The sequence below is a fragment of the Giraffa tippelskirchi genome, chromosome 3, assembly GCF_054371585.1.
Source record: "Giraffa tippelskirchi isolate mGirTip1 chromosome 3, T2T-mGirTip1v1.2.pri, whole genome shotgun sequence".
Classification (NCBI taxonomy): domain Eukaryota; kingdom Metazoa; phylum Chordata; class Mammalia; order Artiodactyla; family Giraffidae; genus Giraffa; species Giraffa tippelskirchi.
In genome coordinates, this window is record NC_137277.1 from 24,915,883 (window position 1) to 24,982,916 (window position 67,034).

General features: G+C 44.9%; 4 protein-coding genes and 1 pseudogene across 8 annotated transcripts; 2 read left to right on the forward strand and 3 right to left on the reverse strand.

The window, feature by feature from the left end:
• Positions 1–9,701: 9,701 nt before the first annotated feature.
• Positions 9,702–12,424, forward strand: ATP5MC1 (ATP synthase membrane subunit c locus 1). 2 transcript variants are annotated; one of them, XM_081582506.1, is made up of 6 exons: positions 9,702–9,809; positions 10,123–10,200; positions 10,327–10,375; positions 11,271–11,348; positions 11,729–11,907; positions 12,207–12,424. In XM_081582506.1, the coding sequence occupies exons 3-6, from the start codon at positions 10,337–10,339 to the stop codon at positions 12,319–12,321; spliced, it is 411 nt and encodes a 136-aa protein (XP_081438632.1). In that variant the 5' UTR covers positions 9,702–9,809; positions 10,123–10,200; positions 10,327–10,336; the 3' UTR covers positions 12,322–12,424. The 2 variants fall into 2 exon arrangements, with proteins under 2 accessions (XP_081438632.1, XP_081438631.1); XM_081582505.1 differs by lacking the exon at positions 10,123–10,200.
• A 2,043-nt stretch (positions 12,425–14,467) lies between these two features.
• LOC145542833 (small ribosomal subunit protein uS8 pseudogene) lies at positions 14,468–14,934 on the reverse strand (annotated as a pseudogene). The gene has a single exon (XR_014080183.1). The product of XR_014080183.1 is annotated as a small ribosomal subunit protein uS8 pseudogene (transcript).
• Positions 14,935–21,265: 6,331 nt separating this feature from the next.
• UBE2Z (ubiquitin conjugating enzyme E2 Z) lies at positions 21,266–36,216 on the forward strand. The gene is made up of 7 exons (XM_081582516.1): positions 21,266–21,603; positions 23,710–23,782; positions 25,670–25,857; positions 28,180–28,291; positions 30,631–30,743; positions 31,528–31,618; positions 34,161–36,216. The coding sequence occupies exons 1-7, from the start codon at positions 21,281–21,283 to the stop codon at positions 34,329–34,331; spliced, it is 1,071 nt and encodes a 356-aa protein (XP_081438642.1). The 5' UTR covers positions 21,266–21,280; the 3' UTR covers positions 34,332–36,216.
• Positions 36,217–37,170: 954 nt separating this feature from the next.
• SNF8 (SNF8 subunit of ESCRT-II) lies at positions 37,171–45,403 on the reverse strand. Of its 3 annotated transcripts, XM_081582559.1 has the most exons (8): positions 45,256–45,403; positions 44,609–44,659; positions 42,502–42,640; positions 41,569–41,673; positions 40,888–40,960; positions 39,781–39,922; positions 38,795–38,869; positions 37,171–37,776 (listed from the first exon to the last, which is right to left on the reverse strand). In XM_081582559.1, the coding sequence occupies exons 1-8, from the start codon at positions 45,307–45,309 to the stop codon at positions 37,639–37,641; spliced, it is 777 nt and encodes a 258-aa protein (XP_081438685.1). In that variant the 5' UTR covers positions 45,310–45,403; the 3' UTR covers positions 37,171–37,638. The 3 variants fall into 3 exon arrangements, with proteins under 3 accessions (XP_081438685.1, XP_081438686.1, XP_081438687.1); XM_081582560.1 differs by lacking the exon at positions 44,609–44,659; XM_081582561.1 differs by lacking the exons at positions 41,569–41,673; positions 42,502–42,640; positions 44,609–44,659; positions 45,256–45,403 and adding an exon at positions 41,379–41,415.
• Positions 45,404–57,129: 11,726 nt separating this feature from the next.
• Positions 57,130–60,461, reverse strand: GIP (gastric inhibitory polypeptide). The gene is made up of 4 exons (XM_081581044.1): positions 60,370–60,461; positions 58,658–58,804; positions 58,015–58,104; positions 57,130–57,274 (listed from the first exon to the last, which is right to left on the reverse strand). The coding sequence occupies exons 1-4, from the start codon at positions 60,459–60,461 to the stop codon at positions 57,130–57,132; spliced, it is 474 nt and encodes a 157-aa protein (XP_081437170.1).
• Positions 60,462–67,034: the final 6,573 nt, after the last annotated feature.

Here is a 67,034-nt window from a genome sequence, read left to right on the forward strand (position 1 = left end):
TATTCAAATGCTGACTGTTGTCCTCACTTCAGTGAGTAACAGTCACCTCAAATTAATATGTTAAATTGAAATCCTAATTCCACCTTCAAAAAAAGAAATCTGCTCTAAATGTGGTCAAACCTTATCTCAGTTAATGGCAACTACATTATTCCAGCTATTCAAGGCATAAACCTTGGAATCATCTTTAATTCCTCTCATTCTCTCATCCTCATCCATTAATGTTATTGTCTCTACTTTTAAAAGAAAACCAGAACCTTATCATTTCTTACCACTTCCACTGCTACCATCTTGGTTCAAGCTACATCATTTTTCATCTAGATGATGACAGTAACCTCCAACCGGGGTCCCTGCCTCTCCTTGTCAGTATTATTTTCTCTGAATTACCCTTTCAAAATGTATGTCAGACTATGCCACTCCTCTACTCAAAATCCTCTAATGAGTCACCATTTCACTCGGAGTAAAAGTCAAAATTCTTATAAAGCTAATATTTACAGAGCTTCCTCTTCTACCCCGACCCCCAGCATCATTATCTCTCTAACTGCATCTCCAATGATAATCCCTCTTGATCTCTCCTCTCTTTTCAAACTGATCTATTTTTATTCCTAGGATGTATTAATAATGGCCTTTCCACCTTCTGTTCTTTCTGCATGGAATATGTCCTCCCCATATCCTCATACCTTACTGTCCCTCTTTCAAGATTTTGTTCAAATGTTACCTTCTCAGAAACTTTCTATTGTAGATAAATTGTTCTTTCTTTGTGGTAATTTTTAATATCTTCTCTGTGTAGAGCGGTCTGTTGTTTGACTAACATGGGAATCATGGATTTTTCTCATTTTATAAAATCCTATTTGGGTTTTGTTGAGATTACTAAACCAGACGATTCATGTTTTTCATCAGTGTGTAAACTTCTCAGCTATTATCTTTTCAAATAGTAATTCTTTCCCATTCTCTCTATTCTCTCCTTCTAATATTCTAATTATGTGGATGTCAGCTCTCATTTTGCCCTCCATGTCCCTTAATCTCCTTTTCATATTTTTGATCTTTTACTTCTTTGTACTTCAATCTGGATAATTTTCTCAGACCTATTTTCCAGTTTGTTAACTTTTCCTTCAAGCTGTCATCAATCTTTTGTTTAACCTATCCATCAGGTTATTTTCTTAATTTCAATTACTATATTTTTCACTTCTTATTTCATTTCTTTTTCTTTTTTAATTGTTCGTTTCTTATTTATTTTGCTTTTTATTGGAGTGTAGTTGATTTACAATGTTGTGTTAATTTCCGGTGTACCACACAGTGATTCAATTGTTGTTGTTGTTTAGTTTCTAAATCATGTCCTACGCTTTTGTGATTCCATGGACTGCAGCCCACCAGCCTCCTCTTTTCATGGGATTTCCCAGGTAAGAATGCTGGAGGGGTTGCCATTCCTTCTCCAGGGGATCTTCCCAATCCTGGGATCAAACCCAAGTCTCCTGAATTGGCAGGCAGATTCTTTTTACCACAGAGCCACCAGGGAAGCCCACCCAAACTCCTAATTTACCCTCCACCACCATTTATTTCTTTCTCAAACCTGCAAGTTCTTTTTTATGCCATCTTGATTTTTTTTTCTTGTGTCCTTGATCATTGTAAACATACTTAGTTTTAAATAATAACAAACACATTTGTGACACTATGTGCCAAGTACTGTTCTAGGTACTTTATAAATATTAATTCATTTGATCCTCATAACAATCCTATATAAGGAAATGGAGGCATAGAGAATTTAATCAACTTACCCAAGAAAACCTGGATAGTAAGTAGAATGCCTGAACTAGAATGCCTGGTAGTCTGGCTTTTAAGTTTATACTCTTAAACACTACACTTTACTGCTTCTTTTATAGTTGAGTTGTCACCTGAATATTGCATTATCTGAAATCCTTGCTGTTTTTTAATGTTTGCTGATCCTTGCTCATTGTGGATTGTTTCTTTATGGAGATTACTTTTCAGTTATTGTGAGAATCTTGCACAGGTTCAAAGGAGTTTTACATTGGTTCATACCAGGGACACCCCCAGCCTAGAATAACTTTTGATATCAATTCCTTAGCTTGAGCATTCCTGGAACCAGGGTATATATCTGAATCCAAAACCAACATAAAGTATAATCTTGTAGTTATAAATTCTCAGGACAGTTTTAGTTTTTTTAAAAAAAATCTTTATTCTCGAGTGCCAGGTCTTAGTTGCAGCATGCGGGATCTAATTCCCTGACCAGGGGTCAAACCCTGCATTGGGAGAACAGAGCCTTAGCCACTGGACCACCAGGGAAGTCCCTAGTTTTGGTTTTTTGTTTTTCCTCACTGAGAGCCAGGAATAGGCAGACAAGGTTCTTTGTCACCTCCCTGTGGATGGTAGTCCACATTTAAGTCCACCCTTCAAAGGGTGTAGCCTTTTGAGGATCTTAGGTTTATTTGGAAATTTTAATTCTAACTCCTCTTATACAGATTCCAAATTCTTTTCTCCTCATGGGGAATTAAAACTCAAGCCAGTTAACTTCTATAACTGATACCCCTTTCTCTATTCCACCATATTTCCAGACATGGCAGCTTCAGTTTAGCATACATGTTTACAGCTTTAATTTTGTTTTCTCTTTCTTTAGGGTCTTTAAGGGTGCTCCTTAATTTCTTGTGAGCTCAGCTATGCACTTAAAAGCTAGCATTTATCACCATGAATCATCTCTCCCCTAACCAATCTCCCCCAAAAAACCCTCCTTTTATATTCATTACTATTGTTGTCATAGAATATATCATCACCAGCTGGGTCATTTGACAAAGGAGGTATTTTTTCAGGCTGTGGGAAATTAGCAATTTGGATATAATATAGAATATATTTTCTTTTAACTGTCAAAAACAAGATCATGGGACTTCCCTGGTGGTCTAGTGGTTAAGAATCTGCCTGTTAATGCAGGGGACACAGGTTCGATCCCTGGTCCAGGAAGATTCCACATGCCTCATAGTAACTAAGCCTGTGCGCCACAACTACTAAGCCCTCACTCTAGAGCCCGGGCTCTGCAACAAGCAGATGGCTATGTAACCACAATGAAAAGCCCAAGCACCGCAACTAGAGAGTGTACCCCCGCTTGCTGCAAGTAGAGAAAGCCTGTGTGCAGCAATGAAGACCCGGAACAGCCAAAAATAAATAAATAAAGATTTTTAAAAAACAAGTCTGTATGTGTTATATTTTATGTAGTGTTTTTATATGTCATAGCAAGAGAATTTTCAGAATACTAAATCTGGCCCTATTGCCAGAATTGGAGTGTGGTAGTCATATTTCTGCTGTCCCAAGACCATGACTGATTAGTCTAAGTTTGGCTACACCAACTCTCCTGGGTTTCTACACATGCTGTTCACTCTGGCTGGAGTATCTTCATCCATTCTCACTCTCTCCCTTGACATATCTAGGTAACCTATTTTATCCTCAAAGCTCAGCCCAAGGCTTCCCTGGTGGCTGGGTGGTAAAGAATCCACCTGTCAATGCAGGTTCAATCCCTGATCTGGGAAGATCCCACATGCCACAGAGCACATGGGAAAGCCCACACACTGCAATTAGAGTCACCCCCACTTTCCACAACTAGAGAAAAGTCCATGCAGCAACAAAGACCCAGCACAACCAGAACTAACTAAATAAATAAAATAATATATACATTTAAAGAAAAGCTCAGCCAGAATTTTTTTTTTTTTTCAAAAAGGTCTTCCTTGGTTCTCTCCAGATGGAGTTAGTCCCTCCCTTCGCTGTATTTTGCAAGTAGTTTTCTTGTGACACTTATTAAGATGCTAGCATTTAGTATTTATTTGCCTATTTATTTTCTTGCTAATTCTGAGATTTCTACTAATCATTGGAAGGACTGATGCTGAAGCTGAAGCTCCAATACATTTTGGCTGCCTGATGCGAAACTCTGATTCATTGGAAAAGACCTTGATGCTAGGAAAGATTGAAGGGAAAAGGAGACGGGAGCGGCAGAGGATTAGATGGTTAGATAGCATCACAGACTCAGTGGATATGAATTTGAGCAAACCCTGTGAGATAGTGGAAGACAGAAGAGCCTAGCATGCTACACTCCGTGGGGTTGCAAAGAGTTGGACACGACTTAATGTGGAAACTGGTTGTATTCATCTGTGTATTCAGTGCACCACTTGAAGCTGTTAAGTGCTTTAAAATGTTTGTTGTGCTGAATTCCTAAAGGAAAAGTGAAACTGGATTCGAAGGAAAAGAAAGATGATCTGAGATAAGACTCTGGGTGGGAGAGGTAGGTTTTGAAGAGTTTAAAATGTCTTTAGAAAGAGGGACCTGAAAAAAAGAAAAAGAAAGAGGGACCTGCTGGTATTATTATGCATAAGTTTGCCCTTTGTCACAGTCATCAAAAAGCTTTTTTTGCCATACAAATGAACTTATTTACAAAACAGAAAGAGACCCACAGACATAAAAAACAAACTTATGTAGGTGCTATACAATACAAAATATTGTATAGCCAATATTTTGTAATAAGGGAAGGAATTTGAAAAAAAAAATATATATATATAACTGAATTACTGTGCTGTACACCTGAAATTAACACAGCATTGTAAATCAACTATATTTCAATTAAAATTTTTTTCTAATAAATCACTTTGTAGTGATTAAAAAAAAGCTTTTTTGCCTACTATGGAATCCTCTCACCTCTCAGAGTTCCCAAAGAAGTTTTTGGGCTTCCTCCAAGTCAGCTGGTACAATCCCGAGATGTCAGGTCTGAATTTGAGGTTTCCTAACTACCTTCTACTTCCTATAGCTCCTCCTAGCTTACCAATACTTTTTACTTCAATAATTAAATGAGCACCTCTACATGTACTACCTCATTTACTCATAACAATTCTTTTATAGATGATGACAGAGCCTTAGAGAGGTTAAGAGCCTTGCCCCAAACCACAGGGTAGTAACTGGCAGTGCTAGGACTACTGGTTATTTAACTCCAAAACTGATGTCTAAGCATAGTAATGAAATATCTGATTTCCAGCAGGACACAGGATAAACTTGACAGTGTTGAAGTTAAGCTATGAGTAGAGCTATATAACAAATCTGGATGTGGAAAAAAAAAATACATGCAAAGTTAGGGATTTCCTCATGAAACTATAACTTGTCCTAGAGTAGTAACAGAAAGGGAATATTCACCAAATACCAACCTATGCCTGGCATTTGTTTTATCTTATATTTCTAAAAGGTGAATAGTATTAACCTTGTTTTATAGGTTCTCCAGTTTCAGGGAGGTTCAAGGACTAATGATTAAGAGCTTTGGACCCAGACCTATCTGGACCCACATACTGACTTTACCTCTTACCAAATATGCCAAACTGGAAAAAATGATGCTCCATAACATTGGGGTAATCTGTAAAATGGGGATAATAATAAATATTAAATCATGTAATGGGTGAATGCACCTAACCCAATGCTTGCTATATGGTGAGGCCTCAATAAACAATAGCTTATTACACTAAAGCCAAAAGAGATTTCGTACTCTGCTTAGAGAGAGACATATCTAGTTATATGCTGTAGCCATGATGGGAACTCAAGTCTGTGCGATTTCAAAACTCCATGTTCTTTCCATTGTACCATTCTGGCAGGATATCTTAAATATCAAATCTCAATATTAAAATATTTTTTCTAAGAGTCCAGAGTTCTGATTTTCTGGATTGGCATAATTGTTAATACATACAATCAAATTGCCAATATCCCCTGGATCATCGAGAAAGCAAGAGAGTTCCAGAAAAACATCTATTTCTGCTTTATTGACTATGCCAAAGCCTTTGACTGTGTGGATCACAACAAACTGTGGAAAATTCTGAAAGAGATGGGAATACAGACCACCTGACCTGCTTCTTGAGAAATCTGTATGCAGGTCAGGAAGCAACAGTTAGAACTGGACATGGAACAACAGACTGGTTCCAAATAGGAAAAGGAGTACGTCAAGGCTGTATATTGTCACCCTGCTCATTTAACTTATATGCAGAGTACATCATGAGAAACGCTGGGCTGGATGAAGCACAAGCTGGAATCAAGATTGCCGGGAGAAATATCAATAACCTCAGATATGCAGATGACACCACCCTTACGGCAGAAAGTGAAGAAGAACTAAAGAACGTCTTGAGGAAAGTGAAAGAGGAGAGTGCAAAAGTTGGCTTAGAGCTCAACATTCAGAAAACTAAGACCATGGCATCCCGTCTCATCACTTCATGGCAAATAGATGGGGAAACAGTGGGAACAGTGAGAGACTTTATTTACCTGGGCTCCAAATTCACTGCAGATGGTGACTGAAGCCATGAAATTAAAAGATGCTTATTTCTTGGAAGGAAGATTATGAACAACCTAGACAGCATATTAAAAAGCAGAGACAACTTTGTCAACAAAGGTCAGTCTAGTCAAGGCTATGGTTTTTCCAGTAGTCATGTATGGATGTGAGAGTTGAACTGTAAAGAAAGCTGAGTGCCTAAGAATCGATGCTTTTGAACTGTGGTGTTGGAGAAGACTCTTGCGAGTCCCTTGGACTGCAAGGAGATCCAACCAGTCCATCCCAAAGGAGATCAGTCCTGAGTATTCATTGGAAGGACTGCTGTTGAAGCTGAAACTCCAGTACTTTGGCCACCTGATGTGAAGAACTGACTCATTTGAAAAGACCTTCCTTGATGCTGGGAAAGATTGAAGGTGGGAGGAGAAGGGGATGACAGAGGATGAGATGGTTGGATGGCATCACCGATTCAATGGACATGACTTTGGGTAAACTCCAGAAGTTGGTGATGGACAGGGAGGCGTGCTGCAGTCCATGGGGTCACAAAGAGTCAGGCACGACTGAGCGACTGAACTGAACTCATAAAGGTATAAATCAACTTTATTACACCATCCAGAAACAACTATTAATATTTTTATTTTTAACCTTTTTTTCGTTTTTCTCTACAATGCTATACAACTCTGCATGTACATCCTTAAAATTTGTCTTACATCATGTAGATTTTTTCAATATAAAATGTAAAACCAGAAACATGATTTAACTGGCCTTGCCTCAATTTCTGATGCTGCCTCCTTGTTTCTGGCAGCTGCTCACAGAGAGGTATCACAGAGCACCTGAAGTAGGGCTAGGCAGGAGCTACCTAATGCAACCCTGGATCTGAGAGCCCAGAGGAGGGGTGGGAAAGTGGAGTGTTGCAGTGGAAAGAAAAAGAGAGGAATGAGTTTCTTTCTTTCCCTTTCCTGAGAACAAAGAAAATAAAGAGAACAGTGAGCAGGCCCGAACATTCCTTTTTTTTTTTTTTTAACTTTAACTGCTCCTAGCTCCCAACTCTGAATGTGTGTAACTAAGTTTGCTTTTCTGCCCCCATCTCTGCAGAAACTACACTTCGCACACTTCGCACCTATTTTCCTTCGACTCTATGCTAAATGCATCCTGTATCTGGTGTTTACCCTAACAACACCCTTCTCCTTGTAGTTACTACCAGAAAGAAGGCCACAGAGCACCAAACTGCTAGACTCAATTACTGGGTTACCGATGCCAGCCTACAACAATTTTTGACAAGATCCTAACACCTTTGTCCCTCATCACCGACTCCTGACTGCAAGCCATCATCTTTTATAAGCCCCTATACCCCTCATGGAGGGTGGCACAGTTCTTGAGGCATGAGTCTACTGTGTTCCCTTCTCTGCCATCTGAGAATTAAAGTCTCCTTTCTATTTCCCCGAAACCCTGTCTTTGTACTTTTTATTCTGCTTCAGTGGGCAGAGAAAGTCAAGATTTTGGCCAGCAACAGGAGTTGTAAGAATGGGGCCAGGGATTGAGACTTGGTCTTTTTGAACCCACTCTGCTCATCTCGGAGAAGGACTGAGCAAGAACCCAGGCTACGTCAAAACTGCACAAGATCTAGGCAGCCCAGAACATCTCCAAGACAATCACCACATCACACTATCATACTTACCTCACTGCTGACAACCTTGTGCTGAACCTACAGCATGAAAATTTCACCCAGGGAAGTGACATCAAGGGTAAGAAATGAGCCTGGTGACCCAGAACTTGGCCCCCAGAGAAGTGGATCTGTTTTACCCCCGATTTTTGAGGAGACAGTTTGGGGTCCAGCACACCTGCCTCCTTCCCCCTAGCAACATTGGATGGCTCCCCTAGCGTATGTCCTCCCAATCCTTCTCGGATGAATGAGAACCAACCCATTTTCAGGGAAACGAGACTTTTCCTCCTTATGTTGGCCAGGGATGTCGGGACTGCGTGATTTCTCAGTGATCTCCTAGTGCTCGCTCCTCTCGAGGTTGGGTGCCCACAACCACTATCCTAGGATTTGTTTTTTTTTTTTAATTTGTTTATTTGGCTGCGCCAGGTCTTAGTTGTGGCACACAGAATCTTTGATCTTTTTTTGCAGGATGCAGGATCTAAATCCCAGACCAGGGATGGAACCTGGGCCCACCACATTGGGAGCGAAGAATCTTAGTCACTAGACTGCCAGGGAAGTCCCCCATCCCAGGAATTCTAAATAAATTTTTATTAAACTGAAAGGAAAAGAAAGAAACATAATTTAAAGTATCTGCTTATTTCGTCAAGTGAAAATATGACAGTTATTTAACCATTTACTTATTTCCAATTTCAATAAATTCTTCAACATCCTTTGAAGAGAACCTTTGCATTTCTGATTTTTTCCTTCAAGATAGATTTCTATGTGATATTCCTGGGTAAAGGGATGGAGAGTTTAAAGGCTCTCAATTCCTCGAGAATTTCTGGGTCAAAGATGGACCATTCAAAGTCTTTCAACAAATATTGCCAAAGAGCTTTCAAGAAATGTTCTAATTCATATTCTCACCAGCAAGTACAGAAGTACCTGGCTCACATTAGTAAAAAGAACTCTGCACTTTTGATTAGTGAGAAAAGTTGCATTTAAACTTCTATTTCTTTGTATGGTTTAATTGAAGATACTTTTCCTTCAATTTATATTTCTTTCTGCCTGGTCCCATCGTTTTCCTATCAGGATGTTAAGTGTTTTATCCTTGCAATGTTGTTTTTACAATACGAAAATACTTTAAGCAAACGAACAACCAGTTGCTAGTCCATGACTGCTCAACGCTGGCAGTGGTCCACAAAGCTGCGCCGGCCCACTAGCGAACTTACAAGGAGGCAGCCGGCCTTTATGCTTCATTGCGGAAGCAAGCCGCCCACAAATCTTGAGGGCGGGAATTGCTGCAAAGGCGTTGGCTCTCCTAGCCTGGGAGTCTCGCGGGATCTCAACCACCTTTGGGGCCTCTGAAGCGACTACAAATCCCAAGAGACAACGCGCCTCAGGGCCCGAGCGCTCGAATGAAGGCTAAGGTCCAAGGTCATGTGTCTGTCTGCGTAAGCCGTCCGGTCTCTCTCCCACGCCTTTTTCTTCAGCTTTCCACCTTGGCCGCCATTTTGTGGGGAAGGTTATGGAACCTCTTAGTCCAGCAGACTCTATGGTCGAGCACTTCAGAAATCGGCCAATCGGAAGCCAAATCTCGGAGGAAAACCCCGCCTTTGCCCGTATGGAGGCGGGAACTGCCACGAAGCTCCTGTGGAGAGAGAGAAAGAAGTTGCGCAGGACCAATAAGAAAGGAGGACTCGAGGATGTTAACCAATGAAGGCGCGGAGGGATTGCGGCCAATGAGAGTTGGGGAACCCCGGGACACGTGGGTCCGGGAGCAGAGTGCCGAGTCCTAGAGCTAAAGCTGGGACGTGAGTCAGTCACCTTGAGCCGGCCGAGCGCTGTGTTCTGAACAGGGGCAGCAGGGCAGTGGGAGTACAGGTGACTTGAAGCCGAAAGCCAGCAATCGGCAAGAATGTGGCTGGGTTGTGTGGAGGGGCATTTGTCCGTAAGGCCGGGGAAAGCGATGGGTATCTGTAACCTTAACAATTAAAGTTAATTACCAACGGTAATGAGCGATTAACTGTCCCAGCTGAGGCGGGCGGTGGACTGCTGTTTGAAATGGGCAGGACCCTGAACGGCATGTGCCTAGTTCCTGCCTCCCCAGTCTATCCCGGAGATCATCTTTGAGCATCAATTTCCTGCTGGGCTCGGGCCTTCTTTTACTTCCAATCTCCATGACCTTTCTTTACAGACCTGTCGCGCTGAAAGTGGTGGAACGGGAGTTTGCGCTGTCCCTCTGACCTCTAATGTTCTTCTCAGCTGGGGCATGGTTCGTGGAAGAGCGGGGTCCAGGGAGGACGGGCGGGGTGAACGGGACGACCGAAGGTCGCAACTGTAAGCAAACAACCAGGCTGTCAATGGATCTTTTTTTTTTTTTCTCTCTCTCTCTCTGCAGACTGAAAAAAATGCAGACCACCGGGGCACTGCTCATTTCTCCTGCTCTGGTAAGCTGCGGCTCCCGGGTGCTCTAGCACCAGGTATGGGAGCCATTCGTGTTTAATGAATGAATTGAGAGGAGCTTGCATCCTGATGATGTTGCTCCTTTAGCGAAGCAGTAAGATGGATGCAGTTAACCCTTGATTATTTGTGCATGTAAACCAAGCTATCTTGGCTTGGGAATGTGGTCAGAGTCTGGATCTGACGTGTACCCCCAGTCTAGCTTGGCCACAGCAAGACTGCCCTCTGAAACAGTGATTCTCAACCTTGGCTGCACGTTGGAATCATCTGAGGAGCTTTAAAAAATCTTGTTGCCCACGCTATGGGGATGAAATCCATGCATCTGTATTTTTTTAGAACTGAGGTGATTATAATGTTCAACCAAGTTTGAGAACTGCCACATTATATTTCTTACAATAGCTCAAGAAAGCTTTGTTACAGGAGCCTCTGCTTAGGTGACTGTTTCAGGAGCCTCCCCAGCCTTACTGGCCCACTCCATTCAGGGTGTGTAACAGTGACTACATTTTTAGCAAAATAAGATTCTCCCCTTCTGATTCCTTTGGTGGTCTGGATACAAACCCTTCCTGTACCTGATTTGATGTTAGTGTGGGTTTGTTTGTTTGTTTGTTTTTCCATTCTGGGATACTGATTAAGGACTGTGCCCATAGAAGTGAACTTTGTTACCCAGTTTTAAACGGAAAGATTGCCACTGCTGACTGCACCAGGGTCTCTGGTGCAGCCATGTCTGATAGAAACAGTAATGCATTGATTGACCTTGAAATACCTTGGACTTGTTTTATTTATAATATTTGTAATCTTTTTGACAGAAGCTCATCAGTTAGAGGGGCTTTCTCTTTTGTCTTCTTGCCCGATTTGGAGGAATGTGTGTTTCTAATTTTATAGATCCGCTCTTGTACCAGGGGTCTGATCAGGCCTGTGTCTGCCTCCTTCCTGAGTAGGCCAGAGATCCCATCTGTACAGGTAAAGGAGAATGGGCCCTCTTAAGAATGTCCCCAGACTAGGTTCCTTTAAGTCTGTGCAGTTGCCTTTAAGGCAAAGTGGGAGGACAGTCAGAGAATCTGGGGTGCTTTAACAGTTCTAAGTACCCGCCAAGTGAGCATTGTAGGTGAAACTTGGAAAACTGAAATTGAGTTTTCATGAAATTTCCCTAGCCCTATCTGGAAATGGACCCTAAGACTAATTCTAATCACACCCTGCAGTCTGAGCATTCTGGACTTGCTAAACAGCCTTCCAACAATTTCCGAGCTCAGGTGGGTGGAGTGAGGGGTGGAGTCAGCCACCTGTCCTTGAGCCTCACTATCTCCTTCTCCTTCCCTACTTCCCTCTCCCCCTCCTTCTAGCCTTCCTACAGCAGTGGCCCACTGCTGGTGGCCCGGCGGGAATTCCAGACCAGTGCTGTCTCCCGGGACATTGATACAGCGGCCAAGTTTATTGGCGCAGGGGCTGCCACAGTTGGTGTGGCTGGTTCAGGGGCCGGTATTGGAACAGTGTTTGGCAGCTTGATCATTGGCTATGCCAGGTAAGGTCCAGGGTGGTCTAGAGCATCTCCTACTGTAAATTCCACCTTCAGCAAAAGATCCTTTAGCTTTGCGTTGATTTCATCTACCTTCTAGTTTCTCAGAATTTAAATGTTGCCAACTTGGCTCACTTAAAACTTACCGTGTGGATACTCTGCTTGCTTGTCCAGTCCCCAGGATATATGCAAGCTGGGCCCTCTCCCATTCAGCACTCCCCATTCACCTGAACTACTTGAGTCTTCCACCACCACCCATGACCCATGCCCTCACCCTTTTCTTTCCCTGTCTCTGTGCCTGACAGGAACCCATCTCTGAAGCAGCAGCTCTTCTCCTATGCCATTCTTGGCTTTGCCCTATCTGAGGCTATGGGGCTCTTCTGTTTGATGGTCGCCTTCCTCATCCTCTTCGCCATGTGAGGCTCCGTGGAAGTCACCTACCCACCCCTGCTGCTTCGACTCCAGGCCATGCCCGGTGCTGGAGTGTGCTAACCTTTACCATTAAACACAATGTTTCTCTAAACTCATATGCCAATGCCTCAGTCCTTTGCCCTTGGGGAGGGCCTTCATATATTAATAGAAAGGTGAGACAAGGAAGTGGGATTGGGGCAGCCACTGGTGGTTAAGAACTCCTCAGGGCTGAGAAGTAGCACTGCCATGACTGTAATAACATCTCCTAGAGGAGAGAACATGGATTTGTCTAATGATGATTGGTGCTTTTTTCCATTCAAATTTAGTGTAATAATATGTAACATTTTTGAAGGGCTTAATTTGCACCAAGCTCTTTACAGAGTGTTTGCATTTGTTATCTCAGCAACCCTATGAATGATAAGTACAGTGATTATACCTGTTTTGCAAATGAGGGAACTGAGGCTTAGGGAAACAAAATAACTTGTTCATCATCTCAGAGCTGGTAAGTGGCAGAATTAGGGATTCCCCCTTCACGCCAGCCCAAGCCTTTATCTGCTGTGTTGTCCCACCTATTTTCATTTTGGCCACACAATTAAGGTGGCATAGTCAGGGAAACTGTCCTAAAGAAGTTGCATAGCATGTTAGAGGTGGGACTCCATCTGCCAGCATTTGGCTCCACTGTAAGCTTCATTTCCATTCTCAATTAGAACATTTAGAGTGTCTAAGTGTTCTTGAATAAAGCTGATGAGGGACATGGTCTGTGTTCCTGGAGAATTTAAAATCTTAGCTCTGCTAGAGATGAAAAGGATGTTTTGGCAGGAGCCAGTGCGGGAGGAGCAGGCTCCGGGAGTTGGTGATGGACAGGGAAGCCTGGCTTGTTGCAGTCCGTGGGGTCGCAAAGAGTCGGACACGACTGAGCGACTGAACTGACTGAGTGCGTGGGTGAACAAACTGCTTACAGAGCTCCTCACAGTATCCTCCTGTGGTCTCAGTCTGTTCTCAGCCAGTGTCCCACGCTTGGCCGAAGTGGACTTACAACCCAGGTAAATGAAAGCTAAGCTGATATATCCACAGAATGAACTCAAGGGTGCTGGTAGACATGACCTGTCTCAAATATGAGAACCCCTTTTTGAAAACATGATACTTAAATATACTGTAAAACTGTGAACTAGAAACAATAATTAACATCTTCGAGCTGAAGGGCAGCTAGCAAAGGTTAAAACACCAAAAAAATGCGAGTTGATAAGAATGAATTCAATTTACGTGCAATTTAAATAGTCATGCAGGTATTTAGGTGTTAAGCATTCTCCTAGGAGTTTTGGGGGAATGCTGAAAACCAACAGAGTGGAAACAATACCGAACAATGCCACAAATTATCGGCTCTGTGGGTAGACAAGCTATGTGCTGAAGAAGAGGGAAAGCAAGGAGGCAAGTGTTGGTTGTAATAAAACCAACTAACATTTGGGCACTTGCATGACAGGCGTATAAGTGTGTTAGTCGCTCAGTCATGTCCAACTTTGTGACTCCATGGACTGTAGCCCCACCAGGCTCCTCTGTCCATGGAATTCTCCAGGCAAGAATACTAGAGTGAGTTGCCATTTCCTTCTCCAGGGGATCTTCCCCACCCAGGGATCAAATTTGGGTCTCTTGCATTGCAGGCAGATTCTTTACCATCTGAGCCACCAGGGAAGCCTCATGACAGGCATCAGTTCAGTCACTCACCCGTGTCTGACTCTGTGACCCCATGGACTGCAGCACGCCAGGCTTCCCTGTCCATCACCAACTCCCAGAGCTTGCTCAAACTCCTGTCCATCGAGTTGGTGATGCCATCCAACCATCTCATGCTCTGTTGTCCCCTTCTCTTCCTGCCTTCAGTCCTTCCCAGCATCAGGGTCTTTTCCAAGGAGTCAGTTCTTCACATCAGGTGGCCAAAGTATTGGAGTTTCAGCTTCAGCATCAGTCCTTCCAATGAGTATTCAGGACTGATTTCCTTTAAGACTGACTGGTTTGATCTTGCAGTCCAGGGACTCTCAAGAGTCTTCTCCAACACCACAGTTCAAAAGCATCAATTCTTCAGCACTCAGCTTTCTTCACCATCCAACTCTCAAATCCATACATGACTACTGGAAAAACCATAGCTTTGACTAGACGGACCTTTTTATTTTTTTTTTCCTCTGAGGCATTTTATTTGTATGTATTACATCCCTAGAAAAAGAATCCAAGGATTTTCCCTCCTGTATGTTTTCGTCTTGCTTCTTCATGGTCCATGATGCCAGCTGAGGTTGTCAGTACAATGAAACCAAACTGACGGGATGGGAGCAGGTTATTCTGCCATTTTTCTAGATCTTTGAGTTGCATATCAAATCTGGGGCTGATCACTCCACACTAATTTAGCCTGCCTGTGAGGTTCACAACAATTTTCCCAGCCCTGTGATCATCAATGGTTTCAAATTTGCCAATGTAACCATGCTTCATCATCACTGTTAGAAACCTGACGATGACTTTGGAGCACGGCCTAATAAGGACCTGGCGTTTGCCTCTCTTTTCGGCATTGTTGATACTCTTGAGAGCATCAGCCAGGACATTCATGCGCACCATTCTGGCGGCACGGAAAGATGGCGGAAAGAGTAAAGTCTGCTTTTTAATATGCTGTCTAGGTTGGACATAGCATGACAGGCATGGTGATAAGCATTTTCAATTAATAACTTTAACATCCCTAGGAAATAAGTTGCTCTATTGGTAAGGAAAATGAGGGAGGCACAGAGGTAAGGAATCCTATGAAGGTCATACAGCTGGCTAGTAAAGCTGGGATTCAAACTCCAGAACCTGTATTCTAATCACTGTGCTGACTCATCTAAGGTCAGTGACATGTTCAAGGTCATATAGCAGGCCAACGGTTTCAATCCTAGACCACCTAACATTCAATAATCATGGTCTTCTCCCACAGGTTTGCTCACATGGCATATTTGAGGTCAGATAATTCACTGTATGAAGATGTTTAGCAACATCCTTAGTCTCTACCCACTAGATGCCAGTGGCAACCATCCCTTCCCCAATTGTGACAGCCAACTGCGAAATGTCAGATATTGACAAATGTCTTCTAGTTAGGGGACAAAAATCACTTCCAGTTGAGAACTATTGGTCTATTATAATCTGCTGCTTGTCTTCTTAGCTTCTTCCCCTTACGTAACTCTAAAGATTGTCTACAGCAACCCAGTGATAGAACCTAAAGCAGAGCCCAGGAATTTCAGGCCCAAAGAGAAGAAACCAGACTGAGGTTGAAGTGGTAGCTCGGGTATCATCAAGGGAGCAACTGATCAACTGGTAATGCTGTTGTGCAAATGGAATGCAGTAACCTTTTGGGATTTCAGGCTGGCATCCTTGCCAGGTCACTACCCTCAGGCAGTCACCTGCCTGAGGAGTAGCCCTTAGGGAAGATGGTTGCCTTTTCCTTCCTGTGAAGCTCCAGGAACCTATTTTTCCCCAAGGGGCTGATAAGAATTTCCTTTCATCATGGGTTTCAATCAGCTTTGAAACTGCTGGGCTTTCAGATCCAAAGCAGCAGGATTGGGAATGGAGTTCATGAGCCCATGGAACCTTAGAGTCAAGAGAGAATGTGCTCCTAGCCTGAGCCAGGCAAATAGTCCATTACCATTGAGGTTCTTTATCTAAGGTCTATGGCCCATGGGTGGGATCATTTTGCTTACTGCAAAATATTTATGAGTGGAGACAGGGGTACATTGTTCTTGGGAGAGGGTCCTTTGTTTTCATTATATTCTCAGAGGAGTAATGACGCTGAGTAACTGCCTTGAGCATGGTGGCAAAGAGCGTGGACTTGCGAGTTAGAAGGGAGTGCAAATCTCAGCCCTGCCATTTCCTATGAAGTTAATTTTCTCTCCTGAGCCTTGATTTTCTCAGCACTAAAATGGGGATGAGAACAATTCATGGTGGTTGTGACAACAAAGTAAGATAATACAGGAAAATATTGGGTTTCCCTGGTAGCTCAGATGGCAAAGAATCTGCCTGCGATGCAGGAGACCCGGGTTCAATCCCTGGGTTGGGAAGATTCCCTGGAGAAGGGAATGGCAACCCAGGCAATCCCACTTGCCTGGAGAATTCCATGGACAGACCATGTGGTCGCAAAGAGTCGAACAGGACTGAGTGACTAACACTGGCCTCTAGAAGGAATCTACAGAGACCTTTATTAAGATGTCAAAAATATGACCTTTTGCAGAAGGAAATGGCAACCCTGGCAGGCTACAGTCCATGGGGTCACAAAGAGTTGGACATGACTGAGCAACTATCACTCACATATGCAAATGATAATACGTGTAATATATACATGTACAAAATTTTAATATACATGTTCAGTTCAGTTCCGTCGCTCAGTCGTATCCGACTCTTTGCGACCCCATGAACTGCAGCACGCCAGGCCTCTCTGTCCATCACCAACTCCCGGAGTCTACCCAAACCCATGTTCATCGAGTCGGTGACGCCATCCAACCGTCTCATCCTCTGTTGTCCCCTTCTCCTCCCGCCCCCAATCCTACCCAACATTAGGGTCTTTTCCAATGAGTCAACCCTTCACATAAGGTGGCCAAAGTATTGGAGTTTCAGCTTCAACATCAGTCCTTCCAATGAACACCCAGGATTGATCTCTTTTAGGATGGATTGATTGGATCTCCTTGCAGTCCAAGGGACTCTCAAGAGTCTTCTCCAACACCACAGTTCAAAAGCATCAATTCTGCGGCGCTCAGCTTTCTTCACCGTCCAACTCTCACATCCATACATGACCACCGGAAAAACCATAGCCTTGACTAGACGGACTTTTGTTGGCCAAGTAATGTCTCTGCTTTTAAATATGCTATCTAGGTTGGCCATAACCTTCCTTCCAAGGAGTAAGCATCTTTTAATTTCATGGCTGCAGTCACCATCAGCAGTGATTCTGGAGCCCAAAAAAATAAAGTCTGACACTGTTTCCACTGTTTCCCCATCTATTTCCCATGGAGTGATGGGACCAGATGCCATGATCTTAGTTTTCTGAATGTTGAGCTTTAAGCCAACTTTTTCACTCTCCTCCTTCACCTTCATCAATACCGTATTAATATATGTAATATAAAGATGTATTGATATATGTAATAACAATAAATATATTCTTTAAAATTTTTAATATAGCTATTATTACTTATAATCAGAAGCCTCAAGATACCCAGTCCAAGTTCTGATTTTTCCGTTTAGTCCCCAGTTTACAACCTGGGTGGGAGTTCTTCCTCTACTCCTGGCACTAAGCCCAAGGCTAGGCACTAGGGAGGAGAGGCACTCCAGACAGCAGTGGGCACAGGACCTTGGGGAAGGACCATCTTCACGATGTATCTATTTAGAGACGGTTGAGGCACAGCAGTGACCTGAACTCCAGGGTACTTGCTGGCCTCTGTCCTGGGGAAGAGTGCTTGCCAGGTTGCCATGAGTAAGGTGCTACAAACTGCTGCACTGAGAGATGGCTCAGTGCAGTCCAGTGTGCTGGGGAGGAAAGAGAGGCTTGGATCCAAGTTCCCATAGGGAGACTGCCTGGTTGTGTCATCTATCCCCAGAGGCCACAGGACTGGCTCCAGAAAGCACTCTTGCCCTCTGGCCAAGCTGCCAGGGAAAAGTGCCAGGTATTGCCTTGAAAAAAGTAGCACTGGACCAAGCAATGCCAGTTCACAAAGTCCTGCTAGCCTCTCCCTGGTCCTTCTTCTTCCCAGTTTAGAGGCCTTCTGGAGTTCCCTTGGGAGTTAGCGAGCTGGTCCTTTAAGCAGCTTCATCCCTTCAGGCCTTGAGTTGATGATTCCTTGTACAAGGTTGGCCAGCCCTTTGGAAAGAAAACTGGCATTTCTGAGGCAAAGGAAGTGAAATCTTATAGATCCATGGTAAGGGGAAGGGCAACTGGCTACCATGTCTTAATTTCCATTCTGTTCACCATTTCTTCAATAATCACGGAATGTCAAGTCCTGGAGATGAAGGTAGGCTCCATGCTTACATCCCAGAGAATGTCATATGCAGTAACTAGACAGATGAGTAACGAAACCACTAAAATAAAAAGCAGTATGTGCTATAACAGAAGTCTGAGTTACTTCAGACGATGGAGTCATTTTAAATGGCTAATTAATAATATTAATAATATGCCTGGGGGTGTTAAAGCTTGGCAGAGAAGGTAACATTACAGCCAGCCTTGACAATGAGTAAGAATAATAATAAGAATTAATAATTACTGAACACTTACTCTGGCCAGGTGTTGTGTACATTCATTATCACATTATCTCTTCTTTATAGCTGCTATTACTTTATCAATATTACTGATGAGGAATAGAAGCTTAGAAAGTTTAAATAACTAGGATTTTTCCTAATGAAGGGAAAGAGTATTCCAGGTAGAGAAAATTATGAGCACAGGCTCAGAAAAGGTACATGGGCAAGTGAGGCGCCAATTATTTAGATAATGCTTACCACTTTGCAAAACACATCTAGAATCTTAATCTTCAGAAAAACCCTGAGAGGTAATAATTATCACCATTCTATGGATGCAGAAATAGGCTCAAAGAGGATATTTGCAGAGTGGTACAGATCAAGGGTTGAACCTCATTCTTCTCCTGTAAGGTTGTGTTTTCTGTTATTGTCCCATTGCTAATGGACCTTATACTTGAAAACAATGGCCCAGTAATAAGGAAGAGACTCACTGAGGTGTCCTCTCACCCCACGGGCCACCCATGGGCCTCTGCAGTCTGTAGCCCTAGAGAAGCTATGGAGTAGTGTTTTTCTTTGTGTGAGGTTACCCTGTGAGTTGACTTGATCATCTTACTAAGTAAGCAATAACCAAGAAAAATTCTGGAATCCTTGAAAAACAAATGAAATATATACTTTGAATAGGCAACAGATGCACAGCACATATAAAAGGTACAAGTGTGTAAATATGTGTGTGTACATATGTACATATGTTGCAACCAAACCATAAAGAGGCAACCACTGTTACCAGTTTCTTGAGTATCCTTTCACAGATATTTGGGCATTTTTATTATAGAGATGTAAAACACTATACCAACAAAACACGAAATCTGTATAGTGTATCAATTCATTTTGCTTCATGTTAAGTACCTAAGTTTATGACAGTCCCTTGGACTGCAAGAAGATCCAACCAGTCCATCCTAAAGGAGATCAGTCCTGGGTGTTCATTGGAAGGACTGATGTTGAAGCTGAAACTCCAATACTTTGGCCACCTGATGCAAAGAGTTGACTCTTTGGAAAAGACCCTAATGCTGGGAAGGATTGGGGGCAGGAGGAGAAGGGGATGACAGAGGATGAGATGGCTGGATGGCATCACCGACTCGATGGACCTGGGTTTGGGTAGACTCCGGAGTTGGTGATGGACAGCCTGGCATGCTGCGATTCATGGGGTCACAAAGAGTCAGACACAACTAAGCGACTGAACTGAACTGCTAGATTCATAGATAATACATGATCTAAAGTCCCAAGAAACAGGGGTGGGGGAGGAGGAAGCAACAGGTATCAAATTAGTTGTACCATTATGTACCATAATTAGTACAAGGTACAATGTGATAGTGTCAGAGAGTTCCAAGCTGTAACAATATGCCACCTATCAGAAAGGACTAATAACAATACTCACTTCACAGGTTTGTTGAAAGGAATAAACAAGACAAAGTATATAAAGCCCTTGGCACATATTAGGCACTCAATAAATGTTTTTTCTTTTTTTTTTTACTCAGTAAATGTTAACACAGTATTTTAATTCCCAATAAATGCTATTATCATTCAACTCCACAGTCCCTTGTTGGAAAATTCACAAAACTGTGAAGACAGGACTTAACTTTTTAAAAACAAATTTGGCGGCAAAAATATAAAGTGAAGCTATTTGTTTTAGTATGAATATTCATAAATTACCCAACTAGTATGAATATTCATATGCTTTCCTGCAGAAGTATCAGTATGTTTGGTTACTCAGTGCGGCCCCAGGTCCCGATGGGAGTGTTAGATTATGATCCTGTACTCTTGCTAGGGAGAAAAGGGAAGGCTTTTTTTTGATAGCTTGTGTTCCTTAGCCCACAGTGTTTTTTCAGCTTACATATCTCAATAAAGTCCTGAGAAATCCTTCCAGGATTTAAACTCACATCCCCTTGATTCCTGCATATTCAAAGACGTCGGAAGAAATGCTGAGCGAGGAGTCAGGAGGCTTGATTTTTTTTTTGTTTTTTAACCAAGCTTCCCTCGGTCTGTTTCAGTATCCCTATGGCAACGCCTAGCAAAAGTGCCTGGCACTTAGCAGGCCCTTCATAAATATACATCGAATAAATTCTAAAACGAGGTAGTTTTTCCACTCGCAGTTTCTGATTCCTTCCTTCCTTTCTCTTGCATCTGTTGCAGGCAGGGGGCAATGGCAGCCTGCCCTCCGTGAGTGAGGGTGCAGGAAGGATAAATCACAGACTTTCGGACAGGAATGGCCCTAAGGGAGTCAACTCCTCTATTCAGCGCCTCCCCACAAAGAAGCTGGAGCCTCAATCCTCCCCCTTGCGCACGTCTGAGGGTCGCGTTCCTACATGTGGTCAATGGCCCTCCTCTCTTCCCCTTTCAACGCTTCAAAATAAAATATTCCTTGGAGTTGGGCACCCGACCACACCTAGGAGTTCCAACCGGCCTCAGAACCGACTCTCGCAAAGCGCGGGATCCGCGCAGGCCCAGTACACACTCTTGCCAGGCGAGCTCCGACCCCCACCCTCTCTGGAGGACTGTGGGGTGGACGCTCTTGCAGAGCGCCTCTCGCTGCTCCGGGAGGGGGTGGGCGGAGCCAGCGCCGCCCCGGCCGGGAAAGCGGAGGGTGGGGACACTCTGGCCCGGCTCTCGGTGGTGCAGGAGCGGGAGGGAGCAGCGGCCGCTCTGGTCGGCGGACGTGCTGCCTAGCAGTCCCGGAAGCGAAGGAGCGATGGCGGAGAGTCCGACTGAAGAGGCGGCGACGGCGACAGCAGGCGCCGGGGCGGCGGGCCCTGGGGCCAGCGGCGTTACCGGTGTTGTTGGTGTTAGCGGCAGCGGCGGCGGGTTTGGGCCGCCTTTCCTGCCGGATGTGTGGGCGGCGGCGGCGGCAGCGGGCGGGGCCGGGGGGCCGGGGAGCGGCCTGGCTCCGCTGCCGGGGCTCCCGCCCTCGGCCGCTGCCCACGGGGCCGCGCTTCTTAGCCACTGGGACCCCACACTCAGCTCCGACTGGGACGGCGAGCGAACCGCGCCGCAATGTCTACTCCGGATCAAGCGGTGAGCCGGGGTTTTTCCTCCCCCAGCCCCGAGCTCCGGGGCTCGACCTTCCCCGCCCCCCCACCTTTTCCCACTACCACCCCTCAACCCCCGCTGCCCTCGCGGTGGCCCAACTCCAAGGCCCACGTCTTGCTTACCTGGAGCTTCGGGATCCAAGTCCTCTTTTCCCCCGCCCCACAAGCACCAAGCCCTTCCTGGCCTGTCCAGGTCCGACCCCGCCCCTCGGTAACCTCTCTTGAGCCCTTGGTCTCCCATCCGGACACCCTCCCCCACACCACCCTACCTCCCGCCCGAAACCCGACCCTTGCGCGCTTCAGTAACACCCCCTCCCGCTCTCTGCACCGCCTCACTCCCCTCTTCCCCACCCCAGCCTTGCTAGATGCTGCCAGGAGGCCCCACCCAGCGGTCCCCTGCGTCGTCTCCTCCTGAGCCCCGTTTGTAATAATACACACATAGCTTGCTTCGCCCGGCCTGAGATTTCAGGCCAGCCTGGCTTTTTATTCCCGGCCTCCTCAAACCCCCTCCTCAGAGTCCCCTCCCCAAGTCTAGGTCTCTTCCCCCATAAGCCCGCAACCTTCCCTTGAATCACTTTTCCAGAATCCCGAAACTGTCTGCTCTCACACCTGTTCCAGGAACTCAAGCTTCCTTCACGCTCCGCCCCCACCCCTAGTCTCACTTTGGTTTGTAATATCCCACTCAAGACTTGGTTTTCTGTACTCTTTCCCCTTAGTCATGTGATTTACTTTCTGAAGTCAATATACCCAATTCAAATATAGGAACAAAGGTCCAGGTCCCTTCTGTGCTTATTTCTTGGGTGACTGATCTTAGATCATATCATTTAATAGATAATGTTTTTGCAAAATTGCTTAGCGTATAGTACCTATCACAGAGGAAAAGGGAATGCTTTTTAGCTACTGTCAGTCCTGAAACCTGTTTGCTGACGACCAGATTCTCTCCCCATGCCCCCATCACAGTCATCCTCATCTAGGTAATCACATTCCCCACATTCCAAGTTCCTTCAGATGTTTCTACCTACTGGTTGTTCTGTAAAACAGCATACTGTGTGTAAAGTACCTGGCCCAGTGCCTGACACAGTTTGCCAACTCCATCGATGTTGCCACCACTAACTTAAATTCAACACTCCTCAACTCTTGTACCTTTGGCCATTTTCAGCCTTCCAATCCTAACATACCTCTCAGTTCTGCCAATACTTCTTTTCCTTTACTCGGTTGCTTACTTGCACTTTTTAATGTCCCTGTGTATCCTCAGTTCCGTTCAGTCCGGTCACTCACTCGTGTCCTGACTCTGCGACCCCATGGACTGCAGCATGCCAGGCTTCCCTGTCCATCACCAACTCCAGGAACTTGCTCAGACTCATTTCCATAGCACGTCCCTAAACTTTCCAACTAGAACATCCTTCTGTAGACCCTTGCTCACAACTGATTCATTCTAGTTCATGAGCTATGACCTAGAAGTTTTCTCATATAGTAATGGTTACGTTTCCTCTTCCACATGTGCAATTTCAGAGGATCCCTTCCCCAACCTGAAGACATTTGTACCCTATTAGTCTCCTGGGCAAGAAGGCCATTATTGCTCCCTGTTAGTTCACTTGCTTCATATAATCCACATGCCAACAACAGTCTGCTATGTGATTTATAGAATTAGATTTTTCATGGAATTGATTAAGCCTTCCTAGTAACTGAAAAGTCTTCATTTAGCATTCAGGAGTAGTACCTGGGAATTTCAGAGGTGGGGAGTGAATGAAGTGCCGTGTGGGAGGAAGTGAGAGTAAATGGGATGTGGCTTTTCCAGGGTGACATCTGATGCCATTGGGATCTCTGATTTTTTTTCCTCCCTCTCACTACCCTCCCCCTGAGGAAACAATGCCCCTTTGATAATAATTTGCTCTCTGCTTGCCTGACAAGTACTTCCTCAGCTGAGATTTCTCAGCCAACAAGACAGTGCAAACATTTGTGGTACCAAGCACCACCTTCTCAATTCTCAAACCCTGGCCTCATTAAGGTGACAACAACTGTCCTGCTCAAGGGATTCCCCTTTCTTCTCCTCTCCCTCACTCCCTCCCCACTTCCTCTTGGTATTATACAGGGATATCATGTCCATTTATAAGGAGCCTCCTCCAGGAATGTTCGTTGTACCTGATACTGTTGACATGACAAAGGTATGTACCTTGGTGGGGTTTGGGGAAATTGGGGCCATAACGTTGGAAGAGCCTAAAAGAGATTATCCAGTTCACATCTTTGATTATATAGGTGAATAAATCAAAACTGCAAGAGAGTAAGTGGCTTGCCCAGGGTCACACAGTGAGGTGGAACAGAGCCTTGAACGGGTTATCTGTTTTTGGGGTGCCAAAGGGTTCTAGTTGGCTTGGAAAATCCCAGTTTATGCCTGTTGTCCAAGCCTAACTATTAACAGGGCTCTCTTTCACTCTCAAAAATGCTCCAGTTTGGGTGATGAATGATATGGCCATCCTATTGTACTACCCAACTCTTCCCCTATCCTGCCATTCTTGACCTTTAAGTGTGGTGCTGTAAATCAGATGAAAAGATATTTGGGGATGGGGCAAGCTTGGGTGAACAGCATTTGTAGTTGCAGGGCCTTGTTTAGGCTCCTGTCCTTACTGATGCTTTTGAATATCTCTTCCACCCCAAAGACCATTCCTGTCTTGTCCACACACAAACACAGAGAAAGCTTAAGTTCCTCTGGCATAGATACCAAGACTTCTCTGTCACTGATTACTCTACCTTAGAGATGAATTTTCACTTAAACTGATATTGGTAAGAAATTGGATTACCTAAATCTTGTGTTGTTTAAATGAAAATTCCTCATAGTGTCATATTGCTTACAGTAAAAATTCAGATTTGGTATTTTTTGTGTGTCTGTTTTGTTTTAAATAGGTTTCCCTTTAAATTGAGATTTTCCTTTTTATGTGGTTGGAAATTTTTTCCTGGGACATCTTGTCCTTAGTCAAGTATCAGTGTTATACACTAGTCCCTGGGATCCCAGAGCTGATGTCATGTTGATACCATTTGAGCTTGCTATTGCAAACAACTGAAGGCTAAAAGATAACAAAGGATGCCACCAGGACAAGGTGGGGACTATAGATGGAGGCATTGGATTGCAGGTTCTTTTTCCTCTTGCTGTTTAAATTCTGAGCAGACTTAAGTGCCTAGGAGCCTTTGCAGATGAAGAAATATAACTGAGTCAGTTAAGGTTTTCCTCCCTTGGATAAGAGAAATCTTGTTTCATGATCACAGCTGGAGGAAGAGAATTTAGTTCTAAGTGCTGATTTTTATCATTATTTAACCTATGGTGTTGGGGAAAGTTCTGGGGATAGTCTGTGGCTCCGAGTGGAGCCTGAGTTTCCCCGTTTTTCTTTGTATCTTTCACACAGCTGGATGCTGCCTGAGCCACATCCTCCACCGTAGGTTTGATCCTCTGCAGAGGAGACAGATACCATAGGCCCCCATCACAAACCTCAGCTCTGCCCTGTGACTGGCACTGTTGTTGTGGCCTCCAATCCCTTTCCTCTTTTCTGTTCATCTACCTCCCCTTTGTGCTACATAACTGGAGGGTGGAGTTGCATCGTACACATGTTTAACCTAGGCAAATCCAAATATTCGTACTCAGTTAAAAAAAAAGTATTCTTAAACATTGCTAGGATAATATTGTACAGGTGTGTGTTATATTTTGCACATTGGTGTTCTATTCATTTGTTATATAAAATGCTGATCAGGAAAGTCAAAATGGAAAACATGCTTTAAGGGACACTCAAGGGTGATTTTTGGCTAGATCCAATGTTCACCTTGGGCTCTAAGTTTAGAATGTAACTCTTGAGTAAGATGCCACTCCACTGTAATGGGGTTTCTTAAAATTCCAAAAATATTTATTAGTGTGAATGAGCACAGGCCATTGATTCTGCATGGTGAGGATATGGAATATGGATTCAGACGAAGGTCCTTCTTCTGGTGTGGGTAGCAAGTGGAAGTCAGGAGGGTTTGGGATGGGACATCACCTCACAATTTTGAGATGGGGTTTTATTTTGCAGATTCATGCATTGATCACAGGCCCATTTGACACTCCTTATGAAGGGGGTTTCTTCCTGTTCGTGTTTCGGTGTCCGCCCGACTATCCCATCCACCCACCTCGGGTCAAACTGATGACAACGGGCAATAACACAGTGAGGTTTAACCCCAACTTCTACCGCAATGGGAAAGTCTGCTTGAGTATTCTAGGGTAAGAGGAGACTCCTAAGTGGCCAAGTTGATTGTCAGCAACTACTACTCTAGGCCAGCCTTTATCAACCAGGGTTTCTCATCTGAATCACAGAACACGGAAAATAATTGGAATGACTGTTTCCTCGATTCTTCCCTGGATGGTACTTGATTAGTATCATTCTAGATGCAAAAAACAGAATTTATGATGTACAATGGATGCCTTAGTGAAGTGGTTCACCCTGAGCAGCAGTAGCACCTGGGAATTTATAGCCATACAGAATCTGGGCCCCACCCTAGACTTACTATATCAAAAGCTCTGAGGGTAGGGCCAGCAATGTGTCTTACAGGCTCTCCAGGTGATTCTGGTGCAGACTGTTGGAGAACCACTACCTTAGGGCATCAGGGCTTAATTCTTTCCTGAGCAGGTTGAGAAAGGCGGCAGATCCTGTGCCATTCAAGGCTGTGAATGTCTTATTTCTGAGTTTCTCTTGAGTGGCTTTGGAGGCAGTGATGGTGGTGGTGATGATTATTACATTTTAACAACTGAATGAAAAATGTTAGATTGGAAATCATATCAGATATGAAACAAGTTTCAAGTACATTTTTATTTCTAGGTGATGCCAAGATTTTGTTTCATGTAGTTCTCATACATTCCCTTTTAACCACCTTTGGGGGTTAAAAATTCAGAATGAAAATATCTTCTAGCATATTCTAGATTGGTCTTTTTAGTGTGATCTGAATTTCCCTGAGTCAGAGAACAAGTAAAAACTGAAGAAAGTTGCCCAGACTGGTGGTACTGTTCTGTTTCTTCCTGTCCAGTCCAATACTTTTTTAGGTTTGTGTAAGGAAAAGGCAGCTGAAACAAACTTCTCTTCATCCCCATTTCTCTCAAATGTAGGAATATGTTCCATGATTGTGGCAGTGAGAAAGTCCTTTAAAGGAGATGTCTTTAAAGAATTCCTTTATCTCATTAGGGTAGAGAATTGTCTGTGCTGAAAAGATGGTCATATGTGTGTCCCATAGTGGTAAGGAGATTTAGTTGTTGCTTCTGTATGGAAGCTGTTCTTGAACATGTTTTTTGTATTAAGTTTTCCTTCATTAGGCCAGTATAAAACTATTTTGAGCAAATATCAGCTCACAGTAGAAACAGGGGAAGTAAGACGGTGTGGAGTAAAAGTGGCACAAGTATTGGGTGGAAAGGAAAAGAAGCTACTCTGAATTTGAAAATTTGCCATCAAGAATCAGAGGAGAATATTGCCATGCATACTTAGTTGTCCATTCATTTTATCACCGTCATTCCTTTCCTCCTTAACTATAAAAAATATTGGGCTGACTTACAAAAGACATTGAAAGTTTACCCTGTTGACTTCAATTCCCACATATAGAAGCTTCAAAGAGTATGATGTCTAGGGTTCCTGGGGGAGCAAAGCTGAGAAGAGAAGTTGAGAGGCACTGGAGAGGGAGCTCTGAGGAAGTTGCTATTCCTCATCCCTTACTGGCCTTTCCTCAAGACCAGCAGGGAGAAGGAAGTGGCCAGTTAACTTGAACAAGCCAGTACTGTTTTAGGTTATGTTCAGCTTCCAGCTCAGGTGCTATCGCTTCTATTAATTGAGCTAAAACATAAATGTCTTTATGTCCAAGCTTCCCTCCTTCTCCCAACATTCCATCAGGTTTATAAAAGAGGAGTAATTTTGGTTTTTCTCTGTTGTTGAAGATGTTATTCATGTCTTATTTTCAAATCCTCCACGCTGTCGGAATGCCCTTTATTTCCTTTCTGTCCTTTGTTGGAGTTACATAGTCTTCAGAGAATTTGACAATCTTTGGGGGCTTGATGGAAAACTGGATCCCCGATCATCAGTCGCACCACATGGCCTCTATCTAACCAGATGGCTTCACTCCCTTCTCGGCCTCTGGGCTCAACTTCTCTCCTCTCTGACTCCATCACCACCTATAAATAAATAAGGGAGACCTTTGAGATCCATAGAGGTCAACATTTAGACTGTCTCTGGAGTTGTTTTCTTACCTTATTTCTTTTATTTTGATGAAGGGAACCTCCCCTGTCCACTGTTACTCTCCTAGCCCTGAGAAAATCCCCTCAAAGTTACCATGCTTGTTTTACCCTCTTTTGTGCCACTTGATAAGAGGATTAGTCAGTTGACTGATTTCCGGTGAATGAGAGGAGATGGAGGCTGGGAAATTCCAGAGTATTCATAGTGAAAGAGAAAGTGAGTCACTTAGATGGTGCTGCCATGCCCCAGGGTACTTGTACACTGGTCTTCTGTATGGCCTTTCCCATCTCTCCCTGCTTCACCCTCTCCCTTCCTTCTGCTGTGTTTTGCAGTACATGGACTGGCCCTGCCTGGAGCCCAGCCCAGAGCATCTCTTCTGTGCTCATCTCCATCCAATCCCTGATGACCGAGAACCCCTATCACAACGAACCTGGCTTTGAGCAGGTAAGGCCAGGTGGGCCCAGCTGTGGAGTGTAGAATATTGAATATTGGGTTTTAAGAGATCTGAAAGATCTGCTTGAGGGTTTTTGTTTCGTTTTTGACCTGGCTCAGTCCAGTGTATTAAACTTGTCCTAACTGGCATGTGTGTGCCATAATAATGAATTTTTTTCTTACTAAATGACAATAACATTATCAAGTTATTTCCATTGACTTGGATTAATCTACCATGTGGAAGTCAGTGGAGTCATTTGGAAATTGATTCCACGTCTTGTTTGGAAGGTTGCGACCAGTGAGTTCTTTTGTATGCCTCCATTCTGCAGTATCCCTTTAAGGTGCTCCCAAGTGACTGCTGCTGAGCCAGACTTTCTTCTGGAGTCCTGAAGTACTGTTACCTACAGAGCCAAAGGAGCAGTTGTTGGCTAGAGCAAGAATATTTTAGTCAATGCTGCCAAAGAAAAGGTGGAGAAAACTCATGTTTTCCAAGGGGGTACCATGCAGCCACTGCCAAGCATTTATATGTAACTTCTCATTTAATCCTAATACTATCTCTGCAAAATAAATGTTATCCCCATTTTCAGCTTAGGTAATTGTGACTCAGAGAAGTTAGTTAACTTTCACAGGGATGCACAGATCAGGATGTAGTCCCAGGAGCCCAAAGTTTTACATTGTTCCAGAGACCCTTCCAGGGATACTCATGAGCACAGGAAAAGAATTCCACTGATATCTCAAAGGATGATAATTCAGTTTAGGTGATTAAAACAGCTTAATTCATTTAGAAACTATTTGAGATAACGTTAATGTTGGTTATTCCTCTGAAGACCTAAACAAAGGGAAATACCCTTTAAGAAGGAACAAAAATTACTCCCTAAGCCATCCTTTCAAACATATAGTGAGTGTAATTTCAGGAATAGGTAGAAATGGAAATGGACTGCATTGGCTAACCAAGGAGCTTATTTTTACATATTGTTTGGAAATTCAAGACATGCATGCTAAGTCGCTTCAGTCATGTCCAACTCTTTGCAACCCTATAGACTGTAGCCTGCCAGGCTCCTCTATTCATGGGATTCTCCGGGAAAGACTGGAATGGGTTACTGTGCCCTCCTCCAGGGGATCTTCCCAACCCAGGGATCAAACCTGCATCTCTTATTTCTCCTGCATTGGCAGGCAGGTTCTTTACCACTAGTGCCACTAGGAAGCCCATGTCACTTTCAAGACATGTGACTTTTATTCTTAAGCCTACCAAACATTCTTGGTTCACCGAACCCTCTTGTCTTGGTGGTTTTTCAGTTTCCCAGGCAGAAAGAAATGCCAGACTCTTCCATTTGTTAAGTAGTTAGGTCCAAATCACTTACTTCCTTCTCAGATAACTACACTGACTTAATAATAGGATGTGTACACCTGTTGAGTGCCACACAACTTTTAAAATCATGGATTCAGTTCAGAGCCACCACCCTCATTTCTGTTCCCTCCTGTTTTCATATGGTATTTGCTATTTATCAAAGTAGAGACTGAAAATCCAGCTTCACAAAAACAGTATGTCATCAACAGGAATTTAATACAGTTCAATATTAAAACTGAACTGCTACCTCAAGGTAATAGTTAGCATGGAATTTTCACAAGTGTTGAATACTCGTGTTTTCCTCAAAAAGTTTACAGTATCCCACATTGCCCTTGTGATTTTGCTCTGATCCACATTGTGAACTGAGATAGTAGGCTGAAGCATGTTTATCTTTCCTGTTCATTTTATGTTTTGATCAGGGCCAAGGCTCTCATTGATTGGTGGTGGTAGGAGGGGGCAACAAGGGAAGAGTTAAAGGTAAAGGTTGGGACTCCATGCTCTCATATTTGCATATCAGCTCTCGAAACCAAGTTTGAAGTGTTTCTTTTGAAAATTTCGAGTTCTACATCTGATTAGTTGATTCAATGATAGTGGCACCAACGGGCATGTAAAAGAGTTAACCAGGAAGCATCCTGCTATCTATAGGTTTTTCAGGTTGAGATTCCTAGCGTCATTTATAACTTTTTGTCCCACCATTATTATAGATGGTTATTTCCCACTTAATCCTTTCTGCAAGGCCGTTCATTTCAAGCTTAGGGAACTTTGATGCATCTGGTTTGCTGCTTGTAGTCAAATGATCCATAGCAGAGGATGGGTGTTGGTATGCATGGGGAGAGGTGAGTGGTCTCAAGTACTTAGTTGCTCTTCACGTCTGCCATGTAGTGGGAAAGGTAGTTAATTTGCTTGGTTCATATACCGCATACTAATCTAAAGTCTCTTCACACTGGCTTTTCTTTTTACTTGAATTTTATACTTGGATACTGTGCTACCTGTCACATTATAGGAGAGACATCCAGGAGACAGCAAAAATTACAATGAATGTATTCGGCATGAGACCATCAGAGTGGCAGTCTGTGATATGATGGAAGGAAAGTGTCCCTGCCCTGAACCATTAAGGTATGTGTAAAGAGAGCCCACTTGATACTTGGTATTCCTTTTGGAGATTTAGCTTGTTCATACCTTTGGGGCACAGTCCAGTGTTGGGCACCAGAGGGAGATAAAAAGGAAAGATGTGGTTCATGCCTTTAAAGAGCAAGTGACCAAAGGGTTATCTAAGAGGAAGTTCAAAGAGCCTGTCAGTTTTGGGAGAGTACCAGGCCTGATGGGAAAGATGTAGTCCATGCCATCAGGGAGCCCTTGTTTGATGAGGACCTGGACATATTAAAGACATGTGACTGTTACACAGCCAAATGAGGTGTAGAGCACTTCATAATAAACCCATTTCTTAGTGTTCATGTCTACTTCTAGGTGTTAAAACTAGATGAACAAAGAGTTAATGAAACAAACTTTTCTAAGATTTGAAGGAGCTACTTTTTTTTTCTTTTTTTTAAGTTGATATAGGGTTCATGTACAATGTTTCAGGTGTATCTAGGAGAATTTTGAATAAGGTTTGGGATTAGGGATGGCCTCTGGAAAACAATTGAACAAGTCATGGGTTGAAGTTGGGGTGCAGGTGATCAGTATTAACAGTCACTCCCATTTTATAATCCTTAAAATCTAAGGGAAATAAACCATGGGCAGTCAGTGTTTACTTGCTCTATTTTCCATTCAAAGATCTTCATAGGAAACCAAATCCGGTCATGGGAACTCTAGCTGCTTAATTGGGCATTAAAGTTAGATGGTGAAGCGGTGGTGCCTTCCCCTCTTGTGCCTAACTTAAACTTCTCTGCTTGTTTTCCAGAGGGGTGATGGAGAAGTCCTTCCTGGAGTATTATGACTTCTATGAGGTGGCCTGCAAAGATCGCCTGCACCTTCAAGGCCAGACTATGCAGGTAACAACAGAGCCCTGCTGCTAGCTCCAGAGACCTTACAACAGACCATTTAAACTCCCCCCCACAAGGGTGACATCCACATCTCATAGCATTCAGAACCAAAAGGAACCTGATGCATTTGAGTCACTGAGACCCAAAGAGAGTGAAGCCATCTGGAGTTAGTTCTAGGTTCCTGGCATAAAGTAGGTGCTCATGAGTAGAATCTGAATCATTCCACTTTCTATCCTGGAACTCCTTCCAATCTTGGTCAGCAGTCTTTTCAAACTAAGAATATCAGCCCTCTCAGAATTTAGGGATTATAGAGTCAATGACTGGGATTTCATCCCTAGCTCAGAGGGGTGCCAAGAGAAAGAATGCTTAGGGAAACATTGAGTGTACACTTATTGTTGAAAGATTCCTGTTACAAGGATGGTAACCAGTTGTTCATTCTCTGCCAGAAATGTACTTTTGCTTCCAGTAAGAATGCAGAATTCAGGCTTGTTTAAATGAAGTTCAGTTCAGTCAGTCGTGTCCGACTCTTTGTGACCCCATGAACCGCAGCATGCCAGGCCTCCCTGTCCATCACCAACTCCCGGAGTCCACCCAAACCCATGTCTGTTGAGTCGGTGATGCTATCCAATCCTCTCATCCTCTGTCGTCCCCTTCTCCTCCTGCCCTCAATCTTTTCCAGCATCAGGGTCTTTTCAAATGAGTCAGTTCTTTGCATCAGGTGGCCAAAATTTTGGAGTTTCATCTTCAGCATCAGTCTTTCCAATGAATATTTAGGACTTGGAGGGGGATTTCCTGTAGGATGGACTGGTTGGATCTTCTTGCAGTCCAAGGGACTCTCAAGAGTCTTCTCCAGCACCACAGTTCAAAAGCATCAGTAGGTTCTTATTAAACTAAATTGTAAATAGACTCAAATATAAGCAATAGGTTGAGAACCTTCCTGTCCTGAAGGACCAGTCCTGTGTCTTTTGGATCCTTTACTTGCTATAGAAAAGTGGTGACTTGGCTAAGTGACTAAGACGTCATCAGGTTTTTTCCAGTTCTTTTTGGTGTGTGTTTCCACACACCCAACACCACCAGCCATTGGAGTAAATGTCCTGTTTCCTCAGGTGCTCCTCAGAGATGGTGGTTTCCCTATCCTTCCTTCAAGGACTTCCTCCCTACCTGCCCCATTTAAACTCAGAAGACAGGGCCAGTTCAAGGTTGACTTGTTCCCTGAAACTTTTCTAAGAGTACATTGAGGACACTGCATGCTGTATCTTGTTCTCCATCAGGAATTCTCTTTGCTGGTATCTAGCAGTATTTCTAATACTCAGTCTGTGACGGAAAAACAATTTCTGATGAGGGAAGGGCAGGAAAAGCAGCATCTGGGGAAAAGGAGAGTGGGTGGAAATGGAGCCAGTGATGAAAGGAGGAAGATTTGAGAAATTGACAGCTCCAGAGTAGGGGTGAAGTTCAGCCTCTGGGGACCATAACCCTCACATGTGGAAAGTGCAAGCTGTAGTCTCGAGACGGTGCTTTACATCCACTGGCCCTGATCATGAGGGTAATGTGTGTGCAGAAGTGTGGCAGGAGTTTATGTGGGAGAAGCAGATATTGTGTGAGAGGAAGGATCATGTACTTTTTTGTAACTGCCAAGGAAAGAGGTCTCCACTTGGGTAAACCTTGGCCCAGCTACCTTGCTGCCATAATCCCTATTTAGCATTTTTAATTCCTTTTTTATATTCTCCACCCCACCCGTAATTATTTTTGAGGACAGTTATCCCCTTTCCACATGATATTTGGTGATCTTTGATCTTGAATGACAAGGACTGGAGTGATGCCCAAAAATCTGGACAGGAATGTGGTGACCAATTCCTGGGCAGGAGGGCAGGTGCTTATCCAGAAGTCAGAATTCCTGAGTTCTCTACCTGCCTGTGATCTTAGAAAAGTAAATTACCCTTTTGAGTATAGGGAATAAAGGACAGTTTTTCCCTCGTATAGTTTGTATGAAAGTGAAGTGTTAGTTGCTCAGTCGTGTCCGACTCTGCGACCCCCATGGACTATAGCCCACCAGGCTTTTCTGTCCCTGGGATTTCCCAAGCTAGAATACTGGAGTGGGTTGCAATTTCCTTCTCCAGGGGATCTTCCGACCCAGAGATTGAACCCAGGTCTCCTGCATTATAGGCGGACTCTCTACCATCTAAGCTGCAGAGAACCTCCCATAGTTTGTATGAAGTTAATTGAAAACATCGCTGTACTTAATGATTACAGTCCTTGTCTTGAATTTCTCTTCTCTCTCTCCCTTTTAGTGTGTCCCTCTTTTGCACATTGGCTTGCTTTGGGGGAATGCAAACACATTTTATTGTTAGCCCAAGCCAGACCTGTCTGGCCGTTGAACGTGCCACAGTATTCTTAAACAAGGATGATGTCTGCTGTTGGGAATCTGCTATGCCCTCCTCTGTCCCCATGCTCAGAAGTTGAGCGTGTACTTCATGTGGGCCTAAAGCTGTCTTTCTAGGGTGAGCCACCCAGACTTGAATCTTCCTTCCCGATTGTCTCCTTTCCCCCACAGGACCCTTTTGGAGAGAAACGGGGCCACTTTGACTACCAGTCCCTCTTGATGCGCCTGGGACTGATTCGTCAGAAAGTGCTGGAGAGGCTCCATAATGAGAACGCCGAAATGGACTCTGATAGCAGCTCATCTGGGACAGAGACAGACCTGCATGGGAGCCTGAGGGTTTAGACCCTGCTCCCCTCTCCCCTCCCCCAACTCGAGAGTCCCAGCAAAGTCCCTTTCCCCCACCCCAGGGATGGAGAGGCACTGTGTATCTCCCTCCAAATGTGACGTCATCCTGCAAGATGGCAAGAACCAAGCAAGCTCGGATCCCCGGGTGTGGGAGAGGGGAGGCTGTTTCTGATCTGACCTCCTTGGCTCTCGAGCATCTGGGACTGTGTTCATCCCAAATTAGGGGCCAAGGTACCTATGCAGAAGCACCTAGGGCGAGGGCCTCTGGCAAAAAAAACAAAACCAACACACCTCTCCACAGGGCCAGCTCCTTAGGGACAGGTGGGAGACGGAAATTGCAATTCCTAGAGGGAGTGTGCCCAAAAGATTTATGGGGATATCTGGAAGGGAGCTTGGGGTGGGGGGCTGTCTGTGACACTTCAGCAGTCTGGGTGGTTGTCTGTCTGCAGTCTTGAAGCAGGGCTCCCCAGTGCCCTTTTCCTCCCCACCTCTACCCCCATTATTTCCCATGGGCCAGCATAAAAGTTTTTCCTAATTTATAGTCACTGTTCTAGACAGACCAAAGAGAAGGAACAGTGGTGGAGTCTCGGCTGCTGATGAGGAAGCTTTACCTAGCACCTGAGCACCTTTCTCCTCTGTCCCCCATCCCCTCACCCATTTCAGATTTAAGACAGAAGGTAAATGTGACTGAGACTGAACCAAGGTCGTGGTAAAGCCTGCACAGGCACCGTAAGAAGCTGAAAATGCCATTCGTTCCCACAATCACTGATTTGAAAAGTCCCCAACACAAGCAGCTGCTGTGTGTATGGGATTAGAGCCACTACGTAGAATAGTCTCTTTAACAGATTTTTCATAAATACTTGTCACAGTGAGGGTATTTCTCCTGAGGGTGGGATAGAGAGAGGAGGCTGATGCTAGTCCTATTGTATTTTGTTTGGCTGTCCTTGTGTATTTCCACTTCAGCCGGTAGTCCCCCTCCTCACTTCAAAGCCCAGGGAGTTGTGGGGAACAAGGGTAGCCAATGGCAGAGGGGGTGGGGGCTGGGACTCTGAAGACTCCTCCCCTTCTCCACCCCCCTCACCTCCAGCTGCTCTGTCACTGGCTGATGGCTGTGTCACTGGCTGATGGCTGTTTCCCTGGCTGTGTTGCTTCTCTTATCTGTATTTAGCTGCAGTGATCCTTTAGCTGGTTGGCTCAGAAAAATGTGCTTTAGGTGCCCTGTGATACTGGGCATCAAGGGAACCCATCCTTCCCTGTTTTGATGTGTTCTGTACTTTTCAGATTCTTACTGTTAGGGCTCCCAGTGGGCTAATAGTGAGCCACATGACACAGGGCCTCAGTCAGTATCCAGCCACATGTAAAGGGGAGGATAACGGTAATTGGTACCTGCTCTGCCTGCTGCTAGGGAGGCCTCTGCCTTGTGGATCACGGGACCTCCCAGGGGTGGGAGGGCGGGCACAAAGGAGAATGTCCTGCTTGGGAGGGCAGGAAGGAAAACTGGACAGTAAGTGGGCTTGGGGGATGGAGGTTTAGCTTTGTACCTAAAGGCTGGGTCTCTTCACAAGGAGACTCAAAAAGGGACCCTGCTTCCAATTTCCCCTCTTCCATTCCCAGAGCTAGTACAGGGCTTAGAAGAATGCCCTTGGTCTGTTGGTCCAGTGTTGTCTGTCATCCATTTAAGTGTTCCCACTTTTCAAGTGACAATCCTCCTTGGCCCTGCCATGGGCAGAGCATGTCCGGCATACCAGCCTGACTTTTATGCCCTAAATCTTGAGTTGAGGAAATATATGCACAGGAGTCAAAGAGATGTCTTTATATCTGACTGTACATAAATGAATTTTTTTTTTTCCTTTTTGGTGCAATAAAGTTTGTTTTGGCAGAAGGAGGAAGCGCCTGTGGGTGTGGGAGGGTTTGTGTAAAAGGAAGAATGATCATTTTGACAACCACACCTCTCACCTAGGCCTGAAACTGTCAGATAAAGATAGTGCTCATTGGAAGCCAGAAACTTTGGTTACACGATGTGGTGTGGAAGCAGGACTGCTAGTGACAAAAGAGTTTCCACCCATCAGAAATATGGTCCTTTTTTTGAGGCTGTTACTTTGACAGTCAAAGAGAGGAATGCCATCTCGGTCTCAGTTGCTTCCAAAGAAATACCTATTCAGGAAGTGAGCATGTCCTAAAGGACAGGCAGAGCTAGAGGCTCAGACTGTATATCCCCTTGGTAAGGGAAAGGTGTGTCAATATGGGTATTCCAAACCATTGGGTTTTCAGTTTTCTGACAGCAAACCAACCCTTGGGAATTTAGAATTAAAGACCATGAAGACGGCTTAACTCTGGCCACCCAGCTCATCACCTTCTGTTTGCTATAGAAGGCTCTTGCTTTCTGGTACAGAGACTTCTCTTGGCTGACCGTGTGTATAGGAAGAAATTAAATACAAAATCTATTAACCTGTGCCATACAAAGCTAGATAAAGGCAAGTGTGGGCTCTGGGGTTAGTTGGCCTAGGCTCTAACTTAAGCTCTGCTTAAGATGGTGGGTGGCCCCTGTCAATTAGATTCCTCACCTGAAAGGTTGGGACACTTATTTGACATTTACCATTGTGAGGACTATATAAAGGGTATATAAAACTGGGTGTCTCACGGGTGTTCAATAAATGATCACTATAGGAGGGAATGTCAGTAAGGAATTTGAGAAATACTGCATCCACTATTGGTTGATTCCCCTCAAATTCCCTTTTCTTTCCTCTAACCACTATTTAACATGGACCTGTGTTTCCTTCACACTCACAGCCAAGTCTGCTGCCATAAACTGGAACCTCAACAGAGGAAGCTGGAAGAGACTGAAAGTGAATATTTATTGGCCTATTAGGGCCTGCTCATTTGAGAGAAGGAATATCTTACGAGGAAGGGGTTGGGATTAACAGAGACTAGGATTTATGTCTCAGGGCTAGAGAGACTAGACTGTCTTAGCCAGGAGACAAGAGGGTCTTCATTCTAGGCCCGGCTCTACCATGACCTTGTAGTAGATGACTTGCGTAAGTCACTTTATACGTGCTCGCTGTTTTCTGTTACTCAGGTTATCCTTAGTGGATAAACAAGGTTTTCTCCAATAAAAATGCAATGTGAAGGCACTTTAAAAAAATAATAAAGTAATGAGTGAAGAATATTGGGGGAAGAAAAAAGCTTGGAATTTTTTTGGGGGGTTTTTGGTTCTTTTTTAAAACAAAGTTGTCCAGGTTTTATTCACCACCAGCTCCTTCCTCCCTCTTCTCCCTGCCTGTTGCTGTGCCCACTTCATTCCCAGTCAAGGGAGCGCTTCTCTGGCTTCCTCCGCTGTGATCTCCTGGGAGTAGAGGTCAGTGAAGAGAGCTGGCAGCCAGTAGTGGGCCTCCCCTGGGGCCTGCAGGTCCAGCCAAGCCAGCCCTTCCTTCAGCAGGTGTTCCTGGTGGAAAAAGGATAAAGTCAGTTGAGAAAGGGGAGTTTCCACAAAGTAGAGTACATAATGCTCGAACCTATCTTGGCTTCAGTAGGGTTTTCAAACTAAATTACAAGAGTGCCTTCACATACCCACACAGCCCAACTGGAATGATGGGTTTAACCTAGCTCTTTGCCCACTGTGTGAGAAATACTACCAAGTTGCTTAATCTGTGCTGCTGGGAAAGAGGATCATGACGTGAGGATCAAGGGGGATGTTGTGGAAGGAAGGTAGGGCCACAGAAACATTTGCTACATGGCCTTGAGTAAATCACTAACTCCATTCCCTAAAACAAAATGGAGACCACTAACTTTCAGTTGACTTAGTAACAGACAGCTACAAGACAGGGAAACCTTTTTGAAGAAGTTAATGGAAAGTCTGTATTAGTATTAGAATGGACTCAGTTCCTGTAGCTGGAAATATGCTCCAGATGGGTTGGTTTGACCCAATATTAGTAAACAAATGTTTATGTCATCCCCACTTCACAGATGACGTTAAGTCTTTAGTTTAACTGCCCAGGTAAGGATATTGAAAGCCAGGGCTCCTACATGTTCATGCTACTCTCTCTTCACATCAGTCTTTCATTAACACCAGGAAACTTGTATATGTAAAACTATATATAAATGCACTAATTATAGAAATGTAATATCATTAGTTAATAATTCCCTTCACTCTATACTAACGGTTAATTTCAGGCAAACCACATTAACCATATGACCAGGCTCTACAGGTCATGAGAGAAGGTGTTGGTGACTCCCCAGTGGCAGTGGCAGGCTGGTTGTACCTATGTGCCAGGGTTCAAAGCCCCTTCCTTTGTGAGTTCTACCTCTCTGTGCCACTGGGATTACTTCCGTGTGGTAGCAGCAGCCTTCAAGGCAAGAAGTTAGCAAAAAGAAGCTTGCAGCCCTTGCCTGAGTGGTACCTGTCTACCCACCTCCTCCCACCTGGGGCCCATCTTTTCTCAGCCATTCCAAAAGTCACATACCAGCACTTGCCGCACTCGCTCCGTCTCCCATTTAAGACTGGCCTTGATGTCACTGACAGTCACATAGCCATTTTTCTGAAGGAAGGAACGGGGAGTGAGTTAAGTGTGTGCTTTCCCTTAGAATCCAGCATCTGCCCAGGGACAAGTAATTTATCCAGACAGGAGGGGGACCTGCCCTTGGGTAAAGCCTAAGGGAGCACAGAAAAGAATGTTTAGAGGTCCCGGCAGAGAGTAAGAAGTGACTTTCAGGGTGACAGAGGTAGGCAGACTGAGGTGCTCAGTCTTAAGTAGAATCCTTGGTACTAAATAAATATTAATGTAGACTTTTATCAGAAACCTCGAGAGTATGGCAAAGAAAGATTCAGAATGGTTAACTGATAGGAAGGAATGATGATCATCAAAACTGATCATAATCTAAAATAATTAAGAATTCAGCCCTTGTCCAGGCTCACCCGAATCATTCCCAAACCCAGAAAAGCCCCCTCCCTTGTTCAGTTCTAGTCTACATTACAGCACTGAGAAAACTGAAGGTGTCTTCCCTAAACACATGATAAGGATCTGAAGGAAGATGGTATAGCTTAAGGCACTATTAAGGAACAGGAGGATGGCAAACAAGGTTAAAAATTTTTTTCAAAGAATCCATAAAGTAGTTTTACAGAGATATCAAAAAAATCTGTGCACCAAGGATATTCAGTCAGTTGTCTGCATGTCTGTCTACCACTCCACTAGAATGTAAGCTCTTTGAGAGCAGGAACTATGTGGGACCCATCTTTATTTGCCCCTACAGCCTGGCCCAGTGCTTTGCACTGTAGCTGCTCAATAAACATCTGCTAAATAAGCACAGGTCTGAGTAGTGCATCCATTAGACAGTTTCAGCAAAAGGCATGAGTGATGGGGGGAAGGAGATCAGAAAATACGTTCCTAGACTGCCATGCACATGCATGCACGCGCACACACACACACACACTCAGAAGGCACACCGGTACCTCTGCCAGCTGCAGCACCACAGTGTGATCCATATTGAGCTCAGCAGGAACAGACTGAATGAGGTAAGTGCCACCCACAGGGATGATGCCGAAGCCAGTGCCGAGTGCCTTTAGTTTCTTGATGGCCCTGATCAGGTCGTCTCTGAAGTGAGGAAGAGCTGCATAAAGATCCCTGGCAGACCAGACCTAGCAACAATGCAGTTTCAGCTCTGCCCTAGGCAGGATACCCTGATGGAAGACTCAATAGTCTGCACAACATTTAACTACATCGGTAAAAAGGCAGGGTTAAAGTACACCAAATGGTGCCTGGATGTTCAAGGGAGATGGTAGACGAGTCAGGCTTTCCATTCAGTAAGCCATTCCAACACTGGAGGTAAAAAACATGCTTCCAGGAGCCCATCAGGAAATGTGAATAAGCGAGCTGAACTTAATAGGGAGTAGTGTGAACTACGGCAAAATACAGAATGCTTATCCATTTGAAAGGGGGCAACCCAGCTGATAACTGCCATTTGGAAATTCAGACCCAGTAGTGTTAGATTTTCTGATTTCTTAGTTGACAATTAACTGAAATTAGAGAAGAAAACCCACGTCTGAAAATGTGCAGACCACATATGCAGTCTACATACTGATTAGCTTTTTTCACCTTTTCTCAAATTGGAGTCATGCATAAAAGGTAGTGAACCAGGGCAATTTAGACCCCATCTTCTGAGCTCAACTCCTTTCCCCAGCCTTTCTCAGTGCCTGCTCTAATCTCCTTGACCACAAATAACGTCAAGAGTATACACCGCCCCAGGTATGTTTTAAAAAAATGTGTGTCACATATTTATGCATGCTTAGTCGGACACGACTGAAGTGACTTAGCAGTAGCAGAAGGAAATCTATCAAAATGTTTAATAGTTATAATCTCTCAGCTGAGAAACAATGGGTGGTTTGGTTTTTTTAATATCTCTTTTCAGTTTTCTAAAATAAAAACATTTCTTCTGATCATAAAGAGGAATAAAAAAGATTTCTAAACTAGTCTAGACCTACAAACAGTAAGGAGAAAAGATTTCCACCTGATTTTTAAAGACCTTTCTATACTCCAAGAGGTTGGAAGACAAAACCTACTGGCTGACATCCTGGGCGAATTTGCCCCTTCCTTTTAACACCTGTTGATGCAGTTCCTCCAAAGTTATCAGACCTATTGGAGAGAGGGGACAGAAAGCAGTTGAAGGATAACCTTTATGATTTAAAAAAAAAAAAAAGCATCATATCTGAAAAACTATAAATGTTCTCTTGACACTGAGGCTGTGTCTACAGCCAATGATTTCTAACTGGTTTTAAGCTTTAAGAGCATTCAGTATGTTTTTTAAGATGACACCACTGGATGACCAATTTGAAGGTCACATTTTGGAGAGCACAGAGACTCAGTTGACATCACCACACCTTGGAGAAGCAGAGCAGGCCTACCGTTACTAATGAGAAAATCATAACCCAGACATATCATCTATCAGGAGGAAAGGCCTATTTTCTACCTCCCTATATGTTCTGTAACAACTAGGAGCTAAGCTTTCCTAACCAAAGACCTTTGGAGAATAGAGAGAATCATTCATGTTTACCGTTGGCCATGGAGACCAGCCATGAATTCAACTGCATGAAGCACTAATGTGCTTCTCAGGACCAAACAGCTTCTCAAGACCTTACTGGCCTGCAGACTGCCAGACAGGAAAGATCATTTTTCAAGATTTTTTTTTCCCTCTCAGAGAAGCCCAAAGCCCAGTCCACAGGACTCCATTTAGCCACCCTCACCTCCATTCCGGTGCTTCAGGGCCAGGCATACTTCAATAATCTGGACACCCAGCTCATAATAGAAGTCTCCCACACCTAGCATCTCAGACCAAAATCCTTTTCCAGCTGAAAGACAGAGAAACAAAAGCTAGATTATTCATTAGTTACAACTTTTTCTTTCAAAGCTGGATTAAAACATCTACTCTACGGGAAGTCTTCTCTGCCCAGCGTTAAGCCCTTCTGGACTCAGGATGCTCAACACAATCTGACTCTTGGTTATTCCTACTAAACAACAGGTTCAGAAAGTTTTAAAGGTGGGCAATCTAAAAAACAGTTCAATTTGGCTGCTATCTCTGGCTCAGGATATACAGAGTGAAATATAATGAGACATATGGTCTAGACAAAGAGAAATAATAAGCAGACCTGGCATTCGAAAATCCACTGAAGATATTTTATTGAGTAAAATATGCAGGTTATAAAGTAGTAACTACAGCATACTCCCATGTATCTTTAAAAAAATAGTTTATAAATATGATGAACGTGTCTAGAAAGTAAATATACCTTAACCATACTTTATCTCTGCAATAACAGGCAGGGTCAAAAGACTTCTAATTTCTCATTTTCTTTTCTTTTCTTTGTTGACTGACTGAAACACATACCACTTTTATCAAAACTAAATTATTTTTTAATAAAGGGAAAAAATAGTCATAAAAAAATTCCAGAGCACGTCATTCCAGGGAAGATCATGTACTGTCCACTCAGCCTGCACTCCAACCTCTCCAACATTCTCATCAAACTGGACATTCAGTCATCCTGCTAGGTACTCCCTATAGGTAACATCCTCTGGATCTCCCTGTAAGCCTTTACAGAAGATGCTCCAGCAACAGTGATGACAACTAGGTGAGCGCTGTCCCTTAACAACCCTAGAACACTGTACCCCTATGGATTCCTTACAGGCCAGAGGATCCACTCCAATAGTGGCACACATATCTTGAAACTGCACCCGGAACTCAGGATTCTTCCGGATCTCCTGCTTGTGTTTGCTGGCAAATTCTTCCAGGTTGGTCTTAAACATGTCCAACTGCTTTGACATCTGCAGGATGAACAAGGGGAAGGTTAGGGGCAACCCAAACAAGTAATAACTGAATGCCAAGAGTAGGCCCCTGGGCCAGTGGCACAGCAAAGGCTGAAATAACCTATTGTTTTCAGGACTACCATTATACTGTTAACTGTTCCCTTCCTTTTTTTCCTGCCTCTCCTTCACAGTTTGCTATAACAGAAACAAGATACTGTAATGTTGCTTCAATTCTAAAATACACATTTTTTCCTTACGTGTTTCTATTCTAAAGTCAGTATGCATCTAACAATTCTTTCCCATTCTTTTTTTTAAAAAATTTTTATTTACTCATTCATTCACTTTCTTCCAGTTTTATTGAGATAAAATTGACTTACAGCACTACTATATATATGGCATTATACGGCATAATTATCTGACTCACATACATCATGAAATGATCACAGTTTAGTGAACATCTATCATCTCATACAGATACAAAATTAAAGAAATAGAAAAACATGTTTTTCCCTGTGATGAGAACTCTTAGGATTTACTCTCTTAACAACTCTTATTATATAACATGTTGTAAGTGGTTTTGTTTTTCCCTGGTGGGGGGAGGATATGTTATTAAACTGAAGGATCTACAAACGAGGACCTACTGTATAGCATAAGGAACTCTACTCAATATTCTTTAATGACCTATATGGGAAAAGAATCTGAAAAAGAATAGATATATGTGTAACTGACTCAACATGCTGTACATCTGAAACTAACAGAACATTGCAAATCAACTATATTCCAATATAAAATAAAATTTTTTTAAAAATCTAATGAAATTAATTAATTGAAGATGCACCTAATAATCAATTTTGCAGCATTCACACAGTGGGAAATCTTCAGCAACTGACAGAAAAGCTAGATAGGAAAGTAAGGAAGCCTGGCATGAATCAGGTGTGTTGTTGAATCTTTGAGTCAAGGACCTCCTTGAGGATAACTCTGGATAAAGAATCTCTGAGAAAGGGTTGTGAGTCTACCACTTTACATTCTAAAGCTACATTCTTTTTAGCTTTAGGGGATATTCTGATTTCCTATTTGTATTACTCCTTCTCTTTCCCTAATTAACAAAGGCTATCTTCAACCCACCAAGAATAACCACTTCTGGCCCAGCATCTCCTCATTTTCTCCTATTAAAAATTTACATGTTATTATAGTCACTATTTCCATTTGATTCCTGCATGTTATCTCCCTCTATGAGTGGGACCTTTTGAAGAGCACGGCCTGTGTCTACCTTCTTTCCTCAGTTCAAGGGCCCCATTTCCCTGCCTCGCTGCCTCCTTTTCTTCACCTGGAAAAATAAGTGAGTACCCTAGAGGGCATGTACAGAAAAGGGAAGTACTAGAGAAGGAAACTGCAGGAAGCACACCCTCGTCACTGTCACACACTTCTGGTACGCACCTAGATGTGATGGTGGTGGGAGCCAGAGGTTAGACAATATTTCCATGTTACTGTTTGGCATTTAAAGTAAAAACTCAAAAGACCCAAATCAAAGATGCACCTAATAATCAATTTTGAAGCATTCACACAGTAGGAAATCCTCAGCCACTGACATGGCTGAAGTTTTCTACCACTTACTTACCAAGTGGAATCTTCTACCGCTTACTATCTATGTAACCTTGGCTAAAGCACTTGAAACACCTCAGTGCCCACAATTCTAAACTGCAAAGAATAGAGTTCTTTCTTGATAGAACTGTCAAGAGGAGTGAACAAGACAGTGTACCTAAACAAAATGGACATATGCCTGGAAAGCTAAAAGTAGGTAATCATTCAAAGATGTCAGCTATGGTTGTTATTCGCAAGTCACCGAAATGATCTCAGCAGCCCAGAAATCAGCATTTGCCAAATACCCTATTTTTGGTTGATCCAAACAATTTAGTTTATATCAGAGGGGCCCTGCCCAGGCTTGTGGGATGTCCCTTGCTACCTGGAGCCCTCCAACCTACTCACCTGAGCCAGCTGGTCCTCAGCCAAGACAGTCCCTCGCTCCTTGTACTTGGCCTGTCAGGCAAAGAGACCAGGATGAGTTGAGAAAATGGGTGCTGGGGGCTCCCACTTGTATCGCCTCCGCAGAAATATGAAAAGAAGACCAAGACCAAGTGACCAAGTGAAGTCGCTCAGTCGTGTCCGACTCTTTGCGACCCCATGGACTGTAGCCTACCACGCTCCTCCATCCACGGGATTTTCCAGGCAACAGTACTGGAGTGGGGTACCATTTCCTTCTCCAGAAGATCTTCCCGACCCAGGGATTGAACCCAGGTCTCCCGCATTGTAGGCAGACGCTTTACCGTCTGAGCCGCAAGGGAAGTCCTTGTGGAAAAGAGGAGGGTCTCGCAAATGGTTTTTCTTAGGGAGAGGAGGGAACAGACGACTCCCTTGTAATCAAATTGGGGGGAGGGGGGCGTGGGGGAAGGACTGATGGTTCTGGGGATGGTGACATTCCAATCCACCGGAAGCTGGAGAAACTCAGTTCCCCGGGATCCGAGAAGCCCGCGTCAAATTCTTTCCGGAGACTATTTGAGGGTATAGAGCTCTGCTCGGAGAGATTTGTCTCTCGCGAGTCAAGGGTGGCTGTGGGCCCGCCTTCTTCCCCTCACCTCGGCAAGCTTCTTCTTGGCGATGGCGCCAGCTCCCACCCCACGACGGTGCATCCCCGCTGTGGCCCGCGGGCCGCCCCGCTGCCGGGGCCCCGGGTCTCCACGTCCCGGGATCCGCCACCGGCTCCCCGACGCGGAAGCCCGTGTCGTACGTCATCTTCGCGCGACGGAAGTTACGCCCCGACTTCCGGCTGCGGGGCTGAACTCTCCCACCGCCAGGGGCCCAGGGGCCCAGCGGCCCCGCCTCTTGCGCCGGAAAGGAGCTGCAAAACTGCGGCCGGGTGTTCCCACCCACGTGTACTCCTCGGATCCTCTTAACTTCTTGTGACCGTCCCCAACTGCTACCCCAGCTTCCAAGTGGAGGTCCACCACTGTTCATTGGCTGGCTGCTGAGTGCTATACGCTGAGTTGGACGCCAAAGATTCTGTATTAAGCATGCAGCAATCCATTCTATGCTAATAGGGTTTACCTTTTGGAATCACTCAGAGCTTCTGACTGGGGAAGGCCTTATTTATGGTTAAGAACTTGGACTCGAATTAGTTTACCTAGCTGGTAGCTTTCACTACATATGATCCAACTGTTGTTTAGTCTCTTGAGTCGTGTGCTACTTTTGCGACCCCATGGAGCATAGCCGGCCTGCCTCCTCTGTCCAAGGGATTTACTGGAGTGGGTTGCCATTTTCTTCTCCAGGGAAATCTTCCCCACCCAGAGATGGAACTCGTGTCTCTTGCATTGGCAGGCGGATTCTTTATCGCTGAGCCACCAGGGAACTTCAGGCAAATACCTTAATCACTTGTGTTCCATCCACAGTTGTGAAAGAGTAATACCTACTCATGAAGTTATAAGAAATAAGCCAGAAAATACATAACAAAGCATTTAGTACAATGCCCGGCACAGCTGTGTTTGTTATTCATCAGGTCTGTGATAGAATCAGTTTTCTATGTGTTTAGAAAGCTCCATAGGTGATTTCCAAGGGCTCCCTTGTGGCTCAGATGGTAAAGAATCCGCCTGCAATGCAGGAGACCTGAGTTTGATCCCTAGTTCAGGAAGATCCCCTGGAGAAGGGAATGGCTACCCACTCCAGTATTCTTGCCTGAAAAATCTCATAGACAGAAGAACCTGGCAGGCTACAGTTCTTGAGGTAGCAGAGGGAGACAGGACTAAGCGACTAACACTTTCACTTTTCTTTTTTTTTAAGTAGGTGATTTCCATAGCATTCTTGAGTCTTGCAAAGGAGGAGGCAATAGAGGTTTGGAGGAGCTGTGGAAGTTTCTTAAGTCAGGGAGTAGTAATAAATTTTTGTTACAGGAAAATTAGTGGCAACCTAGACTTAATTTTTGAGTCAGCTGTAGCAGTCCAAAGAAGAAATGGTAAGGGGGAACTAAGATGGTGTCAGTAAGGATAGAGAGAATGGGACAAATTCAGGACGTACTAAGGTGGGATGGTAAAACTGGTGAGACGGGGGCAGTAAGTGAAAGTCACTCAGTCGTGTCCGACTCTTTGTGACCCCATGGACTATACATTCTGTGGAATTCTCCAGGCCAGAATACTGGAGTGGGTAGCTGTTCCCATCTCCAGGGGATCTTCCCAACCCAGAATTTGAACCCAGGTCTCCTGCATTGCAGGCAGATTCTTTACCAACTGACCTACCAGGGAAGCCTGAGATGGGGGCAGAGTGGGTGGGAAAACTTAGCAGCATGTTCAACTTCCTGGCTTAGGCAACAGGATGGTGCCATTCAAAGAGGTAGAACAGACTATAAGATGAAGTTGAGGAAATAACTGAGTGGTTTTGAAAATGCTGAAATTGAGGTTTGTGTGACATCACAGGAGAGATGGCCAATTGTCATTCAGATGTACTGGTTTGAAGTTCTACGGAAAGATCTGGGCTGGGCTACAGGTCAAGGCAAAACCATGAATGTGACTAATGTTACCAGAATGTTTTCAAGTAAAAGGATAAAAAGAGGACACGAGGGACTTTCTTGGTGGTCCAGTGGTTAGGAATCCACCTTGCAAAGAGGAGGATGCAGGTTCCATCCCTGGTCAGGAACTAAGATCCCAGATGCTGCAGAGCATCTAAGCCTCTGCACTGGAACAAAAGAAGCCCATGGTGCCACAATGAAGACCCAGCGCAGCAAAAAATAAAAGAGGATGGGAGCAGGGACTTCCCTGGTGGTCCAGTGGTTAAGACCCTGTGCTCCCAATTCACGGGGCACAGATCGGGGAACTAAGATTGTGCATGCTACACTGCACAGCCTCAGGAAATAAAAGAGGATGGGAGCAGAGATAGGTGGCATGATGTTTAATTGGCATTTGGGGCCTTGAGAGATGGTAGAGCCATAAGCCCAAAGAGTCTAGGTCCCTGAGGATTTCACAGAACGAGCTGTCACACCAGCCCTGGGTTACCTGCCTCTAGGTAGAGAAATAATGCTCTATCTTGCTAAAAATATTTAGCACTGTTATTTTATGTTTTCCTTTCTTTTGAAGCAGAATGTAATGTTCATAGATTCAAGGACCAAGGCTGAAACAGTTATTCAGGCTATCATAGTCCTACCTTTAGGTTCACTCTGATGCATACCCTCAGATACTGAACATAGATAATATAAGCCCCCTTAAACACAAACTTACTTTCACAAACACAGATTTGTCCGCTCCAACACGTATATTTGACACCCTCTCATACACACTCAATCCTCCATTATACCTACCCACCCCAACTATGAAAAACACGCTAACCTCATACATACACACATTGATTTTGACCTCATATTTTCATATTCTTACTATACCACTGCTTAACACAAAAAACTCAGCCCTTTAGATCCTTACTGACGCCATCTAGACACACCCACCTCATTTTTCACTCAGTGACTCCATAACATGTACAAACTGACCCCCTCACTCACACTCATTACTTCAGAGAACTGTGGTGTTGGAGAAGACTCTTTAGATTCCCTTGGACTGCAAGGAAATCCAACCAGTCCATCCTAAAGGAGTTCAGTCCTGGGTGTTCATTGGAAGGACTGATGTTGAAGCTGAAACTCCAATATTTTGGCCACCTGATGTGAAGAGCTGACTCATTGGAAAAGACCCTGATGTTAGGAAAGATTGAGGGCAGGAGGAGAAGGGAACGACAGAGGATGAGATGGCTGGATGGCATCACTGACTCAATGGACATGGTTTTGGGTGGACTCTGGGAGTTGGTGATGGACAGGGAGGCCTGGCGTGCTTTCATGGGGTCACAAAGAGTCGGACACGACTGAGCGACTGAACTGAAGTGAACCCTGGGTTGGGAAGATACCCTGAGGAGGGCATGGCAACCTACTCCAGTATTCTTGCCTGGAGAATCCCCATGGGCAGATGAACATGGTGGGCTACAGTCCATAGGGTCACAAAGAGTCGGACACGACTGAAGAGACTTAGCACGCCTGCACCCTCAAATGCACACATACTTCTTGAAGTACACACATTGGCCCTTGATAAACTTCATTGGCACCCATGAGCAGACATGCTTATTTCCTTCTTCAGACACATTTGTTCACCTCTATAAGAGAAAGTTTGTTGACCAGTAATGTGCTAGTAAATAATCACCTCTCTAGGTTGGAAGAGAGGTGCTCTGATTTATAGCATTTGCCAATTTCCATAGTGTAAATACTCTGAGTATGCCCTTTCAAGCTATTGTTTCAAGCTATCAGTGCTTTTGCAACCTGCTCATAAGATTACTGCCATTTTCACAATGCTGTTAGAAGCACTTTGGTCCAGTACACCACTGAATGCTGACCCACCCAGATGCCCTCACTTGCTTAAGTGAATAGTGAGTCTCTGGTCTTACTGCAAAGTGGCTTAGAGCATGGGCTTATAATTCTCTGCCTCATGGAGGCAGTATAGTGCGTGGTTAACAGCTGTTACATTATCATTATCTTGAAAGATTGTGATGAGGCTTTAAATTAAATGAGATCACCATGATTTTTAAAAACTGATATTTATAAGTATGGACAAAAACAAGAGTTAAAAAAAACACCGAAAGTTGAAAAAAAATGATGCTTAGAAAGTACTGAGTACAAATGCCTGGTCCATAGTAAGACAGTTGTACAAAACTTTTAAAAATACCCCTTTCAGATTCATTGACTCACAGAGACACCCAAGATTGCAGAAATACGGATCCAAACTCCTCCTCAATGCAGTCAGCTCTATCATGGAGAATCACTAAAATATATCCTCTGAGTAAAGGCATGCTCTAAATTGTGTGATGCATACTTTTAGAACTCAAGGAGTTGAAAGGAAACCTGAAATGTTACAACTGGAAGAGATTGCAAACTGGCAGCTCTCAGGCAAATTCACTTGTCCAAGAAGTTTTATTTGGTCATCAGAATGCCTTTAGGGTCACATTTCTTTCCCATTTTCACAGTCCCAATCCTTCCCCTTCTTTTACATGCTTTTACATCCTCACTTAGCTTATTTAGTTTACCAGCCCAGCCATTCAGCCAATCCAGTTTGCCAGTCCCTGATTTTAAACCAATACTTTGGGTTTTTGTGGGTTTTTTGGCCCTACATGCAGCATGCAGAACTTCCCTGTCCAGGGATAAAACCACCATTTACCTCTGCAGTGGAAGCACAGTGTTTTTTGTTTTGTTTTTAATTATGAAAATATGATAACACATACAGGAGACTTGGAAAATACAGAACAAGGTTACATATAGATCCACTATATATTAAAATTGGTTTTTAAGTAGATAAATTAAGATTTTTAGTTGGAGTTTTAATATCAAACTCTCAAAAATTAATAAAATGAATATACAGAGAAGTAGAAGGATATAGTAGACCTGAAAAGCATTATGAACTAGTTCAACAGGATTAAGATTTATACAGTTTTCACACAAGAGTAGGATACAAATTCTATTCAAGTTCCCATAGACTATAAACTAGGAAACATTGGAAAATATCCAGGGACATACAACCAAGCGCAAAAACTTGATGGTCTAAATTCCCATTTTCTTTTTTTTTTGCAACATAGTATTTCTTTATATTCTCAGCATTGGATTCGAAGTTTCAAGCCTCATTCAAATTTTTATTTTTAAATCAGTAAGATAATAAACTTTCTAGACTTTTATCGGTAATACTAGATACCACAGTACATGGAACTATATCAAAGTTTTGAGTGAATATAAATTAGAAATCTAGCATTCTATTCATACTAAGTCAAACAAGTAGAACCAGAATGTCATAAATTGTTTGGCTAGGCAAAGATCGTAAGTTTTCCAAAATGTATATTATATATATTATTTATGTATACATATGAATATACAGAAGAACTATACAAAAAAGATGACCAAATAACCACCATGGTGTGATCACTCACCTAGAGCCAAACATTCTCGAATGTGAAGTCAAGTGGGCCTTAGGAAGCCCACTTGAATCACTAAGAACAAAGCTAGTTGAGGTGATGGAATTCAGTTGAGCTATTTCAAATCCTAAAAGATAATACTGTGAAAGTGCTGCACTCAATATGCCAGCAAATCTGGAAAACTCAGCGGTGGCCACAGGACTGGAAAATGTCAGTTTTCATCCCAATCCCAAAGAAAGGCAATGCCAAAGAACATTCAAACTAGTGCACAATTGCACACATCTCACATGCTAGCAAAGTAATGCTCAAAATTCTCCGAGCCAGGCTTCAACAGTACATGAACCGTGAACTTCCAGATGTTCAAACTGGGTTTAGAAAAGGCAGAGGAACCAGAGATCAAATTGCCAACATCCACTGGATCATCAAAGAAGCAAGAGAATTCCAGAAAAACATCTACTTCTGCTTTATTGACTATGCCAAAGCCTTTGACTGTGTGGATCACAACAAACTGTGGAAAATTCTGAAAGAGATGGGAATACCAGACCACCTGACTTGCCTCTTGAGAAATCTGTATGCAGGTCAAGAAGCAATAGTTAGAACTGTACATGGAACAACAGACTGGTTCAAAATTGGGAAAGGAGTACGTCAAGGCTGTATACTGTCACACTGCTTATTTAACTTACATGCAGAATACATCATGCAAAATGCCGGGCTGAATGAAGCACAAGCTGGAATCAAGATGGCCGGGAGAAATATCAATAACCTCAGATACACAGATGACACCACCTTTATGGCAGAAAGTGAAGAAAAACTAAAGAGCCTCTTGATGAAAGTGAAAGAGGAGAGTGAAAAAGTTGCCTTAAAACTCAATATTCAGAAAACAAAGATCATGGCATCTTGTCCCATCACTTCATGGCAAATAGACGGGGAAACAATGGAAACAGTAACAGACTTTATTTTGGGGGACTCCAAAATCACTGCAGATGGTGACTGCAACCATGAAATTAAAAGACACTTGCTCCTTGGAAGAAAAGCTACAACCAACCAACATAGCATATTAAAAAGCAGAGACATTACTTTACCAACAACGATCCATCTAGTCAAAGCTATGGTTTTTCCAGTGGTCATGTATGGATGTGAGAGGTGGACTATAAAGAAAGCTGAGCACCAAAGAATTGATGCTTTTGAACTGTGGTGTTGGAGAAGACTTTTGAGAGTCCCTTGGACTGCAAGGAGATCCAACCAGTCCATCCTAAAGGAAATCAGTCCTGAATATTCATTAGAAGGACTGATGTTGAAGCCGAAACGCCAATACTTTGGCCACCTGATGCGATGAACCGACTCATTGAAAAAGACCCTGATGCTGGGAAAGATTGAAGGCGGGAGGAGAAGGGGATGACAGAGGATGAGATGGTTGGATGGCATCACCAACGTGATGGACTTGAGTTTGAGTAAACTCTTGGAGTTGGTGTTGGACAGGGAAATGTGGTGTGCTGGAGTCCTTGGGGTTGCAAAGAGTCAGACTCGACTGAGTGACTTCACTTTCACTTTTCACTTTCATGCATTGGAGAAGGAAACGGCAACCCACTCCAATGTTCTTGCCTGGAGAATCCTGTGGACAGAGGAGCCTGGTGGGCTACTGTCCATGGGGTCGCACAGAGTCGGACACGACTGAAGCGACTTAGATGCATGCATGCATTGGAGAAGGAAATGGCAACCCACTCCAGTATTCTTGCCTGAAGAATCCCATGGACAGAGGAGGCTGGCAGGTTGCAAAGAATCGTACTCTTGTACTGAAGCAACTTAGCATGCACTCTTGTGCTGAAGCGATTTAACATGCACATTATCATTTTATTAATTGTTTGGGTTTGTTTTGTGTTGGTCTTTTCCTTCTCTTGTGTTTCCTGCTAGAGAAGTTCCTTTATCATTTGTTGTAAAGCTGGTTTGGTGATGCTGAATTCTCTTAACTTTTGCTTGTCTGGAAAGCTTTCCTTGCTGGGTGGAGTATTCTTGGTTGTAGGTTCTTCCCTTTCAACACTTTAAATAATCTTGCTATTCCCTCTGGCTTGTAGTGTTTCTGTTGAGAAATCAGCTGATAACTTACAGGAGTTTCTTTTTATTTGTTGTTTTTCCCGTGTTGCTTTTAATGTTTTATCTCTGTCTTTAATTTTTGTCAGTTTGATCACTATGTGTCTTGGTGTGTCCTCCTTGGATTTATCCTGCCTGAGACTCTCTGTGCTGCCTGGAACTGGTTGACTATTTCCTTTCCCATGTTAGGAAAGTCTTCAGCTATTATCTCTTCAAATATTTTCTCAGGTCCTTTCTCTCTCTCTTTTCCTTCTGGAACCCTTGTAATGCAAATGTTGGTGCCTTTAATGTTGTCCCAGAGGTCTCTTAGGCTGTCTTCCTTTTTTTTTCCATTCTTTTTTTCTATATTCTGTTCTGCAGTAGTGATTCCCACCATCCTTTCCTTCAGATCACTTAACTGTTCTTCTGCCTCATTTATTGCTATTGATTCCTTCTAATATATTGTTCATCTCTGTTTTTTAGTTCTTCTGAGTGTTAGTCATTCAGTCGTGTCCCACCCTTTGCGACCCCACCCCATGGACTACAGTCCATGCGACCCCATGGACTGTAGCCCACCAGGCTCCTCTGTCTGTGAAATTCTCCAGGCAAGAATATTGGAGTGGGTAGCCATTCCCTTCTCCAGAGGATCTTTCCAACCCAGGGGATTAAATTTGAGTCTCTTGCATTGCAGGCAGATTCATTACTGTCTGAACCACCAGGGAACCATTCTTCTAGGTCTTTGATAAAAATTTCTTGTATCTTCTCCATTCTTTTTCCAAGATCCTGGATCATCCTCACTATCATTCTGAATTCTTCTTCTGGAAGGTTGCCTATCTCCACTTATTTAGTTGTTTTTCTGGGGTTTTATCTTGTCCCTTCATCTGTGACATAACTCTCTGCTTTTTCCTCCTGATTAACTTTCTGTGGTGTGATTTTCATTCTAACTGCTGTGAGAGTGTGGTTCTCACTTCTTCTGTCTGCCCTTTGGTGAATGAGGCTTGTGTAAGCTTCCTGGAACTGGGAGGGACTATGGGGAGGGACTATGGGAGGGACTATGTGGGGAAAAGTGTGTCTTGTTCTGGTGGGTAGGGCCTTGCTCAGGAAAGCTTTAATCCAGTTATCTCTTGATGGGTGAAGTTGATCCTTCCCTGTAAGTTGTTTGGCTTGAGGCCACCCAGCCCTGGGGTCTCTGGGCTCTATGGTAGGGTTAATGGCGAACTCCAAGAGGACTTAAGCCATGGGACAGCTTTCAGGACTGCTGCTGCCAGGGCCTCATCCCTGTGGTGAATCACTGCCAACCCATGCCTCCACAGGAGGCCCTCCAACACTAGCAAATAGGTCTGGTTCAGTCTCCCGTGGGGTCACTATTCCTTTCCCTTGGGTCTTGGTGCACACAGATTTTGTTTGTGCGCTCCAAGAGTTGAGTCTCTGTTTCCCCTAGTCCTCTAGAAGTCCTGTAATCAAATGTCGCTGTCCTTCAAAGTCAGGTTCCCTGGGAATTCCCAGTCCCTTTGCTGGATCCCTAAGCTGGGAAGCCTTACGTGGGGCTCAGAACCTTGACAACAGTGGGGAGAATTTCTTTGATATTATTGTTCTCCAGTTTGTGGGTCGCCCACTTGGCGAGTATGGGATTTGATTTTATCATGATTGTGATCCTGCTACCATCTCGTTGTGCCTTCTGCTTTGTCTTTGGAAATGGGGTATCTTTTTTTTGTTGGGTCCAGAGTCCTCCTGTCCATGGTTGGTCAACAATTTGCAAATTTGTTGCTTTTTTTTTTTATAGGAAGAGATGAGTGCACGTCCTTCTGCTTGGCTATCTTGAACCAGAAGCCAGAAGCGCAGTCTCAACCACTGGACCACCAAAGAAGTCCTAATACCTCCATGTTTTCAAATTGATGTTTCATGTGTGAATAATAATAACAAAAGTTACTTTGTGCCAAGCATTATCTTAAAATTCTTCAACTCTATGAAGTGAGTACTTTTTAATCTTTTTACAGACAGGAAACTGAGCATCAGAGAGTCAAATCACAGAGAGTGATTTGAATCTAGGTGTGTTTGACTCTATTCTGCTAAAATGTGACTAGATCAAGGGGAGAGGGGGACATTAGCAAAGATAACCTAAACTAAGTGGGAAGGAGAGACAGCCTTGCCTTCTGTGGATGCTAGGCAGTGAGAGAAAGCAGCACACCAAGGTGGAAAAGTCTTGAAACACAGAAAGAAAGAGGTAGTGACTTTTGGACAAACTGAGTTCTCCCACTTTGCTTCACCTTCACTGCCATCTCCCTAGTGTGAAATCTGGAATCCTGCAAGAGGGATTTCGTGTTCATTCTTCTTCATCTCAATATAATTCTCACCATCATCAGTATGATTGGAGATGCAAATAGGTCTTCTCTGACTTCCCCCTGCTCAAATTCTTTCAAGGACCTGCCCTTATACTGTGATTGGAGATGCAAAGAGGTCTTCTCTGACTTCCCCCTGCTCAAACTCCTTCAAGGACCTGCCCTTACACTAAGGATAAAATCCCAAAGCTTTAATGTGGCCTTTGAGGCCCTGCTTTTGCCCACCTGCCCAGTCTCCACTTGTGCTCTCCTCTCCACCCCATTGCCCGTTTTGCCATATGACAATACTACCGGCTAATATTTATTGTCTCTCTTCACCTTTTGGCCATTTTATCCTTCAGGTCTCACTCAGCTTAGGGTTTCCCTGGTGGTCCAGTGGTAAAGAATCCACCTGTCAATGCATGTAACATGGGTTCCATCCCTAGTCTGGGAAGATCCCACATGCCGTGGAGCAACTGAGCACATGTGCCACAACTATTGAGCCTGTGCTTTAGAGCCTGGGATCCACAGCTACTGAGCCCATGTGCCACAGCTACTGAAGCCCGAGCACCCTAGAGGCTGTGCTCCGCAACCAAAGACGCCACTGCGATGAGAAGCCTGTAAATCACAACTACAGAGTAGCCCCCACTCACAGCAACTAGAGAAAAGCCCACACAGCAAGGAAGACCCAGCACAGCCAAAAAGAAATAAATAAATATTTTTAAAAATCTCATTCAGCTTAAACATCATTTTCTCAGCGAGCCCCTCCTGATTGCCTACTCCATCTATGAGGCTTCTCTGTTGTATGCAGAATCTTTACTTGTGGGATCTAGTTCCCTGACCAGGGATCAACCTGGGCCCCCTGCTTTGGGAGTGCAGAGTGTTAGCCACTGGACCACCAGGGAAGTCCCTGTTTGTACATTTAAAGATTAAGGTATGTCTCCATCACTAGACTGTAAACCCCTTGGGGACAATGATTGTGTCTGTTTCCATCATTGTTGTATACCCAGTGTTAAGCATAATCCCTGTCTGTGTTAAGTTTCCAATAAGTGTTCATGGAAACAATAGATGAATTAACAGATAGGTAAGAGCCATACCTCCTTTTCACTGAGTACTGCACACACAGAGACAAATGTCCAGTTAGTCATCAGTAGACACGTAAGTTTTGACAATGAGCACAAACATTTATTTCAGCTTAAACTTAGTTTGGTTTCTTTGGAGTATCTTGGAGTGGAGCTGAAGCAGGAGCTGAGTAAATGAAGGGCAGAGTTCAGTTCTGAGCTTGGGTTTGGTCAGAGTCACTGAAACCTGTGCAGAGTGGAGAGAGGAGGGGAATATCGGCTTAGAGTCAGCAAAGTAAGTGTATTCTGGCACCCAGCCATGCTTCAACTCCTCCTACCTCCAAATTACCTTTCTAATGGTAATTATTCCAAAAAGTGCAGAGACTGTTACCCACTTTACCAAGGAGATTTTCTCATACTCTTTTCTCAGTTGTTCTGGACACATAGGGTCCTTCTAACCCTCTTACAGGAAGCCATTCCAGATTTGTTCCCTCAATCCCTCAACTTCCCATCCCCGAAGTCTGAATTTGTTTTGGTTTCTGCACCTTAGTGTCTGCATCTTAAATGAATGTCCTGTCTCACTGTTTGAGTGGCTGGATCTCTCCATGGTTTTGAGCCATCCCTTGCTTCTAAGACATGATATTAACAAATTGAAAGACTTCCTAGCTGAGGAGGAGGATTCGAGGATTACTGAGACCAGCTGTAGCTACAGAGAAGGGCAACGTTCCTCCAACTCTAGGGGTTTCATCACTGAGAAGTTGCCATGGCACAAGGGTACTGAGGGAAAGCTGAGGATAGTATGGTCTTGGGTGGGTAGGGCAGGTGAGAGCAGCATCTCACCTGGAGGAACTGAGGAAGAAGTGAGAGTGGTACTAATATCTGTCAACATTACCAAACTCTTAATACTCTCCAGATGTTGCTCTCAGCCTTTTCCTAGCATTATCTTACTCAAACCCCACCAAATCCTATGAAGTGGTTTAAATAATCCTGACTTTCACAAAAATGCCAAGTTTCAGAGAGTGTAAGTAATTTGTCAGCCTGTTTGGGGGTGAAGATCTGAACCCATGTCTGACTCCAGAGCAAGAGCTCACAACCAATATGCAAGATGCCCAAAGCTGTCCAACTCCCACCTGAGCTTGCAGAGCTCCATCTGATCCACCATCCAGGCCAGCAGCTCTCGAATCAGGAAATGCTTTAGCAAATCTTCATCACTGGGGTTCTTGGGTAGGGAGCTACAAAGGAGAAAGCCTCTGGCAGGCCCCTTAAGCCCAGGCCCCACCCAGAGAGAGTAAATACAGGGGCTGGGACTCCGACGTGGTGGGACAAGGTGGGGCGGGGGGTGGGGTGTGCAAGTCAACACAGCTGCCTCTCAGTTGTCTCAGCTTTCAAAGCCCCACCCAGATCTGTCCGCCAGGGAATATAGGCTCTTCCATACAGGCAAAGACAAGCAATTCTGGTGAGAGACATCCCACCCACCCACCTCTACAGGTTTCCCAGAGTGTATTCCAACCCCACAGAGATTACTTTGGGAATGGTCACTCTTCAGAATGATCTGTGTCAATTCCTCAGCTTCCTATAGAGACAGGGTAACTGATTTCTTGGGACTGGCCTTGGGAGGGTTCTGGTTCCATAAAAGCCTTCCTGAAGCTTAGCAGACAAAAGGGGAGAAGCCAGTTTCTGAGGTCCCTATTGAGCTTCTCCTGGACTTGGTGACTCTGCACATTAAGTCATCAATCTTAGAAACTCTAACCCCAAATCCCCCTCCCAGGAACCCCACCTCCATTCCTCCTAGGCTATCCGCTTAGGCTTGGGCTGATCTCCAGGAGCTCTGTGAAGACCTCTCTTTGAATTCTGGGTAGAAGAGGATGCTTATCTGGGGCCTAGCCCTGCTCCGGAGTCTGGGAAAGGGAACAATGAGGTGGGAGTGAGTCGGAGGCCCCACCCCCACCCCAGCCCCTGCCGGCCGACTCACCCCTGCTCCTCCTTTGCCTCCTCCTTCCTGTTAGACTGATGGGCCAGCTCTAGGGCCCCAGCCTCCCTCTGGGTGACGTTGTGTTTCCAGCTGGTAAAAGAAAGATTAGGGAATAGGTGGGGCCAGGGGTGATTCCAGATATTCTCCAGTCCAAAGAAGCTCCAACCATTTGGTACCTCAACCCAAGGAGCAGAGGATACCTCTCTCTTCAGTCAACCTCCCAACTGCTTGTCTTCAGCTGCCAGTGAAAAGCTTTTCAAAAGCTACCATGCAGGTCAAACAGCAAAGGCAGGGAAAGAGACTTTGCAAAGAGAAGACCGATGAGATCAGCTCATCTTATTTCCAAAGTCTGAAGCTGCCACCACCAAAGTCATTGGCAGCAATTCAGCTCCTCTGCCTTCATCCTCAGCCCCTGGGGACCCTCTCTGAGCCCAATACACCTTCCCTGACCCCTCCCCTTAGAAGAAAAGCATTGGAAAATTGCCCACGTCCTGCCCTCAGACCGGACTGCTGCCTGAGCCAGGAGCCCAGGCAGGACGCCCATGCAATTCAGCTCCCGATCAGCACCTAAATGAAAGGCACCACTGGACTCGTGCATCACACGGGGCACAGGGAGCAGGGGGTGGGGGTGCACAGGACTCACTCGCTCTTCTTCCCCTTCTGTGCCAGTAGCCAGTTCACAAAGTCTTGTTGGCGGATCTTGTCCATGGCGATACTGTAGTCACTGATGAAGGTGCCCTCAGCATACCTGGTTGCTCGAGGCTGGGAGTCACTGGCCTTAGAGTGGAATCTGACGGGCAGGGAGGGAAGAGAGAGGGAAACCAGGGTGCCATAGAAGGAGCAGAGAGTGCAAAGATAAATGATTGTCTCCACTAGGTAACATTTGAAAAGAAAGCAGCCCATTTCTTGGGAGTTAGTTTTTATGGAGTCACCCTCTTGTCCATGCATCAAGCCTCTGGGACTTTATCCTCAACTCAAGAGCCCACTTCCTGCATCCTCAGTATGTGAGGCTCTGGCTTCTGGGCAAAGATCAGGGGTTCCCCTCATCCCCAAGGACTGAATCACAGTTCCCTCCTTCGCTCCTTTTGTCCTGGTGCTGCCCAATTCAGTTATTTGGTTCTCAGATTCCTAATAATGGGCTTCCCTGGTGGCTCAGATGGTAAAGCGTCTGCCTGCAATGCAGGAGACCTGGGTTCGATCCCTGGGTCAGGAAGATCCCCTGGGGAAGGAGATGGCAACCCACTCTAGTATTCTTGCCTGGAGAATTCCACGGACGGAAGAGCCTGGTCGGCTACAGTCCATGGGGTCTGTACAGTCCAAAGAGCCTGGTCGGCTACAGTCCATGGGGTCTGTACAGTCCAAAGAGTCGGACACGACTGAGCGACTTCACTTTCGCTTTTCCTAATAACAGTGAGCTCTTATAAACCAGGACTTATTATGAGTCAGGTCCTCTACAAGTCCTTTAATACATAAATTCATTATGTAGGAGGTAGACACTCCATGTCTTTGGTGAGTGAGGAAACCAGGATGCAGAGAGATTAATTTAGCACACAGCGTCAGCGTGACCAGGGCTTACCCTCAGCTAGTCTGGGTCCAGGTCTACGGTCTTTAACTTCTACACGATGTTGTCTCTCATTGTACGTGTCTGACAGCCGTGCCTCAAACTTACACGGCCAAGATGATAGGGTCGTATGGTTTGTCCTTGCATCTGAGAAGGCCTAACTCTACTCAGACGTGTCTCTCTTGGTCTCCGCAACACGCAAATAGAGTCCCCTACTATGTGTGTGTGTGTGCAGTTGCTAAGTTGTGTCCGACTGCTTGCAACCCCATGGACTGCAGCACACCAGGCTTCCCTGCCCTTCACTATACTTCCCCCTATTATATTCACTCATAATCTTCTCTGCCTCTCCTCACAGCACTCAAGACAGTTTGAAGTTTGCTTAGATGGGTCTTTGCCTTCCCCTTGGATCTATATGCTCCATGAGGACAGGTGGCATTTGTGGACCACTCTTCATGGATATCCCTTGTGCTGGGCACACAGGAAGCTTCCTATAAAATCTGACCAAACGCACAAATAAATGAGCAGTTAAGGCTTTCATCAGGGAGATACTATCATCTGCTTCAGACACTTCCCTGCTGAGAAGTCCTTCCAGAGATTTAACTGCAATCTCTCCAGCTGCAACAGTAGCTGGTAAAAAATACTCCCTGATTCTAGCCTTGCTCTGCACTCTGATTACTGTAAGGTTTTCCCTCGAGCATCTTCTTGGTCTGGGATTCCTCCTTTTCTTACCTGTCTCTTGAAAACCAGAACCCAATCATCCCCCCCAGCCCCCATACCTGACCCCTCCTTCTCACCCCAGCTTGGAGTGATCCTCTTCTTTCTCCCCCAGCACCACCGCCAGGAGCAGGGACACCACCAGCAGGGAGAAGGTCTTCATGGCCAACATCTTCCAAGGGTGCTTTCCTGAGATAAGAGAGAAAAGGACCAGGGTGAGAGGGAAGCCCTGTGCTGAGGGAGCAGCCAGTATGGTGGTACACTTAGGATCCCTGGAGCCTGTGGGGAATCTGGAAGCTGGGAGCCAGGCCTTGGGAGTTAGACCTTTTGTAAGATGCTGGAGCAACTCCTTGGGGATGGTGAGGGGTGCTGGCATTAGAGTTAGAGGGGACATTAGAAGGCATGTGGAACCTGGCCAAGAGTGAACCTGTTTTTTGGGTTTTAGGAGGAGTCTAAACAGGGAGGAAGGAGGGTAGCGGGGGGCGATCCTGGCAGGAGAAAGCAGCGAAGGCTTGCATGTCTGGATGGCCCTCTTCCTGGCCCCCATGGCTAGACATCATGGGCTTGTGAACTGGCAAGATTCTCACCTCAGAGTCTCCAAAGTTCATACCAGCCGGCCTTCCAGCTCTCGTGTTGGCTGTCACCTAAATCATCGCAGCCCTCTTGCCCAAATTGAAAACTGCAAATAGAAGCCCCCTCCACTTCTCAGTCTTCACTGTCCCCACTCAGGGATGTCTGATGCTTCTGCCAAGGGCGAGCCCCATTTCCGCAGGGCGTCTTCAGCAGAACTTTCCTTCCAAGCTCTGAGCACCAAAGCTAGCTCTAGGGATGTGTGGGCTGCAAGGCCCTGCCTTCCTGCCTTGTCACCTGGGTGTTAAAGGAACCCTTAGTGCCACCTTCTTATTACTTGGATAGCAGAAAAGTGCTAGGGTGCCGAACACCACAGGGGTGCCGAGACCCACCCCGCTCCAGCGTCTGGTCCATGGCCACCCCTTCCCAGCTGCTCTCTTACCAGGCCTCCTTTCCAGCTCACCCAGAAGGACAGGGCAGGGGTCTTCTCCTCCTCTCTCCTGGCCCGTCAGAGCCTGTCTCAGGAAAGTTTGCCCTGGCTCCTTTATATCCAGGCATCACTGACCTGCTGATTAGCCTAAAAGCATCTTATCTCAAGAAATTAAGCCCACAGCTCCCACCACATTAAGTCCATTTCACATGTAATGAAGTTGTCCTTTCCACTTGGACTGTGCTAATTGGTGATTAACATTTGGGGATCTCCAGCTGCTGTCTAGGGTTGACCTGTGGGCAGGGTACCTTAAGTGCCCCTTTTCTTCTCCCTTTCCCCTTCTGGGCCCCAGTACCCCCCACTTCCTATATAGGTGCCCTCGCTTAGAAAGGATGCCCCTGGTGAGGGCAGGTGCAGGTAGGGTGGCACTAACAGGAATGGGGTCACTCCCACGGGCATAGGCTACTCCTGGATTGGAGGGCGTGGGGCCACGTGGCCTAAGGCTTTCTCAGTGTGGCAGGGTCTCCATCTAGATGTCTAGGAGGGGGTCCAGCTGGCTGGGGGAAGGGTGAAGAGTGATGGGCAGAGGGTTAAGGGAACATGAAGGATGGGGGTTTCCTGGTGAGAGCTGTGAACTGAGAAATTCCACTCGAGCTACCTTCCTGCTGAGGGGCAGGCAGAGTTGGGAAAAGAGGCTCATGGACACCATGGGGACACACAGCAAGGCAGGCCAGCTACAGCTCAATTCTAACTGGAGAGATTTATGAGCTCCAAGTCTCCCTCCTCAAACGCTCTGCTCTCCTGTAAGAGAGAAGTATATGCCCCCATCTTTGCTATGGGAGTGGGGCCCCTGAGGCCCTGCTCTCCTCCATCAGACCCTGGGCTCTACTCAGCACTGGGAGCCAGGCTGTGTGCCCCATCGCACGGAGGCTTCCTCAGGCTAAGGGTTGTATCTGATCCTTGGACTGGAGACTTGTTGGGAGGCGCCCTTTTCTTTCTCCAAGCACTTAGTGCATGGCTGCGTCCACATGGGCTCTCTGTCCAGAAGGGACAGGGCACAGCCAGCACGTTTGGCCGACTCCCAAGGCCTCCTTCCCAGGCTGTCCCTTCTCCCCTCGCTGTGGGTACTTTGAACCCTAAACAGCCCTGCTAGCTGCAGGGCCGAGTAAAGGCCATTTTCCTTTCCAGGTCAACTCCCCAGCCTGGGAACAGGTCCAGCATGAAATTAAGTGCTTGTGTGGGATGAGAGGTAACTGACTAGGACAGCCACTCACCTCTGCTTCCTAGAAACCTCGCCTACCCGCTACCCATTTTCCACCATCTCAGAAAACGTCTCTCTGGGCAAGCTCTGCAAATTCCATCTCCTAGCTATCAATGGGCAGAGATTAAACATCAGTTCAGATTTGGCCTCCAAAGAGGGTGTGGGGGCTGCTTGTAATCCTGCTTCCTGGTGAGCAACACAGTAAATGGGCTCAGAAGGGTTGATGTCCAAACCTGGGCCTCTGCTGGAGGCACAGCTTATCCAAAAAGGGTGGACATCATTCCCTGGGACCCTTAGGTCTCATGCCCAACCGAAGTCAAGGAAGGTTCTAGAATGGGTCCCAGCAGTCCTGAGCCCCTGCCGGGTACTCTGGGGACTCATTTGCAGGAGTGGAGGTGCGGGACTGCTTGGAAGACCAGCTGTGCTTTTGGTCCCTACCTTACCCCCTCTTGGAACTGAACTTTATGTAGCCCTCCTCCCTTTTTCCCTTTGATTGGGGCCCTCATGCCCAGCAGTGGACAGATTAGGGAGAAATGTAGCTTGGGTCCTAGGGAAGAAGATCAGAGAAGATGCCAGATTCCAAGGGGAGCCCACAGGCCCCTCTCCCTGCCGGCATATTGGGAGGCCAGAGAATGGGAAAGATGACACTGGGGAGTTTCTGGGGATCAGAAGGGCCTGCTGAACTTAATTGAAATAGTTCAATAGGAACTTCCCTCTAGTGGCTAAGACTCCACACTCCCAATGCAGGGGGCTCAAGTTCAATCCCTGATTGGGGAACTGAATCCCACCTGCCACAACTAAGACTGCACACAGATCCCACATGCCGAAACAGAGATCCAGTGCGGTCAAATAAATAAAATAAACATTAAAAAAATAGTTCAGTAAACCCAACTGGCAACCCAGTCAGCCTATCAATGCCATGGTGGGCAGTGTCCTGGTGTGCAGAATCCAGAGCAGTGCAGTGCAGGAGTTGGGGTGGGGCGGGGAGGCTCAGGAGGGAGCAGAGAATTCTACTGTGGAGAATTTCTAGGATGTGAGGGATCAGAGAGGACACAGGGGATGGAGAGGCAGGAAGACACGCCCCACTGGTTGGGAGCCCAGACACAAAGACTGATGGCCCCGACAGGTGGAGAAGGCCTGTGGATCTGGGGGTATCTGAGGAATCAGGGAAGTCAAGGAATCAGAGTGGGGAGGGGAGGGTGATGGCAGTTCTGTTGCAAGAGAACCCAGCATCCTGCTTCCCCGACCCTCCTGGCATCTCGATTGAGGCCCTGGGGGCTGGACAAGCAAAAGAGCTTTGGGGGCTTCCTGGCTCTTCCAGCTCATGGAGGTGACTCACCCCTGCTCCCCACCGAGGCCTGCAGGGACACCACAGATGTTCCAGGCCTGGCTCCGAAGCCAAGCCAAGCTGACTCAGAGGGCTGGCTGCAGCATCACTGCCATGGATTCTGTTCTAGAAATTCACTCGGTCCTCAAGCTTACCGGCTGACTCAGGAAGCAGCCATCCCTCTTGGAGCTTCCTTACACCAGGTGGCAGATTTTATTCTCCTCCTGAAGAGGAGACAAGAGGTGACTGGAACCCTGACAAAATCTGCTGAGTCATCTGGTCTATCCTGATTGCTGGAAGGATTACCTCCAGCTTTCCCCTCCAGTCACATCACAAACACAGGAGTAGTCCCAGACATTTTTTCCCACTTAGCCTCCACTGCCATTCAGATCAACATACTTTTCAGAAAGATCTTAAAGAAAGTATGTACTACCTACAGCCTCTCTTGACCATCTGCTCTAGGGGATTGGTTTGGAAGTCCTCTCTGGTGGCTCAGATAGTAAAGAATCTGTCTGCAATGCAGGAGGCTCAGGTTTGATCCCTGGGCCGGGAAGATCCCCTGGAAACGGGAAAGGGAACCCACTCCAATATTCTTGCCTGGAGAATTCCATGGACAGAGGAGTATGGTGAGCTACAGTCCATGGGGTTGCAAAGAGTCAGACACGACTGAGTGACTAACACTCTTACTTTCTTGTTCTAACTCCAGTCCTTCTTGCTGTTTTCAAAGGTTTGGATTTTTTGTTTGTTTTGGGAGGGGGTTCTTGTTTTGTTTTTGTCTGCTTTTGTTTGTTGAGAAAAGGGCTCAATCCTTAGTAGTTGCAGAAGAGCAGTGAGGAATTAGAATTGGGAGGGGGTGGCCACAGGTTCTCAGTTCCAGGGACGGAAAGAATTGGCATTTAGGTAATAAAAGGCCAAAGAGCTGGCCCTCCCAGAGAGAACAGCCTTCCTGAGTCTCTCACTCTCCTGGGTAGGAGCACATCCCAGTGAAAGAAAAAGAGGGGTAGGAAGTGAGGGCTTTCCCTTCCTTTTCCTTGCATGGGGAACATGAAGGATGAAGTGGTTTTCAGGGTCCCCAGTGAGTGCCCCGCATCCTCCCATCAACACAACACACACACTTTCCTGTAGTGGGTATAGGAAGAGACTTCTGCAACTTCAGAAAACATGAAGTTTTAGTTAGATTAGGGAGTAGCCTGGTAGGATGGAGAGAGAGGAGTAGAAGGATTCAAGCTCCAGCTCCACCCTCTCACCACTCCCTGGGTTGTTTGGCTTTGTTTCCTCGAAGGCTTTACCCACACAAAGCCTTAGCTTCATTCTCTCTAAATTGGGGATCAGAAAACAAAATCTGCTCTCCCTAGCTAATGGGAAGTGGGAAATACGTGTCTTGTTAATTTGAGGGCTTCCTGCCAGTATTGGCTGGTGGTTTTCTCTGGAATGACCTTATCCACCTCACTCTATCATGAGACTTAAATAAGATGAAATAATAAGTCCAGGTTGATTCAGTCTAGCACCCAAAACATAGAAGATGCTGAAATTGCCAAGGAGGGCTGAGGGCTTTGGAGACAGGTCCACCTATAATGGTGATTTGGAGTAATGTGCCCTCCTTGTGCTTTGGTTTCAGTTCAGTCAGTTCAGTCACTCAGTCGTGTCCGACTCTTTGTGACCCCATGAATTGCAGCATGCCAGACCTCCCTATCCATCACCAATTCCCAGAGTCTACCCAAACCCATGTCCATCGAGTCAGTGATGCCATCCAGCCATCTCATCCTCTGTCGTCCCCTTCTCCTCCTGCCCCCAATTCTTCCCAGCATTAGGGTCTTTTCCAATGAGTCAACTCTTTGCATGAGGTGGCCAAAGTATTGGAGTTTCAGCTTCAACATCAGTCCTTCCAATGAACACCTAGGACTGATCTCCTTTAGGATGGATTGATTGGATCTCCTTGCAGTCCAAGGGACTCTCAAGAGTCTTCTCCAACACCACAGTTCAAAAGCATCAATTCTTCGGTGCTCAGCTTTCTTTCTAATCCAACTCTCACATCCACACATGACTACTGGAAAAACCATAGCCTTGACTAGACAGACCTTTGTTGGCAAAGTAATGTCTCTGCTTTTTAATATGCTGTCTAGGTTGGTCATAACTTTCCTTCCAAGGAGTAAGCGTCTTTTAATTTCATGGCTGCAATCACCATCAGCAGTGATTTTGGAGACCCCCCAAAATAAAGTCTGACACTGTTTCCACTGTTTCCCCATGTATTTCCCATGAAGTGACAGGACCAGATGCCATGATCTTAGTTTTCTGAATGTTAAGCTTTAAGCCAACTTTTTCACTCTCCTCTTTCACTTTCATCAAGAGGCTGTTTAGTTCTTCTTCACTTTCTGCCATAAGGGTGGTGTCATCTGCATATCTGAGGTTATTGATATTTTTCCCGGCAATCTTGATTTCAGCTTGTGTTTCTTCCAGCCCAGCGTTTCTCATGATGTACTCTGCATATAAGTTAAATAAGCAGGGTGACAATATACAGCCTTGACATACTCTTTTTCCTATTTGGAACCAGTCTGTTGTTCCATGTCCAGTTCTAACTGTTGCTTCCTGACCTGCATACAGGTTTCTCAAGAGACAGCTTAGATGGTCTGGTATTCCCATCTCTTTCAGAATTTTCCACAGTTGATTGTGATCCACACAGTCAAAGGCTTTGGCATAGTCAATAAAGCAGAAATAGATGTTTTTCTGGAACTCTCTTGCTTTTTCGATGATCCAGTGGATGTTGGCAATTTGATCTCTGGTTCCTCTGCCTTTTGTAAATCCAGCTTGAACATCTGGAATTCACGGTTCACGTACTGCTGAAGCCTGGCTTGGAGAATTTTGAGCATTACTTTACTAGCGTGTGAGATGAGTGCAATTGTGTGGTAGTTTGAACATTCTTTGGCATTGCCTTTCTTTAGGATTGGAATGAAAACTGACCTTTTCCAGTCCTGTGGCCACTGCTGAGTTTTCCAGATTTGCTGGCATATCGAGTGCAGCACTTTCACAGCATCATCTTTTAGGATTTGAAATAGCTCAACTGGAATTCCATCACCTCCACTAGCTTTGTTCGTAGTGATGCTTTCTAAGGCCCACTTGACTTCACATTCCAGGATGTCTGGCTCTAGGTGAGTGATCA

Coding starts and splice junctions, on each gene's coding strand:
- GIP (XM_081581044.1), bottom strand. CDS start 60,461: ATGTTGGCCATGAAGACCTTCTCCCTGCTGGTGGTGTCCCTGCTCCTG. Junction 58,105..58,657: donor CAGAAGGGGAAGAAGAGCGA/GTGAGTCCTGTG, acceptor TTCTTTTACCAG/CTGGAAACACAACGTCACCC. Junction 57,275..58,014: donor GAGGCAAAGGAGGAGCAGGG/GTGAGTCGGCCG, acceptor TCTCCTTTGTAG/CTCCCTACCCAAGAACCCCA.
- SNF8 (XM_081582559.1), bottom strand. CDS start 45,309: ATGCACCGTCGTGGGGTGGGAGCTGGCGCCATCGCCAAGAAGAAGCTT. Junction 40,961..41,568: donor CCTGAAGCACCGGAATGGAG/GTGAGGGTGGCT, acceptor TCTCTCCAATAG/GTCTGATAACTTTGGAGGAA. Junction 39,923..40,887: donor TTCGCCCAGGATGTCAGCCA/GTAGGTTTTGTC, acceptor TCCTCACTTCAG/AGACGACCTGATCAGGGCCA.
- ATP5MC1 (XM_081582506.1), top strand. CDS start 10,337: ATGCAGACCACCGGGGCACTGCTCATTTCTCCTGCTCTG. Junction 10,376..11,270: donor TGCTCATTTCTCCTGCTCTG/GTAAGCTGCGGC, acceptor CTAATTTTATAG/ATCCGCTCTTGTACCAGGGG. Junction 11,908..12,206: donor TTGATCATTGGCTATGCCAG/GTAAGGTCCAGG, acceptor TGTGCCTGACAG/GAACCCATCTCTGAAGCAGC.
- UBE2Z (XM_081582516.1), top strand. CDS start 21,281: ATGGCGGAGAGTCCGACTGAAGAGGCGGCGACGGCGACAGCAGGCGCC. Junction 25,858..28,179: donor GTCTGCTTGAGTATTCTAGG/GTAAGAGGAGAC, acceptor TGTGTTTTGCAG/TACATGGACTGGCCCTGCCT. Junction 30,744..31,527: donor CCCTGCCCTGAACCATTAAG/GTATGTGTAAAG, acceptor CTTGTTTTCCAG/AGGGGTGATGGAGAAGTCCT.